Here is a 72,089-nt window from a genome sequence, read left to right as displayed (position 1 = left end):
TTCATCAATTGTTGCGCGATCGTAAAAAGAAAAAGTCTGAATCGTTCCATGAATATATTCTCCAAATGAAAAAGCTGGCAAGTACAGGCGATGTCGAGGAGGCAGCAGTGATACGTCACATTGTCAATGGCTTACAGATAAAAAGCGAGTACAAATGTGCTATGTACCGGTGCATGACATATAAGGTACTTAAGGCAGAGTACGAAATCTATGAACTGACACAAGAACCTGAAAAAAAAGTAACGAGAAGAAGAACAGTGACTCAAGTACAGTGGGCTATAACATACTAGCAAAGATGGAGCAAACAAATCACGTAAAGAGCATTGTTATAATTGCGGTTCACCAGATCACAAACGAAACGAATGCAAAGCCGAAGTTAAGTGTTTCCGTTGCAATGAGAATGGGCATACATATATCCTGCAATTGTACTCAAGGTAACAACAAAGTACACATTGTTGCAGATCAGCGCCGTCTTAAAACAATCCTTATAAACGATGTGCGTGTTGACTGTCTTGTCGACACTGGCTCTGACGTCACTATTGTAAATGAAAACGTGATGGAAAAGATGAACAATGTCGACATGTTGAAAAGTGCATCTACCTTGCGTGGCTTAGGCAATAAAAGCACAAAACCAATAGGCTTTTTCAATGCGCGTGTATAGATCGACCAGTTGCACACAGAGCACAAATTCTTGGTGGTGCCAAATAATGCGATGGAGTACAGTGCGCTGTTGGGATATGACTTTATCAAGAAATTCAAGCTCTCAGCTGTTGCCAATGGATTCATATTCGAAAGCCTTGATTCCGCCCAGAAGTGCTTAATGGAATATTCAGGTGACGTTCTCAGCGTATTCGAGGAGCACAATGACATTGCAGTGGCGCCTCAATACAAAGAAAAGGTAATGGAATTAATCGATAACAGTTTTCAAAGTGTACTGCTTTCGTGCAGTACCCAATCAAGTTGAGCATCACGCCAGATGGAGTTATAAAACCATTTCGTCAGTCGCCAAGTCGCTTATCCGCAGGTGAAGCAGAAGCAGTTAAGAATCAAGTGAGCGAATGCCACAGTGGATCCGCTTGTATGGAAGAGCGGCCAAAAATACTAATAATGGTCATAACGTGCTGAAATTTATAACAATAATTTAGCAAATTTGTCTAAACATATAGCAACAAAAATCGGACATATCGATCGGCTATATCCTATAGCTCCCATAGGAACAATCGATACCGAATTATAAAAACATATTTGTTTAATCTAATTTATCACGATTTTGGTATGGAAGATATTTTTCGTAGTTATACATATTCTTAAAAAACTAAAATAAAAATCAACAAACAAAATATTAATGAAACAAAAATTATAAAGCATCATCAAGTAATTCGTAGACAGATATAAGCAAACTCGAACTATCTTTTTTAGGAAGTTGTCTCTGTCCTGTTAAAAATGGATCTGAACGCAATAATAAATAGTTCATGACATCTGTGTTTGTTAAAGTACGAGATACTTTCCGACTGTGTTGAAGTCTATATTTTTTTTAGCTCCTTGTTATTGGACTCTGCTGCTTCCTCTGAAAGCTCTCCTATCGACACTAATGCATACTCTATTACAGCTGAACCATGAATTAAGACTTTATGGACGGTAGCCGGTAAATAGTACCATGGATATGCAGCTATAAGATATTTGCCTGTATCCAGCACGTAATTTTCAAATTTCTCCACATTAATTTTGAATCCCGATGCCATGGCTTGCAATATTGTTGCACATCTGTGAATCAAAGATGCATCATTGCTTAGAGAAGAAACAGCGGATTCATCTATTTTAATGAGCTGACCTACACGTCGTCGCTTTGTTCTCTCTGAAGCCTCCTCAAAATCAAGTTTAGGACGGCCCGATGAGAACTTTCCTCTATTTGATTTGATTTGCAATAGGGGCGTTTTATTGAAATTGAGTCTTTTTTATTAAGCCATCCAGATTGATATTTAATAATTGCAGATTTTGTCCGTTTGATATTTTTCCAAAAAGTTACAATTGTTTTGCAGAGGTTCTCAATTTTATTGGATACTTCGCTCAACTCTGGAATAATGTAGCAGTTGTTTTCAATATCCGCTTGCACATCGGAAATCAATTTCCTCATTTTTTCGGCGTTGGTTTCATTACCTGTTCACCAAATATTAAAAATATGCAGACGTGGAATAACACATTTTTGCGATGCATCTATCAAAATCCAAAATTAAAATTTAACTAATAATTTACAAATTAATATTTTTGCAAAAACACAAACCACTAAAGACGAAGACAAAGCACAATAAGCAAAGACTCACCTTTAACTGCTTTACTAATTTTAGAAGAAAACACACATCGGCAAATTTCGGCAGCTAATTTTAAAATATTTAGTAACCTAAAATAAGACGATCACAAAAACATACAAACCAAGTTCTGGGTTTTCTTGGAACATAACTAAAAGTCTAACTAAACATAAAATATACTTTCAAAAAATACACAAAAAAGGGTTATTCGATCAAATTAGTTTTACGAAAAAACTTTTTCAGGAAACTTAATTATTAATATCTCAATTTAAAGTAAATACCTTCAATTTCATAATTCATGTTAAATTATTCAAATCGGAGCACTGCAGCGTACGTCTGATCACTTTAAAGGGCGAATTGAAAGAGAGAAATAACTTCCAAAGCGCAGCTGCGTTGCCAAAATGAACACGTGTTCACGATTGCAAATCTATTTTTAGAAAGTACCGTTAGATTTCCAGTAAAATCCGGTATGCCAAAGAGAAGTTTGGACTTTTAAGAGACAATTTTGATACATTTTGTTAAAAAAATATGTCATCACATTTTTTGAGTTTTGGCCTCTGACGGAACCACTCTGGAATGGCTGGAAAAAGGTTTTTTCAGAAAGTTTATTCCCCGATACGATGAAGTCGCTCGACCACTAACCAACTTATTGAAGAAAGACGCCGAGTTTAAGATTGGTCCTGCACAGATGGAGTCAATAAAATCGTTAAAAATGCTGTTAACTTGTGAACCGATCTTGCACATATAAGGTTGGCTAAAAAGTCTTGCGGTATTTTTATTGAATTTTCAATTGTTCATAAAATTGGTTATAATAATGCGATTTAAGTCAAATATGCGCCGTTTTGTTCGATGACGAGTTCCCAACGAGATGCCAACTTCATAATGTCCCTATTATAGAAGCTCGCTTCCCTATTGGCAAAAAACTCGGAGAGCCAATTTTCACAGGACTCTCTTGTGGCCATCTTCCGACTACCAAGTTCGTTCGCCATGGACAGAAATAGGTGGTAGTCACTTGGTGCGAGATCCAGACTATACGGTGGATGCAAAAAAACCGCCCATCCGAGCTCCCGGAGCTTCTGGCGAGTCCCCAAAGATGTGTGTGTGGCCTGACGTTGTCCTGATGGAAGACAATTCGGCCTCTGTTGATCAAAGATGGACTCTTCTGCATGAGTGCTGCATTCAAGCGGTCCAGTACAGGTCCGAATTGAGCGTTTGGCCATAGGGGAGCAGCTCATAGTGGATGATTCCCTGCTAATCCCACCAAACGCGCAGAAGAACCTTCCTGACCGTCAATCCAGGCTTGGCCACCGTCTGGGCAGCTTCACCGCTTTTCGACCACAACCGTTTGCGCTTCACGTTGTTGTAAGTAAGTAACCACAACAATAAATCAAACACGTGTTAGAGCGTGAAAAGATCTTTCCAAAAAGGTATAGCATAAACCGATGCGACGAATAGAAGTAGAACTACGCGCTTGCAAAAACACCTATCGGAAATACCGCAAGACTTTTTGGCCAACCTTATATACGCCAGAGATGCTGCTACTGAATTACATACTGACGCATCCAAAGAAGGGTTCGGAGCAATGCTGATGCAGTGGTTCGATGCAAAGCTTCATCCCGTCCATTTCTGGAGCAAAAAGGCGTCCGAAGCTGAATCTAAGAAGCATAGCTACTTAGCATTAAAGAAATTCCGTCATTATCTGCTAGGAATCCGATTTAAGCTAGTAACCGACTGTGCAGCTTTTAAACAAGTAACGACCAAAGAAGATGTTCCAAGAGATGTGCAGCAATGGGTGCTTTATATACAAGGCTTGACTCTCGATATAGAACACCGTGCTGGAAAAAAGATGAAACACGTAGATCATCTAAGTCGCTACCCACAGAATGTCCTTATGGTGTCAACGGAACTTTCTGCTCGCTTGGTGAAGGCTCAGCAAGAGGATGAACATGTTAAGGCAGTTGTTCAAAGCCTTCAAGCAGGACCGTACGAAGACTACAAGATGAAAGGAGGTCTACTCTTTAAACAAGTCGCTGGAAACGAGCTTTTGGTGGTCCCAAAGATGATGGAGCGTGAGGTGATAGCCAACGTCCACGAAGATGGCTATTTTGCTGTACAGAAGACAATGCATAGCATTAAGCAGCAGTATTTAATACCACACTTGGAGGGTAAGGTGTCAAAATACATTTCTAATTGTATCCGTTGTATCATCCATAGCAAGAAGTTAGGCAAGCAAGAGGGTTTTTTGCACTGTATTGACAAGGGAGATGTACCTCTTCATACTTTGCATATCGACCATCTAGGCCCCATGGATGCGACATCAAAAGCCTACAAGTATATACTGGCAGTAGTCGATGCATTCTCCAAGTTTGTATGGCTTTTCCCAGTTAAGTCAACAGGATACGAAGAAGTTGTAAAGAAGCTAACCGAATCACAGTGGGCGATTTGGTCCCGCTAGCGGCATTTAATTCAAATTTTCAAATTTTAAAATCCGTTAATATTTTTTCACATATCGATAGCAGATGCTTTGATTAGATTTTTAAAAGCTTTTTGAAAGCTCTACGATCAGCTGATCATCAGCTGTGATCGGTCAAACACGCCATATGATTTCGCAAAGAGCTTTACACAATTTTTTCTCTTTGCGCGCATGGAATTTGAGTTCCTCGGAAATTTACAATTTTTGGTGAATTTGTTAGAAGTTTGGTTTTTTATTATATTCAAGGTATGTATTTTCAAAAAAATCAATGTTTGTGACCGGTCTATAAATGTGTAGCTCATAAAACGTAGTGGTAATTCAGTGTATTAACAACTAGCCCGGATTAGCGTACACCTGTCTTTCGTGGAGTAGAACTTAATTTGTTCAAATAAGTTCAGTCTAACTCCTTTATTAGCCGAAAGTGTGAATCAGTGGCGTCCAAAATGTGTAATATCAACTGCTATTATCTGCTAGCCTTGAAACTATGGTACTTTTTAGAAACAGTGTTAGTACCAAAAAGGGATCTTTTTTTAGTATTGCACTCAGAAGTCATCCCATTTTTTTCCATCATCCCATCATTTTTTAGATAAAGTTTATATATGAAATATGTTAATTGAAGTTCAAATAAAATAAAAGTACAACAAAATTTTAAATTAAAAAAAAAAATTTTTTTTAAATTAAAAAAAAAAATTTAAAAAAAAATTTTTTTAACTTATAAAAATCTATGATTTTTTCTGATCAGTGAAAAAAAACCGACTGAAGATATCTATTTTAGTTTAGAAGTTATTAATTAAATGCCGCTAGCGGGACCAAATCGCCCACTGTGCGAATGGGCAAGCATTTTCGGTTTCCCAATGCGCATCGTTAGCGACAGAGGTGTCGCTGCTAATATGGTGGAGCACGTTTGGTCGACGACAGGAGTGGCTAGAGGCAATGGTCAAATCGAGAGGGTCAATCGCACCATTCTTTCGATTATCGCAAAAGTTTCTGCACAAGAGCCGTCCAGATGGTTTAAACACGTATCCAGTGTGCAAAGGGCTATAAATTCGCACGTGAATTCGTCTACAGACGCATCCCCATTTGAGATAATGTTTGGTACTAAGATTCGTAATAAGGTCGACGACAAATTACTGGAGCTGCTGAATTGAGAGTTAGTCGAACAATTTAACGAAGAACGTCAATATTTGCGTGGCGAAGCCAAACGCAACATTGAGAAAGCTCATGCAAGCTACAAGGCCAACTACGATAAGAAGCGTCGTTCGGAAAGTATCTACAAGCTTGGTGACCTCGTTGCCATCAAAAGAACACAATTCGTAGCAGGGCGTAAATTGGCGAGCGAATTCCTGGGTCCATACAAGATCGTAAATGTGAAGCGCAACGGTCGATATGATGTAAAGAAACCAGCAACTAACGTCGAAGGACCAAACATCACAGCGACAAGCTGCGACAACATGAAGCTGTGGAAGTTCGTGGCAGAGAACGAAGAGCTGTTATCATCCGAGACGGATGTTGAGGATTAGGAGGGCCGAGTGTAAAGTAGTATGTAGACGTGTTACCAGACCGCAGCAGCAAGGTGGTATTAAAGGCTACGCAAAAGACGGTCACACAGGACGAAGAGGAGAACACAGCCGAAGAAGAAGTCGAAAGGAGAAAGTCGCAAGCAGAACGGTCGTCTGATATTTAAGTTGATACAATTCGAAACATTTAATCTGAAACGTGTATTTTATATTACATAACTACCACCCGCGTACTTATATTAAATAAAACTATTAACAATCTTACATCAATCTTACATACATAATATCATGACAGTATTTTCTGCAATTCGGGTTAAGAAACGCTCCGTCCACATTCCGACGCCTTATGAATAATGTACTTAAGCCATTCATAGGACACATATGTTTGGTATATATGGACGACGTTCTCATTTTTTCTAAGAGTACAGAAGAACATTTTGAACATATTAGGGCAATTATTGATTGTCTATTGAAATCAAACCTAAAACTCCAGATTAACAAGTGTCAATTTGCAAAAGGAGATCGAGTCTTTAGAGCACATAGTGAATCAAGAAGGGCTAAAACCTACTAAAATCAAATTCAAAGCAATCAACAAAATCAAATTACCATCAAATCAAAAAGAGATTAAAAGTTTCTTGGGCATGGCAGGGTATTAAAAACGTTACATAAAAGATTATTCAAAAATTGCACAGCCCCTTATAAAATATTTAGAAAAATTCGAGAGTAAACTTAGAAAATGAAGACTTCGTAGAGGCATTTGATAAACTTCAATTACTAAGCACAAGCGAACCAAATGTAGTATACCCCGACTTTAAAAAACTATTTACTCTTGTCAGGGACGCAAGCAACTACGCGCTAGGAGCCGTCTTAATGCAAGACGATAAAGTTATTTACAATACTATGCGAGTCGAATGCTGAAAATTCACGAACTAAACTATAGTACGATCGAGAAAGAGCTCCTAGCCATTTATTTTAATTATTACCTGTACGGAAAGAAATTTTTAATAAAAACAGACCATAGACCTTTAGTTTGGTTAAACAATTTAAAAGAGCCAAACCTAAAACTGCATCGTTAGAAAATACAGTTGAACGAGTTTGATTTCGACATAGCCTTTATTAAAGGAAAAGAAAACGCTCTGGCGGATGGCCTCAGTAGAATCTCAAGCTCCAATAGCGCAAAGGCAGACGAAGACAGCCTCGAGATAGATATTGAAGATATTTTTTTGGTCGAAGTAGAAAACATCTTTGATGATAGCCAGGATTTCTCCGAACCAGAGCTCGCAAATAACTGTCGACCGTTTCTTGTTGTCTGCAAATAAGTGCCTTTTCCTGACTCTTTACCGAAAGACTCAGAGAGCAACCGATTTATATGTAGGTTATTGAATGAGATCGCTCGCGCTCAGAACGAAACCCTTTTTTTCTATTCTGTTTTGTTCTGGTTGTTCCAGTAATACAAATTAAGAGTACTGAGATCATGTATATTATTAAAAGACGTTACAGATAGAGAAAATGTTGAAAATATAGAATATGAACACTTAAAAAACAACCACATAAATGAAATTTTATTAGAAATTAAGCAATTGAATTATTACCTTAATTTGTCAAAAGAAATTCAAAAATATATTAATAACTGTAATATGTATATGCAATACAGTTAAATATGATCGCCGCCCAATCTGATATAATTATTGTATAACAGAATCATCTGAAAAAAACGATATAATTCTTATGGATATGTGGTATCCGCAACGAAATAGATTTCTCTGCCTAACGCATTTATAGTTTTAATTTTAAACTAAGACTTCAATATTTAGGAAAACCAAGAAAATTTTTACGGACAACGAATTGAATATATTAACAATTAAGGAATACCCACAATGAAGATCCATTTCACAACTCTCTACAAAACAAGTAAGAAAGCTACAGTCGTGTGTGCTCGACTGTGAGATACCTGCTATCCATTTTGAGTAAAATCATTGCGGTAATATTCTCAAAATTTACATAAACAATATTCCACAAAATATTAAAAAATACTAAGAACATGTCAAATTATATATTTGATATATTTATGTGGTACTACATTCAAAATATACTATAGAGTGCAAAATATACCAGATTGTCAGCCAAAGCATCTAAGACCTCTAGTAAGTGGGTGTTATTGTCTATACAAAAAAAAGTATTTCTTTTATAACTTCGTCAATTTTTATCTGATCGCAAACAAATTTTCAGGAATCACAATTAATATAGTTATTGTTGTAATTCGCAACTCTACGCTTGTTATTCGATTTTTGTTGATTTGCTGGGGCGGAAGTGGGCGTGACAAACATTTTAAGCAAACTTTATCTGCGCGCAAACATAATATATGCTGTCGAAAACTATAACTCTATCTCTTATAGTCTCTAAGATCCAGTACTCCATAAGGTCAGACGAACATGGCTGTTGACGCTGATCAGGAATATTATGTATACTTTATTGAGTCGGATATGCCTCCTTCTACTTGTTACATACATTTCCTGCCGGCACAAAGTTATAATACCCTTTTACCCTATAGCTTTTATAAAAACTGGAAATTCGGATATTGAACGACTTCCCCTAACTTTAAAGGAACACATACGGTTATTCAATGCGCATCCTAATAATAAAGATAACGTGCAAGACAAAGTTTTAAGGGTTATAATGCCATACAACAACACAATCCATAATACTTCTAACACTAGACCAATCGATATGCTAAATAATTTACTCTCATTTGAAGACATTGAAAAACTAAAAATATAGCAGGCTATAAAAAAGCTTATGTCAAAACCCAATGATAATTGTAAAATTACGAAAATCGAAAAAAGTTTATTGTTGGTGGGAGCAAAAAAGCGAGAACACCTTGAAGGCTGCTGATGCGCAAATTAAACACGTCTGTTTCGTTTGATGGTTGCAAAAGGAGAGAGCGACAATTTATTGTTTGCCGGTTATTCCGACACTAGTAGTTACAGGAAAACAAAGATGAGCGAATACTTATAACCAAACTGTAACAATGAGCAAAAGAGCGCAGGATTGAGACTAAAATGTAACTGCTCAGTTAGGCTGAGCAGGCTTACAGTGGGACAAGGCGCTTGATTTAACACCGGCCACCTTGGAAAACCCGACGTGCGATTTCAAATTACTGGCAACCGTGCTAATTTGTGGATTGGGCGCTTGAATGTCCCAGTGCCCGTTCTAATTTCGGCCACCCGTATTTGGCCGTCTGTTCCTCGGGTTACGCCTGCGACCAGTTATCCACCGCTGAGGTGGCGTGTTGTCCTCGTGAACCAGAACGAGGCATCCGACCTCCAAGCCGGGCTGTGGAAACTTCCATTTGGTGCGGATATGGAGGTTGTGGATGTAGTCCTTCGACCACGCGACCCAAAACCGCTGTCTGAGCGTGGATAACATTTGCCACCTTCGCAAATACGTCAGCTCTTTGTTGGGCCTGTCTGGCACGGAGCTTTGCGGCAGCGAACGGCGTTAGAGCCTCGCCATCGTTGGGATCGGAGCTGAGTATTGTGAGAGGTCGCGAGTTGAGAATGGCCTCGACATCTGCCAGATGAGCTCTGATCTCGCTTTCCGCCAGTGATGCGTTGGCCATTTGCCGGACGAGGAGATGCTTTGCGGATTTTACCGTGGCACAACACAGCCCACTGAAATGTGGGGCTCGAGGAGGGATGAAGTGCCATTCCATTCCTAGCTCCGACGCGAACAATTTCAGTTTCTTCTGCTGCTTCGAGAACTCCATCTGCAGCTCCTTGAGCAGGTTGTTTGTCCCGACGAAGTTGGTGGCATTGTCCGTTCCGAAGTGGAACGCCACGCCTTGCGATGAAGCTTTTTAGGGTTAATAAAAACAGTTAGTGGACAAGTCAGCAACCAGTTCTAGATGAACAGCCTTTGATGCAAAACACACAAATACTTCTATATACATTTTTAAAGGAGGCCGTCCCCGAACTCGCAAGGAAACATTTATGGGTTCGCAAAAATCAACGTTTAGCAATCAAGCGATCAGTTGGTAACTGCCCCATTACTTGTTTCATTAGTTTTCGCTTGTATCGAAAACAAAGAATGCAACCATGAATTATTTGTGTGCATTCTCTTCGAGCATTAATCAACCAAATTCTTTACCTCAAGAGCGAAATCATAGTTTTAACACCAGCATGACAGTTGGTCTGATGAAAGTTTCTTAAATACATTCTGACCAAGGCGAATTCTTTGACATCAGGATCGGAAACTTGGCATCGTAGTCAATCGGTGCATTTAATAGTCTGCCACCTACGCGAATCAACGAAAGAGATTTTCCTGGCTCAGAGATTTTCTGAATAAATGGAGCGAGAGATTGGACATTTGGTTGAACTAATTGATTTGCTTTTAGTTTTTTAAATTCCAAGTTGAATTCGGACCGCTGAACCAAATCAAATAACTTTAACGAGGCAAAATACAACTCCTGTTTACTAAGTGCTGAAGAACAATTTTTTGTTTTTGGCCAGCAAATGAATTTATACACATAGGCAATCACTCGAACCAATCTTTTTCACGAAGTAAAGCGAGCCAGTATAGATGACAGAAAATCAGGGTTGGTAGTTAAACAAACCAGAGCTGATTTTTTTGTTTCACTGTTTTTCAAATCGGTTGACAATGAAAAATGAGGATTCTTAGGCCACTCACACTGCTCTTCCATTAAGAATAAAGGGCCTTCTAACCATATCGAGTCGACTAATTCATCGATGTCACAACCACGAGAACAAATATCGGCAGGGTTTGACACAGAAGGCACATGTCTCCATGTAACATCTTGTGTGAGGTCTTGTATACTGGATACCCGATTTGCTACGAATGTTGCTAGCGAAGAAGGCGACATTCTAATCCAATTCAGTGTTGGCTTGACGTCCGACCAGTAAATACGCTGCACACAACTCAATTCTTGGGATCGCCTTGGTTTTTAATGGCGCAACTTTTGCTTTTGATGTAAGCAATTTACATTTCACATTTCCATTTTCATTAGCTCGTATGTATAACCAGCAGCCATAAGCGTGGCTGGAAGCGTCTGCAAATCCATAAATTTGGATTTTTTCTTTGCTGGAATTGGTGTATCGTGGAATGGATACTTTGTCAAGGTTTAGTAGATTTTCTTTAAATCTCTCCCATCTCGTAAGCATCTGCATAGGGATGGTTTCGTCCCATGTCAGATGATTTTGCCAGAGCTCTTGCAGTAAGATTCTGGCTTTGATACTGATGGGGCTCAGCAAGCCAAGTGGGTAAAACATACGAGCTGTCACAGACAAATCCTTGCATTTTGTTGGGCTAAGATCGGTGAAGCTGGAGTCCAAATGATATCGAAATATATCAGATTTTGGCGTCCACCGCATGCCCAATGGTTTGGTCGAATCTGTGTCGTTGAAACTGAGAACTTTATCAGTTCCCATTGATTAAAGTGGGGTTGGAGTACCATTTGTCCAATTGAAGACCACCGGAGCTTAGAATATCTGACACTTGGACACAAATCTCCTTCAGCGTGTCCGCATCGTCAGCTCCAGTAAGCATGTCATCGACGTAGAATTCATTGCAAACGACTTTAGCTAAGGAAACACATCCTTATGGCGAACACCAAGTTCGTGAAGGCTTCGTATGGCCAGAAAAGGAGCAGACGCAGTGCCATAAGTAACTGTATTCAGTTGATAAATTTGAAGCTTTTCTGACGGATTTTCACGCTAGACAATAAGTTGAAACATCCGATCCTTTGGAGACATGCTTACTTGTCTATACATTTTAATAATATCTGCCGTGAGGGCAAACCGACTAAGTCGAAAGCGAATTAGCGACGAGAAGAGTTCCCTCTGCATAGTTGGCTCCACCATTAGAATATCATTCAATGAATAATTAGAAGTCGTTTTGCACGAAGCGACGAAAACAATTCGAAATTTGGTGGTGGCACTATCAGGCCTCAGGACGCACTGATGTGGTATAAAATAGTGTGGTCCTGGTGGAAAATCAACGGGAGACATATGACCAAGTTCTATATATTCTTTAATGAAACTGACGTACATTTCCATTAACGTTGCGTTTCTTGAAACCTTACGTTCAAGTGAAAGAAACCGACGTTTTGCCGTTTCGAAGGACGAACCAAGTATTTTTGGGTCTGTTTTAAAAGGAAGACTAACTTCTAATCGCCCTGTCGATAGAGTTGTCACTCGGTCAATAAAGTCCTGTTCGCAGGCTCTTTGCTCTGAAGAATATTTAGCGACGTTCGATAAGTCTGGAACTTTTTCTAAGTCCTATAGCCTTTCTATCAGCGAGTCAAGTTTTAAATCTTCCGACGAGTACGTCGTTGCACCACATAATGGGTTCTGACTCGGAATACCTTTGCAACGCCCTAACACAATCCACCCTAGCAGAGTTTTTGTGTAACAGAGGACCACTGTCGTTCAATTTAATTTGGCCTGTGCACAGAAGGTCAAAAAAGGAATCGGCTGCTAATAGCAAGTCGATTCTCTGCGGCTTGTAGAAGTAAGGATCAGCCAGTTCCACGTTAGCCGGTATTTGTAACTGCCTAACTGAAATCAAGCTGTCTGGCTGCTGGCTCGAAATTGATTTCAGCACCCAAAAATAAGCGTCAAACTGATGTTTGTTAACACGAGACGATACCGTTGTTGGCTCTTCATGTCGGGCTACCAAATTTGGAGTTCCTATGGCCGTAACTGTCAGACACTTGTTGGCTCGCAGCAGCCTTAGAGCTTGCGTAAATTCTTCAGTCATGAAATTGACCTGACCCAGAGTCCAACAAAGTCCTGGCCAACTGGAGTTCACCGAATCTATCGCGAATTTTCAGCCAGAATGACATGGTCAACTTCTGCTGTTGACTTGGCCACGTGCGCTGGATGTGACGATGCTTGGCCGCTCGAGCTACCAGGCTGTTGTGCGATCTAGAACACACTCTGCATTTTGAAGATGTGCAGGTGGATATTCTATGCCCAGACTGCAAGCAGTTTATACAAAGGTTCTGGGTCTTGGCGAAACTGAATAGTTCTGTAACCAGCAGTGCACTAAAGCCTTGGCAACTGCTTATAAAATGATTCGCGTTACATAACTTACAACTAGGGTTGCTGGACTTAGACGCTGAATATGACGCTTTGGTAGTCCGTTTGGGACTCGGTTCTGGCTTAGGGCTCGTTCTATATTTCGAGCTTTCCTCAGCTAAAATATGCTGGTAGCGCCTATTCAAAACATCGACACAATCAGGCCATTGTGGAATCCTGTCATAATCGAGCTGTTCTTCATACTTTGACTTGGTGGTATGGTCAACCTTTGACAATACAATGTGTATGAGAATCGAGTTAGTGATATCCCGTTCATCTCCTAGTGACAACAAATTTTCAATAATTGCCGAAACAGTATCTATTATGGTCCTCAACCCAGATGACGAAGGTTTATTCATAGGCGAGATATGAAACAATTCTGCGATAGTTTCGAAGAATATAAGACATTTGTTGTCGTATACACGCCTCAAGTTTTCTAAAGCCTTTGGGTATTTTACACCCGAAACTTGGAAACTTGTTCCTAATGCCTCATCAGAGAGACATGAGCTCAAGTGATTAAACTTTTCAATATTTGATAGTGACCGGTCAGAATTTACAAGACTTTTGAAAAGGCTTATGAACTGCTTTTATTCTGAGTGCTTACCATTGAACTTTGGTAAGTTCATTTTGGGCAAGTGAGACCTATACGATGCTGGATGAGCCACTCGGTCCGAATCGGGCTCCTTCAAACTAATAAGATACAACGACCTTGTCTTAATGCATAATTCTTCTAAGGAAGCACGGCTGGAATTATCCGGGTCAATGCAATCAATTTCAGATTGCAACTCCATGGCATCTGCTATGTATTTATTTAGTATATCCAAATGACATTGGATCTCAATTTTGTTGATGGAACCTGTTTCATTTAACACTGTTAATCTAAGCCTCTCAATACTTTCTTCTAGCTTTGATAATCTAGAAAATAACAGCGTTAATTTTGCACTATGGCAATTTTCAATCACGGTTTCATTTAATTTAGTTTTCCCTTTATCTTTCGACATTGCGAATTGGTGTATGTTGCTGGGTTATGCAAGTTAAGCAAAGAGAAAACACTAGTACCACTAGTAAGAGAAACACCAATGCAAGAACTCAAGAGAATGTTTCTAATGTCAAACTCAACAGTGAGCGTAGCTTCAATGTTAGTTTGAGCGGCGCCGAACAAGCAAAGCAAGAGCGAAACGATCGAACACAGCGAGAGAGAAGATGGTCGAACAAAGCGAGAGCGAAACTTATTACACAATTGAGAGCGAAGATGATCGAACAAAGCGAGATCGAAACTTATTAAGCAAGCGAGAGCGAAGATTACCAAATAAAGAGAGCGAAAAATAACCGAAATTATGCGCGGGTGCTATTATTGTAACTCAATGTAATATAAAGAGCCTGAAAGCATAATCATAAAATTGCGAGGGGGGTTTGAATGTTCTGGCACTTGGATTTATTTCACTTATGTGTGTTGCATCAATTGTTCACTACAAATTGAATAATCAGTGTCAGCCAACTGGATTCTTGTTCAATACAAGATATAACGGTGTGAGCTGGGAGCAATCACAATGAATGTCACCAGGTCCAAAGTTATTAACAAAGTCTTCCAGTTGTTGACACTGTTACCTGTTCATCAGAAGAGCTGTTGACTTCTGATTGATCCATAAATCCATAGGCCAGCAACGAAACAACGCAAACGTATGTGTTCAATTACTCAGTTGCCAACTAGGTTTAGGTTTAGGTAGGACCGGCTGCCCCTGTACGGGGCAAAGCATAGACCAGTGGAGGTCCGTAGCTGTACCAGTAGCTTATCTACGTCTCAGAAATCGCGCAGTATGGATGCATTTTTGGCAAAAGCCAGGAGCATCCTAGGAGGTAGCCGTGAAACGTCCCGAAGATCCATGTGGCACGGCGAATTAAGGTATTTCAACCGGAGTCGGGATACCGCTGGGCATCTACAGAGAAGATGCTCGAGTGTTTCCTTAACCCCGGGCTCGTTGCATTTCCTGCACTGGTCACTGTTCGTGATACCCAGCTTTACAGCATGGACAGCCGACAGGCAGTGACCAGTTAAAATGCCTAGCATTAGTCTGCAGTCTTTCCTTGAAAGCTGCATGACGAAATTGGTTAAGTTTTTGTTAGTAGAGGCACACATCAGCCTTGCAGTTTTGCACGAGTTGGCATTGCGCCAGCTAGCGTCCCACTGAAGTCTAGAGCGCACCTCAATTTCTCTGCCTAGAGTTCGCAGGGATATCGGAACATTGCACATGTTACCGACATCGAGCCCCACTCCCTCTTTGGCGAGAGAGTCTGCGATCTCGTTGCCATCGATGCCCTGGTGGCTTGGGATCCAATAGATACGCACGACCGCAGATGCGTTCAGCGACTCTATTGCTCTTCTGCTGTCCAGGAAAACTTTGGACTTGACCACATCAGAGTATATTGATCTTATTGCAGCCTGGCTGTCAACAAAGATGTTAATTGAGTTATGATTACGCTGTAAACCCCGAGCCAATTCGGCAGCCTTGTCAATGGCAAAAACTTCCGCCTGCAAGATGCTGCAGTGGTCTGGGAGTTTATAGGAATGTTTGGAGACCGGGTCTGGAGAGTATACGGCCGCTCCGACACCATCATCCATCTTCGACCCGTCGGTGAAGAGGTTGAGGGCTTCGGGAATGCATAACCCTTCCCGCCAGCAGTCCGGTTCCAAGAATATTGTTTTAATATGGTCGGTACTGGTAAGGGGGATAGTATAGTCCAAGTCTCTACTAGTCTCCCTACCAATGGCGCTGTGACCATAGCCTAGCAGACCCAGATTGCCTGTTGCAGCAATCCTTAGGGACGATTTTGCGGCTATGGATTGCGCGTATAGGTTCAACGGTTCGACGCCAGCTATTACCTCGAGGGCTTTAGTTGGCATCGACCTGATAGCGCCTGTGATACACAGTAGCGCTTGACGCTGTGTCCTTTCCATGATGGATAGGTACGTCCTTTTTTCCGTGGCCTGCCACCACACTATAACACCATAGGTGAGGATAGGCGAACAACTGAGGTGTATATCCACCGCATTAGATTAGGAGATAGGCCCCAAGTGCAACTAAGCATCTTTTCGCCATGTACAAGGCTCCGGTGGCTTTCTTCACCCTTTCTAACACGTTAAGCTTCCATGACAGTTTGCTGTCCAGGACCACACTTAGGTATTTTACTGCTAGGCTCGGCTTTAGTATGGTGCAGCCTGTTTTAGGGGGGGACCACGCAGGTACCTTATAACTCTTTGTGAAGAGGATAAGGTCCATTTTGTCCGCGTTAATGCTGAGCCCGGCTGATTCGGCCCATGCTTTAACTTCCCGCAAAGTAAGTTCCATTACGGAACTAAGGGTGGTTGGGCATTTCCCAACCAGTATTTTCAAAATACTTATGTCGTCGGCATAGGCAATTAACTTGGGGGCCCGTCTAGTAAATTTTTTAAGTAGGCTAATTACGACCAAATTCCAAAGGAGAGGCGAGAGAACCCCACCCTGGGCCGCATCGCCCCACGTAGCCACCACCTGCCTGTCACAAAGAAGGCGGTTGACCCACCTGTGGATCGCTGGTGCCGTGTTAACTGAGGTAGGGCCCTTCATAATAGCGTCAGTGGTAACGTTATTGAAGGCGCCTGAAATGTCAAGAAATGCACTCAAGGTATATTCTTTATAGTGGTCTGCTTTTTCGATGGAGGCTACTAGAGCATGGAGAGCTGTCTCAATGGACTTGCCCTTTGTGTACTCATGCTGATTTGGGGACAACAGATGCATTGAGTTGCTTCTGATGTGCAAATCAAGTAGCTTTTCCAATGTTTTTAGCAGGAAAGAGGTTAGACTGATAGGCCGGAAGTCATTGGGAATCACATGACTGCATTTGCCCGCCTTGGGCAGGAAAATGACTTTCGAGGTCCTCCAAAGAGTGGGGATATGACCCCATGCGAGGCACGCCGAATAGATACCCGATAGCCACGGAACAATCGTGAGCTTGCTAGCTTGCAGCATTGCTGGCGAAAGTCCATCGAGACCTGGCGACCTGACCTTCGCAAAGGAGTCGATAGCCCAAATTATTTTATTAACTGTAATTAGACCGGCAGGGGGTCTCATAACTGGGAGACTAGAAAGGAGCTGCCAGTCACTGTTCTCCACTTCAATACATCCCGGGAAATGAGTTGAGAGCAGTGCTTCAAGAGTTTCAGCACTACTCTCCGTCCATACTCCATCGCCCGACTTGAGCAGACTAGGACTGGAAGCCTGCTTGGACAGCAGCTTCCTCAGTCTGGAGGTGTCTTTTATGTTGTCCATGTCTGAGCAAAAGGTTCTCCATGAAGACCTTTCGGATAATCGGATCATCCGCTTGTAAGACTTTAGGAGAGACCTGTACTCGTCCCAGACATATTCGTTGTCCGCCTTCTTAGCAAGTTGAAACATGCTAGTAAGCTCCCCACGAAGCGAAGAGAGATCTGGGTTCCACCAGGGTGGCTTCGATCTTCTCGTCGGTCTTGAGAGCCTACAGGATTGGCGAAACGCGGAAAGTAGTCCTGCTGAGAGGACATTGACATTTGTTTCTAGGTCCTGTACCGAGTTGATGTTACCCGGCGGACCAAGAGACTTGAAAACAAGGCTAGAGAATTTCGCCCAGTTGGTATTGCGGGGATTTCTGAACGGCTGAGCCGCAGGTACCCTATTAAAAGGAATGGTAAACTGAATGTACTTATGATCCGAGAAGGAGGTTCTATCCAGGACCCTCCACTCTTCTACATTGGTACACTCAGTCGCAATCGTTAAGTCCAGCACATTACTAGAGGCGGGACCTACATAGGTAGATACCTCACCTCTGTTGGCTAGTCTAAGCTTATAGTTAAGGATAAAATCGAGAACTGACTCACCCCTGTCGTTAATGTCGGGACTTCCCCAGACGCTATGGTGGGCGTTGGCGTCCGTTCCGATTATAAGATGTTTTTTTGGAGGAGCAGACCATGTCCACCAGCCTCCGCAGCTCGTCAGGTGGGGCCGGCATGTCGTGGGCCATGTAGCAGGATGCCAGCAGCAAACATCCCAGACGGTTCTCCAGCACCACCACGGTAAGATCAGCATTGCTGTAATTAGGTAGTAGATGAGCTTTTAGCCCCTTTTTTACAAGGATGGCAGTTCTCGATCTTCTTACCAATGTCGGGACGTACAGATCGTAGTTAAGCGACTTCAGCCCAGCAACCGTGTTGCCCGACGCTATCCATGGTTCTTGGACCAAAGCCGCGTGGGCGGACACTTCCTCCAGGGCAAGGAGTAGCTCCGCCGAAGCCGTTTTGGACTTATGGAGGGTGAGTTGCAGCACACTCATTAGACGTTAGCAAACTCGCGGGGGGCCCGTCTGCATGGACAGTTGTTCCTCCCCCACCTCCTCCGTCTCATCAGTCAAGCTGAGGTGCTGGGTGGCGCCAGTCACGCTCTCAAGACCGAGATCTGCCTCAACCTCCCCTGACCTCAACGTGTGTGTGTCCTTGTCGTTGGGATGACGTTTTTTGAGGCGAAGGTACACGCTCCCTAAGCCCCACGCCATCTTCCCATTGCGTTTATATAGCAGATCCTCGGCCTCCTTATTGATCTGAATGATCACGTGCTGCCCACCACAGGGTAAAGGTTCATCAACCTTCAGCACGGACCAATCACTCGTCGGTATGGCCGGGTTCTGCTTTTTAAGCAGCTGAAGCGCCCGCTCGCCCTGCACAGCTATGGGGAAAAGGACTTTCGCCTTCGGCATGGACGGAATATTATTCCCGTCCACCACGTCCAGCTTGGCCCCCTCCCACAGTCCGTCCAGTTTGGGTACGGTCGCTTGCAGCCACTGCAATGTTGGCAGACATTTTCCCGTTAGGGTACCCTCTGTCTATGAGAGCAACGGCGAGATGCCGCCTGGCAGTTTCAGCAACCGTTGCTCTCTGTCTCGTCTTGTTCGAGTCCGTGTTGGTGGAGCCAGGTGCTCGCAGCCTCTTGCTCACTGGGGCCCCTTGCTTGGGACTCTCAGCGGACCGTTGGCGCTTGCTTGCCATGGACTCCACCTTGTTGTTGGCAGGGCCGGTAGAACCGGTCTGCACTTAAGTGTCTTTTGGAAGGGGGCTAAGTTGGTTTTCCCGCATCCACGTGTTGGCCCAGGCAAGCCTCTCCTGGTCCTTGACGGACAGGTTAGCTACGCCACTAAGCCTTACGTGAATACGGGTCGCCGCCTTATTTTTGGCCTTCTCCTTCAGCCCCCCCGTGCCACGCTGCGCAACCTTGGAGGTGCTGGCGATAGGCAGGGGTGACTGAAGAGGAAGACGTTCCCCCTCCACCGTAGAAATTGGCGCAGCGCTCTTTTGGTCCGTGTCGGTTAAGACCACAGCACCCGCGCGCACCAACCTCGAATTTTTGGTGACAGTGTTGTTACAACTGATACGGCCTGCTCCCGCCGCCTCAGAGGTGTGACCGCTGGCGACACGCAGAGAGGATCTCTCCCCCCCCCCGTGCCCGACGGTGGTAGCAGTCACGCGTTCCACCGACGTTTGGGCTGACATCCCAGCCCGGGTTGAATTGTTTAATGAGTCCATTCTGAGACCATTTTTGTCTAATTTTGTTCTTGGGAGCCCCCATAGCGTTTTCAGTCTGACCGCCAGACACCTCGTACCATGGATTCCGCTACTTATCTTCAGACAGATGCCCGAAAGATAAGGAACAGAGTCCTCAGCTAGGATCTGCAGTTCCTGAAATATTGACGTATAGTAGAGATCTGCTACCCTTTGATAAAGAGGTAATACAGATCCTACCCAGCCAGCACCCTCGGGGAGAGTTCAGCAGAGGATTTTTGCCAGCCGCCAACTAGGTTTGAAATTAATTAAACTAGGTTTGAAATTAATTAAACTTATGAATTACAATAACTGATTGTTCTATGTGTTTAATTAATCATTCGACAAAATTCTTTTTTGTGGTCCCTGCTCGGGCGCCAAGTAAAATTACGAAAATCGAAAAAAGTTTATTGTTGGTGGGAGCAAAAAAGAGAGAACACCTTGAAGGCTGCTGATGCGCAAATTAAATATGTCTGTTTCGTTTGATGGTTGCAAAAGGAGAGAGCGACAATTTATTGTTTGCCGGTTAATCCGACACTATTAGTTACAGGAAAACAAAGATGAGCGAAAGCTTATAACTAAGCAGTAACAACGAGCAAGAGAAGAGCGCAAGATTGAGACTAAAATGTAACTGCTCAGTTAGGCTGAGCAGGCTTACAGTGCACTATGGGCAAAAAGTCGCAAAATGCGGCATTTTTACATTTTTTTTGTGTTCGATGTCATTAAATTGACTTTATTTTTTGAATAAGAATACTTTAAGAATACTGAAACATATTTTTAAAAAATTGTGGACTTCGTTGGTAATTTGTTATTCGCCAATATTTAAAGTCTATGGTCTGGACCCTCTAACAAAAAAAAATATTGACGGGAAAGTTTGTGATTTTTTCTGTCAATTTTATATTCAAATATTAAAGCAAACAAAAAAGCTTGAATATGGAATTTAATTGTCAAGGTATGTAATTTTAATTATTGGCACTACATTTTTAGTACATGTGATATATTGTCCAATCAAGCAATGTGTTGTTGGTATATTTTAAGGTCCCTGGTAACAAATGTATTTGTGTTTCTGTGAAGTGTAACTAGTGCGTCTAGGCCGGTCGAGGCAATATTAAAGCTGAATGTTATTAACCAAACTGTTAACAATCAATTAGTGGTTAACATTCTTGCCCAATTTACGGCAAAACTCAATGTTGCAGTTGTATTTACGTCTTGTTTTGCAACGTTGTTTGATTTTTGGGGCAACAACAACCGCCAACAAACTGCAAAATATCGATGAAAATGAATTAAGTGATGTTCAGGAAATCTTAATAAAAGATAAGCTTATTCAGTTTTTCAGATTGAATAACACTAATTTACGAAAATGCAACAAGCCTGCGTAATGGCTTGCATCCTCTTTCATAATTGAGTTTCTTAAGATGTTCCACCCGAAAAGCCTGGTCGTAAAAGCTTGACGTATACTGAGGCAGGACCAAGGTTAAAGTGAAAATTAGCATTTGAACTAGTCTATGAAACAGAAAATTCAATGCTATTGTTGCATGCCGTTTTGAAAAGTGTTTATATAATTTTAATTGCTACATAATGTGAGTTTGAGGAATGCCCATCAAAAGTTAAAGTAGGTACTTGATGTACTTATACGTTAATACTTATAAGTGGTATCCAATGTCTCAAATTTTGCATAAAGTACTAGTACATTGGCACCAAATTATGCAAACCTCCGTACTTCTCCTAGGGGCTCTCCGTGAAAATGCGTCAGAAGAGCGCAAAAAATTGTACAAACTCGATATGTTTTCTCATGCAAGGAAAAACAGCCGCCTGAATACTATATCAGATGTGTTTAATAGAGAATTGGATTCCTCTGACCCACTGCTTTCAACTATAAATCTAAAGGAACGCCAAAGATTAAAATATTAAAAAGCCTACCAAGAGATGTTATAGCTGTTTTGGAATCTCCTGATATTGAGCCTCCAATAACATGGGCATGTGTAGACAATAATGATAATCAGGTAGAAGAAGGCGTATATAATGAACTCGAAATTTTTGGGCAAAGTTCCCTGGAGTTGGAGGAAGAGCTTTGTGAAGAATAAATTATTAACTGGACACCAAGGTATGGAGTTACAAAACATAATATTGGGCTCTAATTAATTTTTTATTTAATTTTGCAAGGATCCAAATCAAACTTAAAATGCGAATTTGCTAAAAATATATTAATTTAATAAATTTAGTTTAATTTTATTTAATATATTACATTAAAATATTTTAAAACAAATTTTTAGAAAAAAATCGAAAATTATAACCTCATGGTAAGGTGGGCGGGAAGGAAGGCGTGGTCCAATTGAAAAAAGAAAAAATCCGAAATTCGATCTTTATTTTTTAGGTATATGTACAAAGTTTCATGTTTCTATCTTCAAAACTGGTAAAAATGCCGCAATTCGGGATTTTTTGCCCATAGTGCAGTGGGACAAGGCGCTTGATTTAACAATAATTTTAAGAATGATTTTGTCAATAACAATAAAGTAGGTAAATAACCATAATATAAATGTATCGAAGGTTATGAGTGGAAAAGTAACTATCTCGTATCTGTTGGCAACCCAAATCAAAAAATGAATGACGCTCAAGACGTTAATGTGTAAGCTCGATAAATATTTTTAACAAAGATATTGTCGAAACTTTCCCGCGGGGTATCATATATACTCACGCATACAGACTGCAATTCCTTATGTATGTACACATGCTGTATAAATGAGCTTTAGCCTCGAAGAACTTTACATCTTTGAAAGCCTAGATTGTAATAAAGTTATTAATTATAATAGAAATATAAACCCGAGTGACCGCTGACAGAGTGGTTGCGCTCCACCCATCGAATTTTTATCGATAGCGAAAAAGTTGGTATATTGTGTGACCTTGTGACACGCACAGTCTCACTAATCGAGTTTATCCTCGTGCTGGTCACCTTGCTCACTTTTAGTGCTTTTATATTCTTTGTTCTTTTGTACAAGTGCACGAAAAGTGTTTTAAATAAAAGTGAAGTTTTTCTACAAATACAAAGTGTTTTCTAATTTCTTTTTCTGCATCCAAGGACGACAATAAAAGGGCGACTGCTGCAGCTCAACTTCGCATCAAAAAGGATCGTCCGTCTCCGTCTGCTACCTCATTTGCAAAAACTCTTTCGTTGCCGAGATGACGCGCCACAACGACGCTTCCGCTCCGAGTTCTCAGCATAGTCAGGCAACCACACAAGCTGTCCAAGCGAAACTGACCGAAACCCGTATTATGGCTCTCAACAGTTTCGTCACCGTGACCAGTTCTAAGTTCTCTGGGACAATGTCAAGGCCGCTTATGCCACGTGCGCTGATGCACTCCAACGGGACGGCAACAATGAAGGCATAAAAGCCATGGAAGCTAAATACGACCACTGTTTTTCAGTGTACGAACGGTGCCTCGCCCGTGTAATGGTGCAAATTAGCCAAGTATGCGTGTCAGTCAGGAGTGAAACATTCGTGTCTCCTGTGTATTCCGGTGGCTACCGGCTCCCTTCGTGGAGATTACTTGCGTAAGCCATAAATGACGGTTTCGCATCGGCTTGGAGTGCTCACTGTGAGCTCTTTGAGAACAAGCACTTACTAATAACAAGACAGCTCAAGATCCTCTTCAACCTGTCCACGGTTTCACAAGAGTCGGGGGCAGCGATTAAGGAGCTGCAGAGCACTATTCAGCGGTGCTTGAACACTCTGATATCTCCGTCTCCAGTCCATTCGCAGACTGCATGCTTGTGTTTCTGTGCTCGTCCAAGCTTCGCAGACTCACTCTCGCTATTGGAGCAATCTTTGGTGGACAAGTCCAAGATTCCTGCATGCCAGGTCATAAGCACGCTCCTCAACGAGCGTTATCGGACAATCGAGGCTATTGAGGACGTGAAGCCCACTTCCAACTCACAGAACTCAACCGCTGGCCACGGCGGTTATTAATGTATGCCATCTAGGTACTATATTCAACACATGTGCACTAATCAACTCGGGGTCCGAAGCGACTTTCATTTCTGAGCGTTTATTCCAACGCATAAAGCTGCCTTTCCAGTCCGTGCAAAACCAAGTATCGGGGCTGAATCACGTAGCTGCGGCCCAAGCGCAGAACTTATGTCACTTCAGCATTGGTTCCTCAGACCTCAGCGTTCGTCATTCCACAGTTGGCAGGCAAGCTACCTTTATATCATGTGCCGCAAGGTTTCCTAAGGGATCTACCAGCGATCGAACTGGCATAACCATACTTCTACAATAGTCCTCAGATTGCCATTTTAATTGGCGGGGATATCCTTCCGTCAGTCATCCTTGGCGGGTCCCAAACATTTGTGGCTCACTCCTTGGGCAAGATACCGTGTTTGGCTGGATTCTCACCAGCACCGTCTCCTAGAATGTGTCGATAACTGTCTCTGCGTTTTCGACGAGAGTCGCCAACCAAGCAGACAATCAGCTCGACAGATTAACTGCCAAATTTTGGAGGTCTAGGATATCCCAGCGAAGCTTGTTAAGGAATCCGTTTTCGTTTGCCGTTTCTATCCCAGATTGCCAGGTGGCTAGCCCATTTCGTTATCCGAGCTAAGATCTTCATGAAGGAAATCTGACTGAAAAAGCTCGAATGGGATGAACCTCTAGGAGTATCTCGGGAGCTATCTTGCTCTGAGTAAGATCCGGATTCCAAGGTGGGTTAACTTTCAAACAAGAGTGAAGCTTCAGTACCACGGGTTCTGTGATGCTTCAGAAAGAGCGTATGGAGCGGCTATCTACGTTCGCGTTGAAACAGCGAACAGAGTGACCACGCATTTCATTACTGCGAAGACAAGAGTGGCTCCTTTCAAGTCATTACAAGTGCCCCGTTTGGAACTTTGTGGCGCAGTTCTCTTGGCCGAGCTATTTTCGGCCCTCCTGAATCTTTCAGTCGAGAGTTTCCAGACTTTCTTTTGGATTGATTCAACCTTTTTGGATGGATTCAACCTGATCAATGGTCAACCTCATCAAGTCCTATTCCGGAGACTGCTGGAGCAGCGCATTAGATGTAACATCGCACTTCCTACTTCCGCTTCCGTTTTCCATTTTACTCGGAAATTGGATGGAACTATGCTCGACCGTGGTCAATGCTGATGAGTTGCGGGTCCAAGAGCGACTAATCATCATGTCTCAACGCCAAACCTTTCCAAAGAACCACTGTTTGCAGTCCAATCAGCAGGCTCCTCCTTCGAGTTCCATCAGAAACTTGAATTTATTCGTCGATGGCAAGGGGATTTTACTAGCTTATGGGCGTCCCACTCGCTACGCTATGATGAGAGACATCCAATTATACTCTTATATTTTTCGTACTTTTCGCGACTATTGGTTCGTTTCACCCATCCTATATCCTTACATGGGGGTAATCAAGTTGACTTGCGTCTGACCCGCTCCAGATTTCGGATTCCGAAGCTAAAAGTTCTCGTCAAATCCGTCATCAGATCTTGCAAGGTTTGTGTGATCTACAAGAAGAGGCTGCAGACCCAAATGACGGGGGAGACTTGCCCACGGAAAAGGCATTCTATTCGAGACCGTTTACTTACACGGGAGTTGACTTCGATGGCCCATTCGAAGTCAAAAACTATACGGGCCGAGCCTGCCTCATCACCAAGGGGTAAGTCTGCATGTTCGTGTGCTTCAGCATGAAGGCAATCCACTTGAGGCGTCGTCGGAACTCACAGCGGAGAAATTCCTGGCCGTATTTTCCCGTTTCGTGGCACGGCGCAGGTGCTCACAGCAGATGCACTCGGACAACGCCAAGACGACAAGGTGATCTCCACCGACTTCATAAGAGCGACCAAAGAGTGCATCATCGAGAAGCATGGCTACCGAAACCTATTCTGGCACTTCAACCCGCCGGGCGCTCCACATATGGGAGGCCGGCGTAAAGAGTTTTAAGGCACTTTTTTACAAGGCGACCTCCACGACCAAATATACATTCGAAGAGTTTTCCGACATGCCCAGGCAGTCCGAGTCTAAGACGTGCTTACTATCTGCAGACCCATCGCCAAACTGATACTACTTCCAATGGAGTCTGACCCTGACTCCGTCACTATTTCGTTTCTATATTCGTCGTCCTGTTCTGTCCTGCTAACGTCCATATGCCTTTGTACTTACAAAGAGGCTACTCTAATAATCATTGTTTTTATTTCCATTCTTTGCCCCTCTATTTGCACGTAGAATGTCATTCCACGCAGCCACAGCCCAACAGGAATCCAACCGATGAGAAAGTGCGACGACCAGACTCGGCTCGGATCCCGACTCCGGAACGATCATGGTCCCGCTCGCCTTTCACCAATCGACAGGCCTCACCTCTGCCCGTGGGAGCCTTTTTCTGCCGTCCCTGCGCCAGGAGAAGTCTGTGAGCATACTGTCGACATACTCATCGATACCGGATGCAAGGGGGGTGATGTTGATGGCGGATGTGACCGCACTAGTCAGCTAACAGTGTGGTCGCGATCCACATATCGAATTGTTATCGATAGCGAAAAAGTTGGTATATTGTGCGTGTGACCTTCTAACATTAAATTAAAAATTAATCTGTTTAATTTAAGTACATAAATGCTAAATATGCATAAAAAAGTAGTTGAAATCACGTAATTAAATCTATTAAAATGGTGGCATCCTTTTTTTAGGCGAAAAAGCTGAATGCCGCATAACTGATTTTTGAAAATGTAAATTAAAGAACTTTATTTGTGTAAAAAATAAAAGAAAAAGTATAATTCATCTATCATTGTTATGTAAGTTTAATCCACGCTAGCAATTGAAAATAAGAAAGGCACTTTTTAAGATTGCCAAAAACGGTCGCTCTAAAATTTGTGGAACTTGCAAAATATATTGCTTTTTGCCACGTTCAAAATTTTGTTCATCTGGTAACAGCGCTTTAACCTTTAATTATTTAATAAACAACAAATATAAATAAGTATATATTTTTAATTTCATAGCTAAATAGTGTGAAATCAAATAAATGCATTTTTTCCATTGTAATATTATATTTTAGTATTATAAATACTAATGAACGTATGCATTTATTGTGAATTTACATATGTTTGTATACCAGCTAGGGTAGAAGGGTATTACAACTTTGTGCCAGCAGGAAATGTGTGTAACAGGAGACATCTCCGAGCGTCAACAGCTGAGATATATAGTAGATCACAGCTTATTTTAACCACCACTACCCGACCACTTTGAATAAAAGTACCACAGCTGGAAATGACTAAGTATAAATATGTTAAATATTTAGAACTTCGTATGACCTTATATTCTTGTTATGTATTTAGTTATTATTTATTACTTTATTTCTGCTTGACATCAGACCATTTACACAGGAAATGTATGTAACAGATAGAACGAGGCATCTCCGACCCTATAAAGTATATATTCTTGATCAGCGTCAACAGTCGAGACGATCTAGCCATGTCCGTCTGTCCGTCCGTCCGTATGAAAAACTGGATCTCAAAGACTTTAAGAGATAGAGCTATAATTTTTTTTCGACAGCATTTGTTATGTTTGCACGCAGATCAAGTTTGTTTTAAATTTTTGCCACGCCTACTTCCGCCCCCGCAAATAAAAAAAATCAAATAACAAGCGTAATTTTAAAGCTAGAGTTGCGAATATATGGTATATGCAATAATTACTGTAACTGTAACTTTCTTACTTGTTGAACTTATCGTTTTTCTTAAAAATCAATTTCAAATTAAATTAAATTAATTTCAAATCTATCTAAGGAAAATTTTTAAACATTGCCATATTTCTGAATTATTTTTACTACTATATCTCTATCGACTCGACAGCAACCAATTCAGCAAATGCCTAACCCTTCTGTCTGCAATAGTATATCTTATGCCTCAATTGCAAAAAATGGAAATGGATAGGCTCAGCGCCGTCTACAAGTAGATAACTCGAAGGAAATTACTACACAACGCCAACAACAAAATGTTCTTCACGTTCAGTCAATATTGGAGCAACAGCAACAGCAATTTTTGAAATGGCAACAACAACTCCAGCAACAGCAGCAGCAGCCATTCTTTTTGTGGCTACAGCAACAGCAGCAGGAACAACAAACGCAAAACAAGCAGAAGAGTCTACGACTTGAACGGCTCGAAAATATGGGTTTTGAAATGGCCAACTCTATCAAGCAATGGGCTGGGGATAAATCAGTTCTCCAGGTCCACAACAATGTTTCCGCCTTAAAATAAACACACTCAAGATCGTCATCTAGAATGTGAATGGCATTTCAGGAAAAGCCAGAGATGTTGAATTCTTTACGCGCAACAATGGCGTCGATATCCTACTTTTAAGTGAAATAAGGCTCAATCGAGGTAAAGTTGTTAAAATATTCGGATATTCCTTCTATCCAGCGTACTGGATATGCTGCAGCGTATAAACCATCACGGCATAATTACGGTAATGGAGGAGCTGCGGTATTAGTGAGGAGGACTCTCAGTCATTTCCCACAACGTGTTATTGAAACACAAACCATTCAAATGTCTTCCATTGAAGTTGCGACAGGCTTGGGAAATATGGGTAAGCGCAATATACTGTCCTCCAATGCACAAAATTGAAGAAAGACTTTTGCTGAAATATTGGCTTCTTGTGGCCAGAGGTTTCTGGTTGGAGGTGACTGGAATGCTCAACATTGGATGTGGGTGACACATATAATTCACCGAGAGGGCCTGAGCTAGTCGAATCCATTTCAGTTAGTAGGGCTAACATACTTGCCACTGGTTCACCAACGAAATACCCATATGTACCTAGTCACACAGCTACTTGCAATGATTTCGCATTATACCATGGAATACTGGATTCTCAAATAAATATATGTCAAAACTGGGACCTGGAGTTTGATCACTTAGCCCTTATTGTTATTCTGCTAACAAATGGTACTAATGTCAGATCAAGTCCTCGGTTAATCACAAGTCGTACTGATCTCATCACTTTTAAACAAATTCTTAATAACTCTTTCCAACTAAATTCAACTCTGGATACTAAATAAGACAATGAGAATGCAGTTGAAATTCTAACTGATAATATACATAGAGCTGCTTCTGCTTCAACGCCACCTGATCCTGATTTTCGTTCCATAAGCTACGGTATTGTTCTCACAAGCAAGAGAGCTAATAAAAAGAAAAAGGCGCCTTCGAAGAAGAGCTATTCGTTCTCAAGATCCTGAGGACCGTCTTTTGTGGAACACGGCAACGAAACAACTACGAACCCTTTTGAGGGAACTCTGAAGCGATTCTTTCGAGCAAAAATTGGTCTCCATGGACTACACAGTTAACGCAAATGATTCACTTTGGAAGTGCACAAAATCGCTTAAACGACAACCTCTTAGACAGGTTCCTATTCGATGTCCTGGTGGTAAACTTGCAAAAAATGAAGTGGACCAGGCTAATGCTTTCGGTCAACATATAGAGGATCGCTTCACTCCCTATAACTTCGATTCAATAGAACAAAATAGAGAGACCCATCAAAGTTTGGATACTCCACTGCAGATGCCATTGCCAATTAAGACTATAAGGATTGAGGAAATATCCGAAGTCATTCAATTTTTGCCAAAAAATAAAGCGCCCCGTATTGATAGAATTTGTAACGCAACGTTGAAGGCTTTGCCTCCAAGAGCATTAATTTTTAATGGTATTATTAAGATCCAAGCGTTCCCAAAGCAATGGAAATTTGCTGCGATTCTGATGATCCACAAGCCCGGTAAACCAGAGGCTAATCCTGAGTCATACCGTCCAATAAGCCTCTTATCCTCCCTGTCTAAGTTGTGGGAGAGACTCATCGCCAACAGAATTATAGTGATTTTGAAAGCAATATCTTGCCAGGCCATCAATTTGGCTTTCGAGGAGGACACGGCACTGTATAACAGGTCCACAGACTGGTAAAGCATATATTGCAGGCCTTTGACGACCTGGAGTATTCCAGCGCAGTCTTTATAGATATGGAGCAAGCTTTCGATTAGGTGTGGCATGATGGCTTATTGTCCAAAATTAAAAACCTCTTACCTGCTCCCTACCATGGAATTTTAAGGTCATATCTGGATGGACGTGAGTTTAAGGTCAAAGTTAAGGATACACACTCTAAAACCTATCGTATGAGAGCAGTAGTATCACAGGGTAGTGTGCTTGGACCGCTGTTTTATTCATTGCACACTGCTAATATACCCAGCCCAATAATAGTCAATATATGGTAGCTCCTTCCAAAGCACTTATTGCGACCTATGCAGATGACATTGCAGTCATCTATAACTCCAGTTGCCGTAGAGAAGCAGCTAATGGAATACAAGAATATCTCAAAGCTCTTGCTGCTTGGTGTAAACGGTGGAACTTGAAATTAAATCCTCTTAAAACAACCAACCCCTGTTTCACACTGAAGAGGCTCATAATGAATACCCCTGATATACAACTAGAAGGAGTTACTCTGGAGCAGCCATCGCAAGCCAAGTATCTTGGAATTACACTGGACAAGCGCCTTACCTTTGGGCCACATTTAAAAGCCACAGTTAAGAAATGTAACCTAAGGATCCAGCAACTGCGTTGGCTTATACAAAGACGAAGCACTTTGCCGCTAAGATGCAAAAGGGCAGTGCGCATTGCATCCAGCCAATTTTGCTTTACGTATTCAGGTGTTCCAGAATCGAATACTACGAAACATAACAGGCTGTCCCTGGTTCGTGCGTGGCACAACGCTTCATAGAGACTTGAAGCTACATACTGTGGAAAAGCAGATTGGGAGACACACAAGCCGGTATAGCGATAAACTTAGAAGACACCGCGGCCTACTAGCCAGGAAGTTACTTCCAGCGAGACCATTGAGGCGTCTTAAACGGCAAGGCTTTGCCAAAACAATTAGATGCCAATAACACTGATACATATGTAATCCTCATATTTGTGTTGAGGCTTGGTTTATTTTTTATATTTGATACCCCTGTGTTGTTAAGGTATTTTAAATTTGCTAAATTTCACTTAATAAAATGAAAACCCAAAAAAATATCTGCTTAAGATATTTACTGCAGTAGTACACTCAAATTGTGTACATAGCATTATGTACATTAGACATCCAATAAGATTACGACATGGTGCACTACAGTTTTCATCTGAGTTAAGCGCATCGTAATTTAGTTTACTCGGTAGAGGAGTATTGACCGCATTGCAGTCACTCATATTAAATTTATTCAATAATCGATTTATGTAAGCAGATTGACTTAACAAAATTTTATCTTTATATATTTCTAATCTTATAATTACAAAATGTCGTATATCTTTCAAGTCAGTTATTTTAAACTTTTTCATTAAATATATTTTAAAATTATTCATTCTTTTTATATCATGTGTAGCTATGACTACATCATCAACATATAATAGAACATATATATTTTTCTTAATGTTACCTCTATTAAAAATATATATACAGTGATTAGCTGGGGAGTTCACAAAACCGCATTCTTTCAAGGTTGCTTGTTTTACCCCATGAAGTGCCTTATTCAGCTTACACAAGTTTTCACTGACACACTACACACCTTGAGGAAGTTTCATGTATACATATATCCTCCATTAGCAAGCCGTTTTAACGTCCATTTAATGGGCTTTCGGATTAAATTGAACTGCTAACGATATCATGAATCGGAAACTCGAAACTCTAGCAACAGGGGCAAATGTTTCCTCGTAATCTATTTGAAACTTTTGAGTAAAGCATCGAGCCACTAATCTAGCCTTGTAACTGACTGGATTACTCACTTCATCATGATTGATTGAAAATGTCCATTTACTGCCAACAATATTTTTTTATATAGGCTTCTTTTTAATTTTCCAAGTATTATTCATCTCATGAGCACTCAATTCAGTTTGTATAGCCTCTTTCCAACAACTTTTATCGCTTCTATATTTCATTTCATCGAAATTATTTGGGACATCATTGAAAATAGCATTAGCGTTTAAAATGAATTTATTGAAATCGCTTTCATCTTCATTGTACGATAACTGGGGCTTTTTCTGTAATCACTTCTTCTACTTGTTACAATATCGTTCCTATTGTTGTCAATACCATCAAGATCTCCCTTACATTAATTCAGAGGATCAGCTTGCTTTCTTTTCCTACTCTCATTCGGAAATTCATCTTTTTCATTATCCTTACTTTCATTCAGATTATTTTCACTTTCCGTATTATCATTCGGGAAATTTTTACTCTCCTTACTATCATTCGAGAAACTTTAATTTTCCTTACTATTATTCGGGAAATTTTCATATTTGATGGCTCTAGAGTTAACCACATTGGTTTCATCAACAACAACACCCCTGGCTACTATAAATTAACCATTAATTAGCCATATATACGGTTTTTATTATGCCTCATCTTATATGGGGTCTTTTTCTGTGTACTAGTGCTCTACTTGAAATTCTATTAACTAGGTATGTGGCAGTCAACACTGCTTCACCCCAGAAGCTTTTTATTAATTATTACGCATTTCATTTGACAAGTATTCTCTACCGTTATCAATTTACAAATTAACAACCTTAAGATTAAAATGTGCCTCATTTTTCGCTACAAAATTTTGAAACATATTGAATACATCTGAACTACGTCAGATAATGTGACACAGTAATGTGTGAATTCATCTTCAAAAATAACGAATAATAGGTCCGCGCACATCGGAATGTACTATAAATAAGGATCTTGTAATATTAATTTTATCCTTAAAATGATTAAATGGCAACCCAGCTTGCTTTCCCCTTAGACAAAGTTCACATATTTCATTACATAATTTTAAAATATTAATTAGGCATTTATATTTATATATTTATATTATTATTATTTCTCTTTATTTCTAGTAATTTAGCATTGTTATTATGCCCAAACCTCTCAAGCCATATTATTATTATTATTTGTTTTATAAGCAATGTATGCTTGACATTTTATTATTGGTACATTGGTCAATATACCTGATTGTCATTCCATTTTTATACCCTATAGAAGGGCACCCCTAGGATAGAAGGGTATTATAACTTTATGCCGGCAGGAAATGTATATAACAGGTAGAAGGAGGCATCTCCGACCCTATAAAGTATATATTATTGATCAGCATCAATAGCCGAGACGATCTAGCCATGTCCGTCTGTCTGTCTGTCCGTATGAACACCTAGATCTCAGAGACTATAAGAGATAGAGCTATAATTTTTTGTTAGAGCTATAAGCATTTGTTATGTTTGCACGCAGATCAAGTTTGTTTCAAATTGTTGCCGCGCCCACATCCGCCCCCGCAAATAAATAAAATCTAATAACAAGCGTAATTTTAAAGCTAGAGCTGCGAATTTGTGTATACAATAATAACTATAGTATTTATGATACCTGAAAATTTGATTGCGATCAAATAAAAATTGTGAAAGTTATTAAAGAATTACTTTTGTATGTTCAAAAACGATTGCTTACTAGGGATCTGAGTTGCTTCAGCCGACAATCTGTTATATTGTGGTACTATATCGATATAATAAATATACCGTTTGGTATATTTTTAGTATTTGTGCAGTATTTTCGGTATATTTTGAAAATAATACCGGAATATTTTGCTTTTATTCAAAATGGGTAGCGGGTATTTCACAGTCGAGCTCACTCGACTGTAGCTTACTTGTTTGATATGGTGACACCATCACGGTCAAGTTGTGTTGTCAAACTGCCACTTGTAGACGTTTCACGGATATAAAGTTTCCAGAAGCCTCCTCACAATAGCGTAAATGAATTGACCTTGCTTGGCCACAGTGATCTTCAGTGGCGAGTTCCACACACTCAGCATACAGCGAGTCATTATTTTTTAAGAGATCACTCACTCCCGAATCAAGGATAAAATTATATATATCCGTGTCTCATGGTTGGTTACCATGAATGCTATGCCGTGTGAGGTGATGGTTTGAGCTTGTCTATTTTCGTTTTTTTTTCATTAATTTTATTTGTATTATTTAGTATTATTTTTCTTTATTTTTTATTTGGGCTGCAAGGACGACCCAACATTGTTGTGGCTGAAAGCGACCGTACCCAAACTGGACGAATTGTGGGAGGGAGCCAAGCTGGACCGTCCATGCAGAATGCGACGGTCCTGTGCCCTATAGCTGTGCAGGGCGAGCACGTGATCATTCAGATCAATAAGGAGGCAGAGGATCTGCTGTATAAGCGCAATGGGAAAATGGCGTGGGGCTTAGGGAGGGTGTACCTTTGCCTCAAAAAACGTCATCCGAATGACAGGGACACCCACACGATGTGGTCAGGGGAGGTAGAGGCAGATCTCGGCCTAGAGAGCATTACTGATGCCACCCTGTACCTCAACTTGACGGCGGGCCCCCACGAGTTTGCAAACCTCTAATGAGTGTGCTGCAGCTCAGCCTTCACAAATCTAAAACGGCCTCGCACTATAGGAAGGGTCCGCCTACGCGGCTTTGGTCCAGGAACCGTGGATAGCGTCGGGCAATACGGTTGCAGGGCTGAAGTCGCCTAACTACAACTTATACGTCCCGACATTGGTAAGTGGACCGAGATCTGACCGTGGTGGTGCTGGAGAGCTGCGATGGGTGTTTGCTGCTAGCATCCTGCTACATGGCCCTTGACGAACCTGCTCTACAGAAGAGCTGCGGAGATTGGTGGACATGGTCTGCTCCTCCAAAAAACATCTTATAATCAGCACGGACGCCAACGCCCACCATAGCGTTTGGGGAAGTCCCGATATCAATGAAGGGGGTAAGTTATTACTTGATATCCTTAACTATAAGTTAAGTCTAGCCAACAGAAATGAAGAATCTATTTATATAGGCCCCACCTCTCTGCTAGATCTATCCATCGCGGCTGAATGCACCCATGTCCCATGGTGGAGAGTCCTGAACAGACCCTCCTTCTTCGATCATAAGTACTTGAACTTGAACTGAATACAAGATTCTTTTTAACAAGGTCTCTACGGCTGAGCCGTTCAGAAACCCACGCAACCCGAACTGGGTGAAATTCTCCAGTCTCGTTACCAAATCCCTAGGTCCGCCGAGTACAATCAACTCGTTACAGGACTTAAAAACATCCGTTAATGTCCTCTCAGAAGGGCTACTATCTGCGTTCGGCCGATCCTGTAAGCTCTCCAGAATGACGGGTCAATCGAAGCCACCTTGGTGTAACCCAGATCTCTCATCGCTTCGTGGCGAGCTCACTAGCATGTTCCAACTTGCTAAGAAGGGGGACAACGTCTACGTCTGAGATAAGTACAAGTCTCTCCTGAAGTCCTACAAGGAGATGATCCGCTCATCTAAAAGGTCCTCACGGAGAGCCTTCTGCTCAGACCTAGACAACATTAAAGACACCTCCTGACTGAGGAATCTGCTGTCCAAGCAGGCTTCCAGTCCCAGACTGCTCAAGTCGGGCGATGGAGTGTGGACGGAGAGCGCTGAAACTCTTTCCTAGTCTCCCAGTTATGAGACCCCCCCGGTGTAATCCCTACAAACAAAATTATTTGGGCTATCGACTCTTTTCAAAGGTAAGGTCGCCCGGTCTCGATGGACTTTCACCAGCGATGCTGCAAGCCAGTAAATCTGCGATTGTTCCATGGTTATCGGAGTCATATTCCCACTTCTTGGAGGACCTCTAAAGTCATCCTCCTGCCTAAGGCGGGGAAATGCAGTCACGTGGTTCCAAATGACTTTCGGCCAATCAGCCTAACCTCTTTTCTGCTTAAAATTTTGGAGAAACTACTTGATATGCACATCAGGACCAATTGCATCTGATGGCCCCAAACCAGCATGCTTACACGAAGGTCAAGTCTATCGAGACGGCTCTCCATGCTCTTAAAGCCTCCATTGAAAAAGCAGACCACTTCAAAGAATATGCCTTGGGAGCTTTTCTTGACATTTCACTAAACACGGCTCCAGCGATCCATAAATGGATCAACCGCCTTCTTTGTGACAGGCGGGTGGTGGCCACGTGGGGCGATTCGGCCATTACAAAGGAGGTGCGATGTAGTACTCCCCAGGGTGGGGTTCTCTCGCCTCTCCTTTGGAACCTGGTTGTGATTAGCCTATTACAAAAATTCTCCAGACGGGCTCCCAAGTTGATTGCCTATGCCGATGACATATGCATTCTGATAACAGGGAAATACCCAACCACCCTCAGTTCCGTAACGGAACTTACTTTGAAAGAAGTTAAAGCATGGGCTGTAGCAGCCGGGCTCAGCATTAACGGGGACAAAATGGTCATTATCCTTTTCACAAAGAGTTATAAGGTACCTGTGTGGTTCCCCCTCAAAATAGGCTGCACTATGCTAAAGCCGAGCCAATCAGTAAAATTCCTAGGTGTGGTCCTGGATAGCAAACTGTCATGGAAGCTCAACGTGTTAGAAAGGGTGAAGAAGGCCACCGGAGCCTTGTAAATGGCGAAAAAGATGCTTAGCTGCACTTGTGGCTTCTCTCGTAATCTTATGCGGTGGATATACACCTCATCTCTGTTGTTCGCCCTATCCTCACCTATTGTATTCTAGTGTGGTGGCAGGCTATGGAAAAATGAACGTACCTATCCATCATGGAAAGGACACAGCGTCAAGCGCTACTGTGTATCACAGGCGCACTCAGGTCGACGCCTACTAAAGCCCTCGAGGTAATAGCTGGCGTTGAACCGCTAAACACATACGCGCAATCTATAGCCGCAAAATCGGCCCTTAGGATTGCTGCAACAGGAAATCTGGGTCTACTAGGCTATGGCCACAGCGCAATTGGTAGGGAGACTAGTACAGACTTGGACTATACTATCCCCCTTACCAGTACTGACCACATAAACACGATATACATGGAACCGGACTGCTGGCGGAAAGGGTTCTGCATTCCCGAAAGTCCTCAATCTCTTCACCGACGGGTCGAAGATGGAAAAAGGAGTCAGTGCAGCCGTATACTGCCAAGACCCGGTTTATAAACACTCCTATAAACTCCCTGACCATTGCAGCATCTTCCAGGCGGAAATCAAGGCTCGGGGTTTACATCATAATTACAATTCGAATAATATCTTTGTTGACAGCCAGGCTGCTATAAGATCAATGCACTCTGATATGGTCAAGTCCAAAGTTGTCCTGGACAGCAGAAGAGCAACGAGATCGCAGACACTCTCGCCAAAGAGGGAGTTGGGCTCGATGTCGGTAACATGTGCAATGCTCCGATATCCCTGCGAACTCTGGTCAGAGAAATTGAAGCGCTCTCTAGACTTGAGTGGGACGCGATCTAGCGCAATACCAACTCGTGCAAAACTGCAAGGCTGATGTGTGCTTCTACTAACAAACACTTAACCAAATTTGTCAAGCAGCTTTCAAGAAAAGACTGCAGGCTAATGCTAGGCATTTTAACTGGTCACTGTCTGTCAGTTGTCCATGCTGTAAAGCTGGGTATCACGAACAGTGATCAGTGCAGGAAATGCAACGAGCCCGGGGTTAAGGAAACAATTGAGCATCTTCTCTGTATATGCCTAGCGTTATTCCGGCTCCAGCTGAAATACCTCAATTCGCCGTGCCATAACGATCTTTGTGACGTTTCACGGCTACCACTTAGGATGCTCCTGGCTTTTGTCAAAAATGCATCCATACTGTGCCACTTCTGAGACGAAGATACGCTCCACCGGTACAGATACGGACCGCCACTGGTCTATGCTTTGCCGAACAGAGGCAGCCGGTCCTACCTATAACTATACCTATTTATATTTAAGTTTGTTATTCTTTTAAAAAGATAGCAATCCCTTTAAATATGTCCTACCTTACCCCAATGGCGACTTTTAATGTTGCCAATTTGCTTATTTATTTATTGGTTGTGTGACTTTGTTTTTTGAATGAATATTTTTAGATATTTTTATTATTATTATTATTTTGGGCTAACACATTTTTACTTGTGTCCTTTTGATCATTTCTAATTTTTATTTCATGGACTAACAATCTATTTTTAACAAATGTCAAATTTTCTTCTGACAGAGTTTCGATTGGTGTAATAATGCCATTTTACGACGAAGGCAATGTGATCTGTAGTTTGAAACTTTGTCCTTTTCTTCAATTTATGCTCTAAAAAATATTTTACACGTGTATTAATTTGTTATTTATTATTACCTTATTTAAATATCAATTATATTAAATAAAGACACGTCCTCTTTGTTATATTCTTTTTATGTATTTATTTATTACTTTACTTCTGCTCGACACTAAACCACATGTACACCTTATGAAGATCACGAAGGAAGTGAGAGAGAGCACATCAGTATGACCAATATGCTTCAGAATTAATATACTTTTATAAATTAAATAAATGGTATTTTTGACTGTTGCAATAAGGGTATTCCAACAATAGGTCTTCCCAGACGGTTTGGAATAGATTCTACCAATTTTCTTCGGGCTAATTTTCTACCACTCTTCCACTAAAGCCCTTTCAAGATTATATTTGTTCGAAATTGGCCTTTTCCCGATGTTCTGGTCCAAAATGGCGCAGAAATTTTCTACAACATTTATGTCAGGTTACTAAACTGATGGTTGCATGACATGTCGACAATTGCAAATTAGCCAATTCCTGCCTTATGTCTTGGATCCTTGTCTTGGTAGAAGCGGAAATCATCCTTAATGGCCAGTTTATCCGCACTTTGGAGCAAATTGACATTCAGTACGTCAATGGTCACTTCAATAAAGTTGAGTTTTCCGACTTCGGCTGCGGACAGAGAGGCCTAAACCATGACACTGTCACCGTCATGTGTGACTGCAGGCTGTAAATTTATGTTTTGGAGCTCGGTATTTGGATTCCCGCCGACATAAGGGGCTCCAACCGAGCCGAAAATGTTGGTTTTAGACTCGTCCACAAATATGAGTAAGTTCCAAAAGTTTTTATCCTTTCTCACATGCTCCTTAGCAAATTTCAAAGGAGCCTTTTGATTCCCGCTACTTATAAACGGTTTCTCGGGTCATATTCTGCCATTAAAATTACTTTCCCCCAGTACTCTCGAATTGATTCTGGGTGGCACTGCCCAATTTTGATGGCGAAAATGTTGGATTTTTCCCGATTTTACGGACAATATAACGCGCGTCGGTCTCAATAAAAATTGTATTGCACTATATTTTCGCGAAAAAAAACCGTTGCACCGTCGAAACACTCAGAAGACGCATTTCATAAATTTTTGGACAGGAATATTCATTTTTTAAAAGAGCTATGATGTCATTTTGCTTCATAGCTCTTGGTTCACGCACCCATTTTGTAAAATATGCGTGTCTCTTGAGATCTACAATTTAAAGTGTATAAAAGTTGCTGGTTGAAATAAGCTGTGGTACTTTTTTTCGCCATTGTTTTGTTTTTCGATAATTTTATATAGTAAACAAAAAATTAGAAGATAAATGAAAGAAACTAAAATCCTGCGTTTAATTAAATTTGATACCTATTTTAGTTTGGCCAGTATACTGATTCAAAGTTGTCGGTTGGAGGTGGTTAAAATAAGCTGTGATCCACAGACCGTCGGACCGTCTGTCTGTCTGTCTGTACGTCTGTATGAACACCTAGATCTTAGAGACTCAAACCACTACAAATCAATTCGCAAGATTTCAAAATAGATCCAAACCGATGCTATTGCTCGTGTGCCACATATCGAAGCAAGTTATCAAATGACATTGATTTTTTCACACTTTAGTTGCACATAATAGGTTTAATACTGCGGTTAATTTTTTTTCTCATTTTTACTATGGTAGGAAATTTTAAATGTTTTCAAACCAAGCTGTAATATTATCAACAAATGATTTAAATATTTCAAAAAATTTTACAGATCAAGATATATAATTTTCGATGCTGTCAAAGCTGCGCAGAAGCTTAAAAAACTGGCTGTGGTGATAACAGCTGTTGTTGTTCCAGCCAATTTGACAATTGTGCCCATGCATATCGACAATAAGAATTGGGCCAAAAAGACCATGCTGCTAATTATTGCGACATCGGTACCCAAGCCACGTACTTCTGATCCCATTTTGGCACATCCGCTTTCGTCTAATTCAAACTGAAAGGTTAAAAAAAGGATTCTTTGTAATAAATCAATTCTTTAAATTTAGAAGGCTAAAAATATGTGTAAACAGAGACGATCTAACCATGTCCGTCTGTCTGTCCGTCCGTATGAACACCTAGATCTCAGAGACTATAAGAGATAGAGCTATAATTTTTTTCAGTTTGTTTCAAATTTTTGCCACACCCATTTCCCGCAAATCAATAAAATCGAATAACAAGCGTAATTTTCAATTTTGGTGTATACAATAATATCTATAGTATTTATGATTTCTGAAAATTTGATTGCAATCAGACATAAATTGTGGAAGGTATTAAATAAATACTTTTGTATGGACAAAAACGCCTACTTGTTGCTTTGGCCAACAATCTGGTACATTGTGCCGTCTATGGTATATTTTGAATGTTGTACTATATCGATATAACAAATATATCGTTTGATATATTTTTAGTATATTTGCATTTTTGGTATATTTTGAAAAAAAAATACAGCAATATTTTGCTTTTATTCAAAATGGGTAGCGGGTATCTCACAGTCGAGCACACTCGGCTGTAACTTTCCTACTTGTTTAGTCATAATAATAGTAACATATATCCATAATTTCAGAATGGTTAATAGACTCTTAGTAGCAGTTAAATATAATTTACTAAAAACGATTTTGTAGCAAATATAATTAAAGTTGTAATTGAATATGTTGGCCTGAAAAAAAACCCTAAAAACGCTTTTTGAAAAATTGTTTCTCATTAAAAGTTTATTTCATTTAATTATTGTATCTGATGAGCCTGAGATAATATGTAAACTTGCAATTTTAATGTAGATTTACATGTGATTCAAATAATAGCAGTGCTGCTGCAGACAATCTTGTAAATCATAAAAGTTTTGTTCAAGCTGTGGAGTCGGAAAAAATATAAATTAGGTCCGATTTGTTAGCGCAAAGTTTAATAGTTGCAAAATTAATACAAAACGGATTAGATTAGAATCAGTAAATGTAAAAGGCACGAATAATTTTGAGAATATAACGATTGATGATGATTGATAATAAATTGGACAGGTCGGATATGAGTATTGGCTTGAATACGGTTGTTAGATAAGGCAGTTAGTAGAAAAGAAAAGTGGTGATTTAAGAATGTGCGTTGATTTTACAATATTTCATATGAATATGATTGAGAACAATTATCAGTTACCACTTATTAAAGAATTTCATATATTTTTGTGATGTCCTAGCTGGAGCTCACTCTAAACGCATTCTCCGCCATATATAGGTTTTCGAAAGCCTATTTTTCGTTCGTTCGCTAGGTAGATGCCCTCCCTTTGGAGACTCCTCAATATTTTCCAAAATATTTTGCAATGCACCCTCAGTCTAGTCCCTGTCCTTGCTTCGCATTTCCACTCCCCTGGTACTCAAGATATCGAAGCCTCCAGGACTGTCACGTTAGTCGTGTAACGTCTTTCAGCAACTTAGTGTTAGCTGATATGAACTGCTTTCGCTTAGAGTCAATGTCAGCGGTCGGCAGCAGAAGTGAATCCGGAGGTATTCTTGTCGGGTATCTTCTCTATATCAAGGGGAGCTTTTCATGGGCGAAAATTCCACCTTGGGGTTGCAAGGAGAGATACTTTCTTTACTCAGCCGAATAAAAAACACTCAGTGTTCTTTTGCTCTCACACTTAAATAAATCAGTGCGCTTAACTTTTCGTGGCAACCAAACCAGCTACATCTGTTTCTGATATAGCTATGTAAGTTTTTTATATGATTGCCACCAAATGATTTGGTTTATTGTCAATATATTTTATGCGTAGCAAAACGATATATTGTAGCTTTAAAATCCTAAGAGGATCTATATAGAAAAGCGTAGTCGAAATTTAAAATAACTATGATCTGCGTGTAATGATAAGAAGTAGCCTTTGATATCTATATTTAGATCTAGTCTGTCAAAAGAGACAGACGAGTTTGGATGTATCGTCACAGCTGTTTACCCCAACCACATTCTAAGGCTACACTAAATATGTGGTTTTATTATTGTATAAAAATACTAAAAGGTACATACAGGGCTATTTTCTTTATTAGTTTTTATTAGAAATTAATTTATGCTACTTACTGTCTTTAGGGAATGATAATGTGCCACCAGTAGGTAAGGCATTGTAAAGAGCGTTGAATACATTACTCCAGCGGTCCAACTAAATAGAATTACACTTAATTTGGTTCGGGTTAATGCCATCAAAGTCATTCCAAGGCAATAAAAAAGAAGACCTCCAATATATACAGATTTGGCTCTTTAACGAAAAATAAAATATAAGCAAATTATGTTAGAATTACCTTGTTAACATGGAGCCGATGGAAAGATTGTAACTAGACTGCTCTGATATGAACGAGTATACATAGAGTATATCAACAATATAGCTAATTAAAGTATAGATGACATATTAATGTACAAATACATTAAATAGTCATTAAAATATACTCTATTTTTTGTTGTTGATGTACAAAAACTGAAAATTCAAGTCATCCAAACACCACCAAGATATAGTTTTTTATGCGTTGAACGCAAAAGAATCAAATAAAATAGTTACAGTCGAATATAGTCAACTGTGTAATACACCCGTTAAAATAACGAAAATTAATATACCTAAAAACATCTAAAAGCTATATTTCGTATTTTAATATCCTACTTCATTCATAATATGGCATGCAGTAAATTTTCTGGGGTACCACAGACTCCTGTAATTTTGCAAGGTTTATAGCAAATTTATCAACTTTTACGACTGACTGTTCCTGGCTGCCACCTTGGCAAATTAAATTATTCCTGGTATTTTATTTTTAGCTTGGGTAATTCTATCGTTTAAAAACAGAGATTTCAATATTTTTCTTCTTTAATTGAATATATTTATTTTTATACCTTATACTTATAGACTATTATAACTTTGTGCCTGCAAGAAATGTAAATAAGTTTAAATTCAATTTTATACAATGTTCAATTAAAGATTGTTTTGCGACTAATTTACTTAGCTTAGGGTAAATCTAAGCTGTTCTTATGCTGTTGGCGCATGCAGCGCTGCTGCTGATCGGTGCAACATTGTCGCGCATCCGGTGGCATGTTGGACTATCTGGAAATAATTACCAGTTGGGCAATTGCTGATCTTGCACTTTTGGGCTTTTGGGTTCTTTGAACCACTACGGAACTTATGCTGATTTAACATATATGTATGTAACAGGCAGAAGGAATCATTTCCGACCCCATAAATTATATACAGTGGCGAGCAAAACTGGATACATGTTTGATATTTCTGACTTTAAGGTGATGTAAAATTCGTAAAAATATGTTAATCGATTTAATTGCTAATTTAATTTTTTTAATAATCTTGAACTATTTGTTCTATACAATACATAAAAAGAACAAATATTCATATATTACATAAAATATATACATATGTATGTATTGTATTTTTTAATCAACTTCATCAGCCGAGACGATATAGCCATGTCCTTTTGTTCAACAGCACTTCCATTGCACTATGGGCAAAAAGTCGCAAAGTGCGGCATTTTTACATTTTTTTTTTGTGTTCGGTATCATTAAATTGACTTTAAAAAAAAATTGTCGGGAAAATTTGTGATTTTTTCTGTCAATTTTATATTCAAATATTAAATCAAACAAAAAAGCTTGAATATGGAATTTAATCGTCAAGGTATGTAATATTAATTATTGGCACTAAATTTCTTAGTACATGTGATATATGTATTGTTCAATCGTGCAATGTGTTGTTTGTATGTTTTTAGGCCGCTGCTAACAAATGTATTTGTGTTTCTGTGGAGTGTAATTAGTGCGTCTAGGCCGGTCAAGGCAATATTAAAGCTGAATTTTATTGACCAGACTGTTAACAATAAAATAGTGATTAACATTTTTTCCCGATTGACGGCAAAACTCAATGTTGCAGTTGTATTTACGTCTTGTTTTTCAACGTTGCTTGATTTTTGGAGCAAAAACAACCGCCAACAAACTGCTGTGAATAACACTAATTTACGAAAATGCAACAGAAAAGCCTGCGCAATGGCTTGCATCCTCGTTCATAATTGGGTTTCTTAAGATGGTGTTCCACGCGAAAAGCCTGGTCGTAAACGATTGACGAATACTGAGGCAGGACCAAGGTTAACGTAAAATTAGCATTTAATCTAGTCTATGAAACAGAAAAGTCAATGCTATTGTTGCATGACGTTTTGAAAAGTGTTTATATAATTTTAATTGCTACATAATGTGAGTTTGAGGAATGCCCATCAAAAGTTAAAGTAGGTACTTGATGTACTTATACGTTAATACTTATAAGTGGTATCCAATGTCTCAAATTTTGCATAAAGTACTAGTACATTGGCACCAAATTATGCAAACCTCCGTACTTCTCCTAGGGGCTCTCCGTGAAAATGCGTCAGAAGAGCGCAAAAAATTGTACAAACTCGATATGTTTTCTCATGCAAGGAAAAACAGCCGCCTGAATACTATGTATATCAGATGTGTTTAATAGAGCATTGGATTCCTCTGACCCACTGCTTTCAACTATAAATCTAAAGGAACGCCAAAGATTAAAATATTAAAAAGCCTACCAAGAGATGTTATAGCTCTTTTGGAATCTCCTGATATTGAGCCTCCAATAACATGGGCATGTGTAGACAATAATGATAATCAGGTAGAAGAAGGCGTATATAATGAACTCGAAATTTTTGGGCAAAGTGCCCTGGAGTTGGAGGAAGAGCTTTGTGAAGAATAAATTATTAACTGGACACCAAGGTATGGAGTCACAAAACATAATTGGGCTCTAATTAATTTTTTATTTAATTTTGCATGGATCCAAATTAATTTTAAAATTCGAATTTGCTAAAAATATATTAATTTAATAAATTTAGTTTAGTTTTTATAAAATATATTACATTAAAATATTTTAAAACGAATTTTTAGAAAAAAAATCGAAAATTATAACCTCATGGTAAGGTGGGCGGGAAGAAAGGCGTGATCCAATTGAAAAAAGAAAAAATCCGAAATTCCATCTTTATTTTTTAGGTATATGTACAAAGTTTCATGTTTCTATCTTCAAAAATGGTAAAAATGCCGCAATTCGGGACTTTTTGCCCATAGTGCATTGTTGAACGATCAAGTTTGTTTCCAATTTTTGCTACGCTCTCTTCCGTCATGGCAAATCGACAAAAATCGAATAGCAAGCGTAATTTTGAAATGAAATCTGATGGTGCAATTATAGTATTTATGATTTCTTAAAATTTGGTTGCGATCAAATAAAAATTGTAAAAGTTATTTGAGAAATGCTTTTGTATAGTAGAAAACGCTTACCGCAATCGGGTCTTAGTTGCTTTGGCTGACAATGTGGTATATTTAATACATATATAATATAATAGTTACATATGTTATATTTTGAATGTAGTATAATATCGATATACCAAATAGGTTTTTATGTCTATTTTTTGTATTTTTTTAGAATATGATATATGGAAAATGGAGAGCAAGTTTGTCCCAGTCGAGCACACTTGACTGCAGATTTTCAACTTGTTCTTATTAAATTAACTAATATGTTGAAATTAATAAAATATTTTAAAAACAATGTAAGTTATTCAACAACACCATGAACTATTTACCAATTTGTTTTACCTTGTTTTATCTCAAACATTTTTTTAGTTTCATTAAAAATATATCTGGTTCCATGTGACAATGGCTGACCTTGACTTCAAAAAACTCACTCGTATAGGTGGCAGTCAGTAGAATGAAAGCTGATTAACGGAATCAATTGGCTCAAAATTTATCGGCGGAATAAGCTGTGGTACCGTGGATTGAAGCGAAAACGATTTCTATAGGACCTCTGATAGTCTCTTAGATCTATGTATGTATGTAGGTGCTCATGAAGATAGAGGAACAGACGGACACGGCTACATAGTCTAGGCTGTTGACCATAATAAATAATATGTTTTACACAATATATTAATACTTAATATTGTACATTCTGTTCAAAAACCACAAGCGAGAAGCGCATAATTTTATTTATCTTATGTTAATTACCTGAATCTTTGAATAAGTTTATCTATAACCATGGAGTAGCAAGCACAGGACAGCGAATACATTGCCATACCCCAACATCCAAAACGAACACCTTCTTCGTATTTCCGTTGTGGTATTGTTCCTTCGATTGCACGAGGATCTCCGTTAAAAACAGCCTCTCCTACAAAGTCGGTGAAATAAAGGGAATAGCATACATGTGACATCCAACAAAACAAGTTTGTGAGACAAACTATGCGCAGCGAGTAGGGCATGTATACAATAGACAGTAAATAGTGTAGAAGGGATTGTACTTCTTCATTACTGTCGGATGGACATTCTATTGTTGACATCATTGGATTCTGATTTTCTGTGAATGAAGTTTCTCCGATATTTTCGTTTTTTGTGAAAGTTGGTTCTGATGGAATCTACATAAAACCATAAACAAAAAAAAAACAAATTCTCTTAATTGATATGAAGATTTTTATTATAATATTAGAATCGAGAAAATTCATGTGTTCAATTTCATAAGTCATTTATTTCGTACATATACCTATATCTATCTGTGAAATTCCCACAACCAAATTTCAAACCGTTGTGAACTTCAATTTAAAACTTTCATACTTCATATTACAGCTTGCTAAATTGGTGAATAAGGCGCATTGGCTAAGAGTGAGACTTACTGCGCTGTATTCAAAATATTTTCTCTTTTCTAGTCTTAACGAATATAATGTATTCTACGACGAAAGGCTTCTGTTTCATGAAATTGAGAAAAATGCAAGTTGTCGATTGCCCTTGTATAGCAACCTTGATGGCGACGAACTTTGCCACTAAAAATGTATTAGTCGATTAACAGATAAGATACAGTATATAATATTTTATCTGTTAATCGACTAATACATTTTTATGAATCGCTTTGATTGTTTGAAGATGTATCAACGAAACTTTTCATCATAGGAATTAAAAGGATTGATCGATTAATCGAGCTTACATGTGCACTCTTATGAACCTTTTTTCTTTGTCTTTCGCCCCCGCAAATTTAAAAATCAAATTTCAAACAAACAGACGGGCATGGCGTTATACCTTTGGGGACGGATTTGAATCTTTAAGCCTGTTACATACATTTCCTACCACCAAAAATGTATAATACCCATTTAACCCTACGGGTTACGGATATAACAACAAAAAAACGGCAAGCATCGCTTTCGGTTTTGTTATTTTGTGGAAAGGGCATACACAAGATTAAAGACAAAACTTCGATTGCTCAAACGCAGCTGTGTTTGATGGCTGACAAAATTTTGCAAGCATTTGAGTAGAGAAGTGCAAAGCGGATCAAGCGATCAATTATTAGGTGAGTTACTTAAAAAATAATATATGTATGTATTATATGTTTAATGTGTAAAATATTAAATAAACAGATAATAAAAGTACGACAAGCAGTTAGCATAATGTATAGTTCTACAGTGGAAAACGACAATGTGCCTAAAATAAGAGGAAGTGGAAATTATGACAGAAAATCTACGTTATGGAAATAATGACAGGGGATTGCGGACCTAAAAAAGTATGATCGGTAAGTATTTTGAAAGATATTTATTTAATAATCATTATCCACTTCAATCTATTAAAACTTTTTGAATCCTTTTTATTTCCAGATTCAATAACTGAGGACCAGTTGAGAAAGACTTTGTAGCTCCAAAAAAAAAACGATATTTTAAAAACTTAAGTTGCCTTAAAGTAATAAAAGTATCCGACTTATTAAAATAAAGAAAAATTAAAATTAAATAAAAACTGTAATTGTAATTGTACGTTTTTATAAAAAATTATAATGACCGACCCTTCCATGGGGTCCGATGTTAGTACTTACTTCACCGACCCTTCCATGGAGTCCGATGTATGCACTTATTTTACCGGCCGTTCCATGGGTCCCATGTAAGTACTTACTTTACCGGCCGTTCCATGGGGTCTAATGTATGTACTTTTTTAAAGACCCTAATATGTTGCACTGTTTCACTAGTTCGTGGGTATTCGAAGTGGTGGCGATTGACCCTATTGGCGGACATTTCATACAAAAACGGAAATTGAAGAACGCATTGCTAGGTGCCACTTTGTAAGTAGTGGTGGTCTGCTGGTAAGTGCTTATTTCACCAGCAACGAACTAGCGCTTAGAACTGCAGGGTATTTAAAGTGAGCCAATGCAACCAACTAGAGCCAACTCGATGATCACCTTTGAACTCTTCAATGACATATAAATATATTTTTATACAAATATATGTCCATTAGAAATAAAACAAACTAAATGCATGTATTGAACTAAAAGGCTCCTTTAATCACTACACTGGGAGTAGCACTGTAAACACACCGGTGGTGCTTCGTTGCGCGTTACAATATATTGCTAGCCTTCTTACTGCTCATAACACAGATTTAATAAAAGAAATAGACTGCAACAAAAATGCAATATGTTTTCTTCACTTCAACAAAATTTTTCTTGTAAGTCCCCAATGTCTTTCAAGGATTTGGTTTACTCAGATCTTCGACCACGCAATAATATATACGGATGCCTAGGCAAGGTTAATAAAATTAAATATATCACAGTTTTCCGTTGCATCTATTGCATCGCCAATAAAATGCATTTCGCAAAAATTTATGATCATCGTCGGGCTAAGGTTATAACGGACCAGCCTGATAATAAATATGCCCTTTAAGCTACATATATCATGTATGTAACAAAGTTAAGTAGTTTATTGTAATAAAATATAAAAGTAATGAACTAACTTCGCGTCGATCTTGGTTTCGCGTTCAGTGCTGCCATATCATTTTATAATCCTGGCGTTGCCACACGTTGCCAGCAACCAGTAGTGTCATACTTCAAATGTTTGCAAACTATCGATTCAGATTGATATAAACATGGGACACTATTTTAAAGGTTGGCATAGTTGACCCTGCAGACTTTGTACTAGCTCAATCGATAAATAATAGACATTAACATTTGTACAAAACAATTTTAATACAAAATTCATTTTTTGAATAAAGCATTATTATTTGTGTTGTGTTGGTGGTACATGGGTACTTACTAGAGTGACCCTATAGAAAACGAACGCCGAACCACCTACATAGTTAATAAATGTATGCGTACAAAATAACGGCAAGCATTGCTTTTTATACTCGCTACCCATAGGGTAGAAAAGTATTATAACTTTGTGCCGGCAGGAAATGTATGTAACAGGTAGAAGGAGGCAACTCCGACCCTATAAAGTATACATATATATTCTTGATTAGCGTCAACAGCCGAGACGATCTAGCCATGTCCGTCTGTCCGTATGAACACCTAGATCTCAGAGACTATAAGAGATAGTCCTATAAATGTTCCACAGCATTTGTTATGTTTGCACGCAGATCAAGTTTGTTTCAAATTGTTGCCGCGCCCACATCCGCCCCCGCAAATCAATAATAACAAGAGTAATATTAAAGCCAGTGCGAATTTTGGTGTTTTCAATAATAACTATAAGATTTATGAGTCCTAAAAATTTAATTGCGATCAGATAAAAATTGTGGAAGGTCTTAGTTGCTTTGGCTGACAATCTGGTATATTGTGCCGTCTATGATATGTTTTGAATGTGGTACTATATCGATATAACAAATATACCATTTGATATATTTTTAGCATTTTTGTAGTATATTTTTGGTTTACACAATAATAAGTAAAAATAAGGTTACCATCAGATTAAAATTGTATACGCTAAAGAAACCACAAATGTGTTCAACGTGATCGTCATTGAATGTGGAAGGAATGTAGTTTAAATAATAACTTCATTGCCAACTCGTCAATTTAATTAATTAATATTATTATTATTATTATTATTAAAATTTGCTGCCGGCACAAAGTTATATGTTAATATCCTTCTACTCTATGAGATGCGGGTATAACAAATGAAAAATGTGATTTTGACATGTGACACCCCGAATATGCATCATTAGATACAAAAATTTCCTATTCCACATATTACATAACTACAACTAATTAAATTTATTGAATGTTTTGATAAATAATATCCAATCTTCAATATCTTCAATACACTGTAATTTTGATTTAATTAATTTTTGCAACCAGTTGCGATAAGCTTACCTTCTCAATATTTTCATGATTTATGTCATCATCATTATTCATTGCTCCATAATTCGTAGACGAGCAATCATCTAAATGGGACTTCTCACTTGAGGACATTTTCGATTTTGGGTTTGAAAGCACCCAAAGAGGAATTTCCGTAAAGCTCGAGATCGAAAATGAAACACATGTGATAAAAATAAACGTAATAATCGTAAAAACAGCTTTCACATGTCCTCCTAGACGTCTTCCTGTATATCGTTGATAATTATTCGATATAATATCAAATTGGTATAGACATTTACCGATTTCTGTCTCATCCCAGTTCAAGCCACCCATTGAATAGCCAAAAAAACCGCCTAAGCCAGCCATTATAGTGAAAGTAGAAAGACCTCTGGCATGGTCTTCCGGAATACACACATCCAACAGGTATGCTCTAGATGGGCTTTGGCAGGCATCCGCATCAAAATCAAGTAGAACAGTGCCTAGCACAGTGAAGAAAATTCCCCATGGATGAGAGGTTTTCTGAATACCTTCATTTTCGGATTTAGATGCAGTTACTTTGTGAGGAATTATGTTTAAATAGTTATAGGTAATATTGTACGTCGTATTAGTTGCAGCAGCTTGTTCATGTGGATCGATATCGCCAAACCAGTATCCCAAATTTTCTCCATTTGGAACTAAAATTAATCCTAATTTATAAGGAAAATGTAAAACTAAAATTAAAAATTAAAATTTACGATATTTACCTAATAATACCCCGACAGACAAAAGAATTATGAACGGTCGTCGGCGTCCAACATTTAATTTGCAACGATCTGAAAGAGAACCCAATATCGGGCACAAAAAAAAGCCAACCAAAGGTGATAGAGCCCATACTAACGTCATATGCTGGTGTTCCACGCCGATTTTCAGTAACGTTGGCGACACAAAAGCCGTTTCTGCAGCGTATGAAAACTCAATACCCATAACGGCAGCAGACACGCGGACAAGCTCAGCTCGGGTTTTGTGTCTGTGAAAAAGATTTAAAGTAAATTTACGTTGTTTACGAGTAATTGCATGCTCTCAGCAGGGAACATTGTATATTAGATTTGCGCATTTCAATAAAACTCAGATTTTGAAAGTACATGAATTCAATTACCATAAACCCTTTTATTATGTAATTTGACTTAGTTGACCCATATCAAAAAGAAGAGATAGATTTTGAATTCTATAGCTTTCAGTAAACACGCTAGGCAGCAGAATACAAGTGCACTATAAATTCATTCTAATCTGGGTGTCTATCAGCTTTACTGAACCTGCATTTTGAGAACCGAAATCTATTAATAAAGTCTGTTTCCTCCTAACCATTGTAAGTAAGTTTAATCATCTCTTTACTACAATCTTTAACTCAATTGTTTTTTCCCCATTTCAAATTAAAATTAAAATTAATTTATAAGAGAAATGGAGCATATTAATTTATATGACTTAATTGAAATAATGTGTCGGATATTGCTATCATTGCCTTTTGCATATTTTATGTTATCTACATTTACAACAATCCACCATCGTACGTCAAAATACAATTTCTATTACAATATATATCTGATTAACTACAGTGTACAGCACAAAAGTTAAAGTTAATGCAATAGAGGCATAATTCGATATGCAAGGGCAGCTATTGAAATAAAGATATCTTCGGCACCGCTGCAGTCCAAGTCCGCGATGACACAAAGTCAGGGTCGCAAGGTGACAGCAAGAGGATGTGATATCAAGTGTCACAATTATTTTAATCAAGTTACTGTCTGGTTCCCAGACGTTATTGACCGAGATATCGCTGACGCTGCGCAATTGTCGTTGGTTATGCGCTGCAGTGTGCGGTATGATGTATACCTCATAACTAACTATGTTGTTAACTCCTCCCACTTTAAGTGCTGACGTCCTTGGATGCGATGGAGAAAAGTTTTCGAGGTTTATATGCCTCTGGAGTCTCGGTTGTTATCTCATCTTTTGGGGAGCTGGGATCTTTCTTCTTTGATGTCCTAAAGATCACTACAACCAAGAATATAAGTAAGAAATGATTGCTGTCGTTGTTAGGTTGCCCTTCCTCAGCTTCTCCAATATTGTAGCATTGTTGATGTTTGGTTTTCTCTGCTATCATCGGTGGTGGATTCGCTCGTGCTTATTTTGCCTCACCGGCTTCATATTTGTCATCGTCAATTCTTATTGAGAAGTTTTCAAATTGTATGAGATATAAGGTCGACTTCATTTTGGTATATTTTTATGCTGTCAGTGAAGTCGTTTAAGAGGATTGTAGCCGCCAATATTTCTTCGGGGTCTGGAACATGTTGGCTATTCACGGTATTGCAGATTGGTTTAACAGAGAAGTTATGCAAGTATCGATTCTTAAATCTACAATATTATGTCTATACAATTTATCGTTTTGGGATTCAAAATCGTTTTTCTGCACGTACAAAGCATTATTGCATTGATAATATTTTTATACCTAATTACATTTATGGCCTTGTTTTTTTTTATTGGTTTTATTTTTATTGATGTACAAAGTTGATTTCCTAATGGTAACATTTCTTTGCCATTTGAGTCTATTTTTAATTTTGCAAACTGTAATAGTTTTTCAACGTTTATAAACATAAGTTTTTCAATTTCTAATATTTGTTCAGTTTTACTTACTTCTAATTCTGATAAAATAATAGTCTGTGTTGTTATATATACATACATACATATATATATCCGTATGAACACCTAGATCTCAGAGTCTATAAGAGATAGAGCTATAAACCCGCCGATAAAAATATAATTTTTTTCGCATATTTTGTAGCATTTGTTATGCTGGCACGCAGATCAAGTTTGTTTCAAAATTTTGCCACGGGGGCGGAAGCCCCCTCAAATACAAAAAAATTGAATAACAAGCATAATTTTAAAGTTAGATTTGTGAATTTTGGTGTATACAATAATAATAACAGTATTTATGATTCCTGAAAATTTAGTTGCGATCAGATAAAAAAGGTGGAAGTTATTAAAGAAATACTTTTCTATGGGCAAAAAAGTCGGTAGGTAGGTGTACTTATTGGAGTCTTAGTTGCTTTGGCTGACAATCTGGTATAATGTGCAGTGTATGGTATTTTTTGAATGCGGCACTATATCGATATACCAAATATACCATTTCGTATATTTTTATTTTTTTGTAATATTTTCGGTATATTTTGAAAATAATACCGCAATATTTTGCTTTTATTCAAAATGGGTAGCGGGTATGTCACAGTCGAGCACACTCGACTGTAACATTCTTACTTGTTTTGTTATGTTTGCAAGCAGATCAATTTAGTTTAAACTATTTCCAACGCTCACTCTTTTTTAGGTTATGTTCAGGTCTATGTGAATTATTTCAATGGGATATTTGGGAATAGGAGCTGTATTTTTCCATGTTACGGGTGTCTGCCTAACTTAGTTTGTTTACATGTCTCGTAATTCTTAACTATGGAAGTCTTTATTTATATTGTTTGTTTTCCATTGCGTTTCTGTGCCCTCGTACATGTTCTTTGGTTCCTATCTCATCCTGTTCTGTTCATTTGAAATATCTATTCCTCCTCTCCATGTGTATCTTATTTTATAATTATGAAAATGGCTAGAGTATATTTCTTGAATGGTAATAATATAACTCGGGAATAGTAATTCAAATGCATAAGAATCTTTATCGGAAGTCAATAGAAACAGATAATTTTTTAATACATTAATTGTAGCTTCTACTCCTTGAATTAGGTTGTGCATAGAACCTTCACGGCTGTGGAGTGTTGCGGCGGCGAAATCTGTAAAATAGATTGGTGGATTTCGCGATAAGGCGTCTTCTGACACATGGTTAAACTCTTTGAGATGGCTTAAGCTTTAGTTGCTAAGAGCAACTCGGTGAAGAGAATAACCTTTAACGCGCCAAATAAGTACATACGAAGGTTCTGCAAAGCTCATAATATAGCTAACATTTCTTTATCTTAGCTGCATAGTTTTCTTTGAACTGGATAAGCTAGCAAAACGTCATTTGAGGCGAGTGTTCGATTTATTTTGTCACATGATTCAATTGCCTCATAGTCCCTGCTCGGCTCTAAGAAGAGTGGTGAGTGGTTTTTCCAATTTTGCATAGTCCCTTATAAATCGTCTATAATAACCAGATAACCCTAAAAATTATCGGATATCTTTTACTGTTTGTGATTAGGGGAAATCTTGTATTGCTTCACCTTCGTCAATATTGGTTTTTATTCCTTCCGCTGAGATAGTGAAGAATAGCTTCTTGGTTGTAGGGCTGGTGTTGCTGGTGATAAATCATAAAACATACCTACTTCTGTGTAATTATTGGGTGTATAAAACAACAAAAACAACATCTTCTGTTGGGTTCTGATTGGTCCAATCACTAACTCCTAATTCTACTTGTTCAAAGTAGTCTTGTTTCTCGGAAACACTTGCTTCTGGTTCACCTTCAAAGTCACCGGTCTCGGTATTGAAATGACCTTGCAACTTCTGTGGTGGCCCATTGCGTACGGTCATGGGTGGACGTTTCCCATTTGTATCATAATTATTATGTCTACTAATATAGTTGACGTGCCTAGATCGAGTAGATGGATCTAGTTCCATTGGCACGGGCTTAGGCTCTGGTTTTTGGGTATTAGGCAATTGGTAATTTTATGGTTTGGAATTCGATTGCCTTAAGCTATGTTGTGGTTGCACTTGTCTAAGTAGTAGTGAAGGTGGGATTGGTCGAGATCTAGGTCTATTAAAAGTTTGTAATGCATTGTCACGTTATATATTGATCAAAGTTATAATCACTTCAGAGGATTTTTCTTGTGCACTTTTTTAGTTGAGCATTAGAGATAATTAATGACACACGACTCTACTGTCCACTACCCTTAGGTTAGAAGGGTTTTATAACATTGTGCATTCTGTCCGTATGAATCACTAAATTGCAGGGACACTAAGAGATTGAGCTTCATATACTTTTACCAACGCTTGTAAATTGTACACGCAGATCAAGTTTGTTTTTCATTTTTAGCCATGTCTACTTTCGCGCCAGTAAAACGAATAAAATCAAATAGCACTCAATCATAATGGCAGTCCTGAAGAAGCTTCTACGACTCCATGTACTTCATACATATATTCGTGATAAGTATGAAGATATAGGAAGATATAGCCATTGTATTGTTTCCATTGTATATGTTTATTGTTCATAAATACAGTTTCTATGATTTTCGAAAATTTTGTTGCTATCAGATCAAAAATTTAGAAGTTATTTAAGAATGAATTATATATTGCAGCTGTCAGGTCTTAATGATAGACCATCACGAATATTTTGTATTCCATGGTATAAATGCAATGTATAAGTAGTGTATCTATGTATATATAAAATATAGCGTTTAGTTTAGTTTGTACTACATATGTCTGCAAACGTGTACTGAGTACAGACTTTCGACTTGAAAGTTTCAACTTTTATTAATGGTAATTCCACATTATAAATTTTATATTCATTTAAATTCAAATTCATTGGATATTAAACCTACCTATAAATATGGGAGTAGTCCGCATTTGCACTTGCGTTACCTTTCAATTGATCTCCGATTGAATTTTTTACTTTTTCTAGAAAGCTGGCGGAATTATTTTTACCATAACTTTCTTTTATATTGTCTCTCCATTGATGTATTCGACCTGTTATTCCTTGATATTCATGAAGTTTTTCCATTTTTGTAGTTTTGCTTGTACAAATGTGTACTATGTAACGGTGTGGTTTATTTTTGTAAATTCAAGAAATTATACGGCTTCTCTTTTACCCTCCCTATACACAATATTTCAATAAGACGTTCACCGATTCTGACATACAAAGTAGAAGTGAACTCGCATTTCACAAGCAAATTTCGATTTACGGATTGGAAACGAATAATTTCGTATCGTGGACAAACGTTACGATTCCAATGAATTTCAGCGAGCATGCGTAAACTTTTGTTATTTCTATACTTTCCAATACAACTAGTTCAAATAAGCCTGCAAGGTCATAGACTTTGCAATACCCTTTACATTTGGTATACTGAATATATAGATACATATATATTACTAAGTATATAATATATGTATTATATAATATATATTATATATAATAAAAATATAGTTTTATAAAAGCATCTCCAACAACTCATCTGTGAAAATCGTTTGTTGACGACTTTACTTTTACGACTCTGAAAAACTACTAACTCTTCTTCATGTCACGTAATTCACCCTATAGAGATCTACATAGATATATACCAAAAATAATAATTATATATATGTAAGATTTTATTTGGTAGTTGTCAGCCAAGGTATCTAAGACCTGTTTGCTGCAGGTGTTTTTACACCCGCTACACATAGAGTAGAAGGCTTTTATAACTTTGTGCCGGCAGGAAATGTATGTAACAGGTAGAAGGAAGCCTCAATAGCCGAGACGATCTAGCCATGTTCGTCTGTCTGTCTGTCCGTATGAACACCTAGATCTCAGAGACTATGAGAGATAGAGCTAATACTGTGGGCAAAGAGTAGTAAGACTTTGTGCATAATTTTAAAATTCTTTATTTATTCGGCCAAATCTATTTCGTCCCCCTCAAATTAATTCCCCCCGGCCACAATACACTTTCGCAAACGTTTTTTTCCAATCCTCGAAATAGTTTTTAAAGTAGATTTCCGGAATAGCCTTCAATGCGCGTAGCGATTCTCGTTTAATGTCTTCAATTGACTCAAAACGATTTCCCCGGAGCGATCGTTTGAGTTTTCTGGACAGCCAGAAGTCACACGGAGCTAAATCAGGCGAATACGGTGGTTGTGGAAAGATATTGGTTGAATTTTTGGCAAAAAACTCACTAAGAATCAATGCAGTATGCGACGGTGCATTATCGTGATGCAAAAACCAACAGTTGTTGATCCATAATTTTGGTCTTTTTAGACGAATTGCCTCACGCAAACGACGCATAACGTTCAAATAATAGTCCTTATTAACAGTTTGGCCGGATGGAAGGAATTCATAGTGCGCAACACCACGAAAATCGAAAAAAACTGTCATCATGACCTTGATTTTTGACCCTCCTTGAAGTCTTTGTACCACTTATAAACCTTTTTTTGTGACATGGTAGAATCATGCAACATTTTGAAACATTTCGGCACCCGAAATTTGATTCCGCACACAAAATTTAATGGAACTTCTTTATTGAAAAATTTCACTCATTGTAAAAATCGCCGAATGCACTTTTTGTACTTCAGAAAAACAGGCATATATTAAACACTAATGATTATTTTGATATGATATTTGGCATAGAAGTTACTGACAGTCTTGCCAACCTAGAAACAAAATATTTCGACGAATGGACTTCCGCACGAAATATAAATTAACAAGTAAGAAAGCTACAGTCGAGTGTGCTCGACTGTGAGATACCCGCTACCCATTTTTAATAAAAGCAAAATATTGCGGTATAATTTTCAAAATATACCGAATATACTGCAAAAATACTAAAAATATACCAAGTGGTATATTTGGAATATCGATATAGTACACCATTCTAAATATACCATAGACGGCACAATGTACCAGATTGTCGGCCAAAGCAACTAAGAGCCCTAGTAAGTAGGCGTTTTTGCCCATACAAAAGTATTTCTTTAATAACTTCCACAATTTTTATCTGATCGCAACCAAATTTTCAGGAATCATAACTACTATAGTAATTATAGTATATACCAAAATTCGCAGCTCTAGCTTTAAATTTACGCTTGTTATTCGATTTTTTTGATTTGCGGGGGCGGAAGTGGGCGTGGCAAAAATTTGAAACAAACTTGATCTGCGTGCAAACATAACAAATGCTGTCGAAAAAAAATTATAGCTCTATCTCTTATAGTCTCTGAGATCTAGGTGTTCATACGGGCAGACGGACAGACGGACAGACACACAGACGGACAGACGGACATGGCTATATCGTCTCGGCTGTTGACGCTGATCAAGAATATATATACTTTATAGGGTCGGAGATGCCTCCTTCTACCTGTTACATACATTTCCTGTCGGCACAAAGTTATAATACCCTTCTACCCTATGGGTAGCGGGTATAAAAAGTCTTACTACTTTTTGCCCACAGTAGTATAATTTTCGACAGCATTCGTTATGTTTGCAAGATCAAGTTTGTTTCAATTTTTTTTTGCCACGCCCACCTCCGCCCCGGCAAATAAATAAAATCTAATAACAAGCGTAATTTTAAAGCTAGAGCTGCGAATTTGTGTATACAATAATAACTATAGTATTTATGATACCTGAAAATTTGATTGCGATCAAATAAAAATTGTGAAAGTTATTAAAGAATTACTTTTGCATGTTCAAAAACGATTGCTTACTAGGGATCTGAGTTGCTTCAGCCGACAATCTGTTATATTGTGGTACTATATCGATATAATAAATATACCATTTGGTATATTTTTAGTATTTGTGCAGTATTTTCGGTATATTTTGAAAATAATACCGGAATATTTTGCTTTTATTCAAAATGGGTAGCGGGTATTTCACAGTCGAGCTCACTCGACTGTAGCTTACTTGTTTGATATGGTGACACCATCACGGTCAAGTTGTGTTGTGAAACTGCCACTTGTAGACGTTTCACGGATATAAAGTTTCCAGAAGCCTCCTCACAATACAACACATCCTCCAGTGTTATTTTACAATTATTGTGCAATCGCACAACACCACTCTTGGTAGCGTAAATGAATTGACCTTGCTTGGCCACAGTGATCTTCAGTGGCGAGTTCCACACACTCAGCATACAGCGAGTCATTATTTATTAAGAGATCACTCACTCCCGAATCAAGGATAAAATTATATACATATATCCGTGTCTCATGGTTGGTTACCATGAATGCTATGCCGTGTGAGGTGATGGTTTGAGCTTGTCTATTTTCGTTTTTTTTTTCATTAATTTTATTTGTATTATTATTTTTATTTATTTTTTATTTGGGCTGCAAGGACGACCCAACATTGTTGTGGCTGAAAGCGACCGTACCCAAACTGGACGAATTGTGGGAGGGGGCCAAGCTGGACCGTCCATGCAGAATGCGACGGTCCTGTGCCCTATAGCTGTGCAGGGCGAGCACGTGATCATTCAGATCAATAAGGAGGCAGAGGATCTGCTGTACATATAAGCGCAATGGGAAAATGCAAATACATATATAATATCAATCTAATCTATTTTTTGGAAAGAACGTACAAAAAATTTAAAAATGTGGTTATCAAACTTTTTTTTTTAAATCATACATTTTTTTAATACTATTATATTACTTAAATTATGAAAGATAGCGCGTAATTGTTAGTCAAACATACCGTACTTCTGCAACTTTCTTTGTTTCTAGTTCTTGCAACAATTATTTTTGTATCTGGAGCATGAATTTGTGGCAGCAAAAGGTAGTAAGTGACTAACATACAAAATTTTCGACGCCAGTTGTCAAGTTATGTGAATCTAAACAGGTTCTTGAAAGATGGTTCGATTAACTAACTCAATAATACTAATCTTCATTGTGATATGTGCTTTGTTTTCGATGTCTGAGCAAATTATTTTTAAAGTAGACGGTTTTCCAATCAATTTAAATGACATATTAAATGCCCAAATAATGCCGGCTCATGTTTTTTTATTGGGATTAGATGAGCACAGGGCTGAAAAGTACACGCAAGACTTTCTGTCTGCCTTACAACGCATCGAATATCACAGGTTAACTGGTTAGTAGTATTCCAAACGCTTTAGATAATTTTTTTATCCCTACAGAAAAATGATGCAGCAATTCATGGCATCGGATTACTTGACTAATCAAATAATAAAATGGAAGATGGCATACAACAATTTTAAAATTGGGAAACGTTTTGGAAAACTACAAAATGAAAATAATTCGACAACAGAAGATGCGGAAAATTACAGAGCAAAGAAGTTTCTATATGATATTGGCTCTTCGCATTATAATGAATGGCTTAAGAGGTGAGTTTATACACTGATCACCACTTGAATGACACCCTGTAAGCTCTATTTACAACTGCTCATAGCTCGAAAGCAGAATCGCAAAATATCGGTATTGTTTTATATTATTAGTGTGTAATTATTCTTCGCTCTTTCTAGTAGTATTATGTTATAATACAACATGCATTTTATTTGGTCTGTTTCTTTTGCACGTGCACACTTGAAGAAACTAAAAATCAAGAAGAAGCCTCTTTACCTTTCCACACACAACATGATAATGCCCCTATACATACGGCCCGGATTGTTAAATCGTATAAAGCGAGCCAAAATGTGGAGTTATTAAGCTGGTCACCCAGCCTTGAATGAGTAATTTGAAAATTTTCCGCTAACATACATACATATGTACATATAGTATGTATTAATATGTCGCAGTGTGATTCCCAGTAAATGTAGCGTTCTGGTAATTTGGGAATTCGGGGAATTCCCTGCTTCTGCTTTACTCGTTGATATTGAGCGAAAGCACGGCAGCAGAGGCAGAGACGCTCTGCTGCTGAGTGAGGTTCGATGGTAAGATACCAAGAGTCTTGAGTAAGACAGTGATGGCTGTATACGCTCGACTTGAGTGAGTTTATGACGTGAGCGTGTATGCAATAGTTAGTTGAGCTTGGGTATTCGAACCGATCGGAACTCGCTGTGCAGCTGCATAAATCAATAAAAGCATCAACATGGATAACATACCCTTGTCGCCGACCGACATACCCTTGCCGCCGACATATATAAAAAGTAAAAAAGGTACAGACGAGTGTGCTCGACTGTGAGATACCCGCTATCCATTTTGAATAAAAGCAAAATATTGCGGTATTATTTTCAAAATATACCGAAAATACTATAAAAATACTGAAAATATGTCGAATTTGGTTGGTATATTTATATAGTACCCCATTCAAAATATATGTACCATAAATAGCCAAAGCAACTAAGACTACTAGTAAGTAGGCGTATTTGCCCACACAAATGTATTTCTTTAATAACTTCGACAATTTGTAAAAAATTGCAACCAAATTTGCAGGAATTACAATTACTATAGATATTACTGTATATATACTCTAGCTTTAAAATTACGCTTGTTATTCGATTTTTGGTGATTTGCGGAGTCGGAAATGGGCGTGGCAAAAATTTTAAACAAACTTGATCTGCGTTGAAACACAACAAATGCTGTCGAAAAAAAACTTTATCTCTTATTGTCTCAGATCTAGGTGTTCATACGGACAAACAGACAGACGAACATGGCTAGATCGTTTTGTTTTTGTTGACGCTGATCAAGAATATTCATACTTTATAGGGTCGGAGATGCCTCCTTCAGAAGGAGTCCTTCTACCTGTTACATACATAAAAAGACCCCCAAGACAGTTTTAAATTCCACTATGCACGTCATGCTTTAATTCGATTAAATGTGGTTATACATTGGGAATTGCAGGCAAAATTAATTAACTGAGCACCAAAATAAAAATCTCAAAGCATAACATTGTGATCAGTAAAAATCTAAGAAGTTATTCAGGTAATAATCTTGTATTCGCTCGCTCTCGCAGTCGCAGTCGGACGTGTTTTTTTTCTTCCCCCTTAAACTTTGTGATTTTTCATTGAATTTCATATTTATTTACAATTAATATAAAATTAATTTTACTCTCTCACTTGTGTTTAACTACATATCGTTAAATCACTGTGTGCTTTCTTGTATTTATTATATTATTATAATTTTTCTGGAAATATAACAACAAATTGTGTGGTCAAACTTTGCTTTGCTTTGTTAGCAAAACAATTCTGTATTCGTTGCCGCTGCACTTTGTTTTTATACCCGCTACCCATAGGGTAGAAGGGTATTATAACTTTGTGCCGACAGGAAATGTATGTAACAGGTAGAAGGAGACATCTCCGACCCTATAAAGTATATATATTCTTGATCAGCGTCAACAGCCGAGACGATCTAGCCATGTCCGTCTGTGTGTCTGTCTGTCTGTCCGTCCGTCCGTATGAACACCTAGATCTCAGAGACTATAAGAGATAGAGCTATTTCGACAGCATTTGTTATGTTTGCACGCAGATCAAGTTTGTTTCAAATTTTTGCCACGCCCACTTCCGCCCCCGCAAATCAAAAAAATCGAATAACAAGCGTAATTTTAAAGCTAGAAATTTTGGTATATATAATAATAACTACAGTAGTTATGATTCCTGAAAATTTGGTTGCGATCAGATAAAAATTATCGAAGTTATTAAAGAAATACTTTTGTATGGGCAAAAACGCCTACTTACTAGGGGTCTTAGTTGCTTTGGGTGACATATACCATTTGGTATATTTTTTAGTATTTTTGCAGTATATTTGGTATATTTTGAGAATAATACCGCGAAATATATTGCTTTTATTCAAAATGGGTAGCGGGTATCTCACAGTCGAGTACACTCGACTGTAGCTTTCTTACTTGTTGTATTTTTATTTACATTCGCGCTCTTCTTTTTCACTTGCTATTCTTTGCGCTCAACGCTGTTACAATAGTAACTCTCCCTCTCTTGGTGTTGTAGTTGGCTATCGTTTATCTTGCGTCTCGCTCAGCGCTGCCAACTTTTGACCAGCAAAAAAGCTGTTTTTGACGGAATGAATGGAGAAAAAAACTCAAAAAAAAATATTAAAAAATCCAAAAAAAAAAGCTAAAAACAAATGTATCAAAAAAAAAAGAAAAAAAAGTCTTCAAAAATAACAATTTATTAAGTTCATTTTTGTTTAAAAGATAAAGATTTGCATTATTTTATCGTTATCTCCTTAGTCTGTCTCATTTGCGTATGTCATATTAGTGCCTATCATCTGCAGATATTTTATAGGCACTTCATAGTCGACGCAGCATTTTCCCATCCGTCACAATCCGATTCTCTATCAGGCATGCTCCGGTTTTCACTTTCGGTTTTCGTTTTCGTTTTGAAAACGAAAACGAAAAAATTGGTGCTCCCGTTTTCACTTTCACAAGATTTTTTCGAATTGCAAAACGAAAAAATTTGACTTGCCGAAATGAAAAGTAAATGCCTTTTTCTATATTAAATCGGATCTTATTTGCAAAAGGAAAAAGTAGTTGACTCATTGGTTTATTGTCGATCTTTTAAGACCGTCAGCAGATCAATTAGGCTTGTAATTATTTTTAAAACGACTAATTTCTGACCCCACCTCAAATTTGGATATCAAATTTTGCCGTCGGCAACAACAATTTTCGTTTTGGTAAGCGACCGATAGGTCCGACACCATGAGTTATCGCCTAAGCTGCCATACTTTCGATAGAATGAAAAAGCAAGTTAAAAATACTTGTATAATCAAACGGATGGCGATAAATTTGTTGAAGTTGGGTAAAATATGTTTTTTAAAAATTAATTAATTTAATTTAATTTGTTATGTGCTAAAAGTGTATAAAAAAATTGTTGGAATAACCGGAATGAAATGCATTAAAAAGGTGGCATCCCCATTTTTTGTGGGAAACAGCTGATTGCCGTTCAATTAATTTTTTTAAAGAAAGTTTCAAATCTTTCTATGCAAAAAAACAAAAGGCAAATATATTTCATTTAGGGGAAGCATAATTATTTATATGCAGGATAAAAAAATCCTTTTGTGAGTTCAATCCACGCACGAAATTGGACATACAAAAGACATTTTTTCGCGTTGTTTACTTTTAACCAAAACACAAGTCAGCTGTTTTAGCAGTAAAAAATGAAACGTTCCGATAGCAAAACGATGACCAAAAACGTGTGAAAACCGGAGCACCTAAAAACGAAAAACTCGGTTTTGGTCCCAAAACGAAAACGAAAAGTGAAAACCGGAGCATGCCTGTATATTACAATAAAAATGAATAGAGTATATCTTTTGCTTGAAATTATTACTTTAACTTATGCTTAGAATGCATTCCTTAATTTGGATTTAATTAGGTTAACCTGGCAAATAGCCAGAAATCGCGTATGACCAGGGCAAACACAATATTTGGATGGCCACATTTGCCAACTCAAAAAATCTCCGGTTTTCCCCAGAATCTTTAAAGACCAAAATTTGTTTGTGTTGCTGATCAAATTGAAATGGAAACACTAAGCGAGTGATGAAATTAGCGTATTTCGAGAAAACAATCGATACGCCAACACATTTTCTGGATTGTTTATAAGTGACTATCGTAAAGCTGCCACTTTTCCATATTTTGTACTTTTGTGTTAACAACACAAAAAAAAATTGGGAAAAAGCCAACTGAATCTCTAAAAATGTCAGAATTCCCGCTTTTCACAATTCCCGCAATTCACAAATTTTTCCCGCATTTAGCCTTAAAAAAAAGTCAGTTTTGACGGGAAAAAATCCAAATTGGCAGCACTGGTCTCGCTCGACTTGTTCTTACTCTCTGTGTTTTTATGCTCTTTGTAAGTACAGATCATATTAGTTTGCAATTAACTTACCTATTTTGTTTATATTTCGATTTTTTTTTACTTGGTGCCAAAATGGGTTTTGTTTGTTGCTTGTTATGCGACAACGTTGCACATGAAAAATGTGCTGGCGTTAACGGCCGTATTGTGGATTTGATTTCGGCCAAGTCAGGATTGAGATGGACTTGTGAACACTGTAGGGACTCTGAACGCTATACTGCTGGGTTTATACGGCAGACGCGAACTGGTTTTAAAGATATCTTCGCGGGCTTTTAAAAACTCTCCGATAGCTTTTCTGCTTTGGATTCTGGGTTTAAGAGTATGAAGCTCTTGACCGAATCTCCGAAGCGTAAAAAGGCCAATACGCGTCTGTCGATTACCCCAATCGAGCTTTCTGTCCCAGTTGATGTTCCAAGTTTATCTGTACCACCTGCTGAGGAATTAATGTCATTTATTTCTCCGTCTCCTCAACCTTCGGTAGCTCTGGATGTTCCACATCATGACATTACGTCATTAAGATTGGAGTCTCCTGCTCCGGCTTCGATTTTGTTGTCCACTGAGATGGAGTCGGTTGAAGAAATTCAACCATCACCATCCTCTGTTGAGATCGTTAGTGCTGTAACAATAGAAGCCTCCAACTCCTACCTCAGTTGTCCGCAACACATTAGTTGCAGTGCCACCTCTTGAGCAGATTTTCGTTTCAAGGCTTTCCCTGATACGACATCTGATGATGTTCGGGCTTATATTAAGTCCAAATCTCAAGCCAGGGTTAAAGTGGATAAATTTAATTTCTCATACGAACGGGAGATTTCATCAGTGTTCCCGCTGAACAATTTAGCATGATGTGCAGTAAAGAGTTTTGGCCAGAACACCTATTAGTCAAGAATTTGTTGCTAAAAAGAAAATTCGGTCTCCGGTTTCTCTTCTTAGTAGTGACAAGAATTCTATTTCAAAGCCTTCTTCTAAGTCTGTCAGCTCAAAAAACTAACATCCTCTTTACTTCTTGGCTATCAGAATGTAAGAGGTATTTTCAGTAAACTTACTGACTTATATTTAAATAGTATATCTTTCCCTTTCAATGTCATTTCCTTTACTGAAACATGGTTAAAAAATTACATCCTTGATACGGAAATCTTTTCTAGTAGATTTTCCGTATACAGACGTGACCGCAAGGTACGTCGCAGTGGTGGGGTTTTAATTTCAGTAGATGCTCAATTAAATTCAGAATTGATTGATTACACTTCTGATATTGAGCTAGTGTCTGTTAGATTATCACTACCAAAGGATAATCTTTAACATTTTTATTTCTTGCTCATATATCCCCCCTGCTTCAGATGATGCTTTATATTTAGCTCATTTTTCTATTATTAATAAAATTTTTCATATGCTTTCTGATCGTGATCACTTTATAGTCCTTGGTGATTTTAATATTGCTGGGGTGTCATGACATTCCGCCAAGAATCTAAATGGACTTTGCCCCTCTGTATCCCATGTTTTTATTGATAGTCTCTTCGGGGTATCATTGTCTCAGATTAATGGTATTCCAAATTGCTTAAACAGGTCTCTAGACCTTATTTTTGTTTTAGACCCAGATTCATGTTCTCTATCGAGAATATCTCCTATATCTTCCCCTAAAGACCCTTACCATCCCACTTTGGAAATTATGTTGGAGCTCCCATTTATTGCGTCAGAGTCGAGTGTACGTTGTGGTGAGCTTTCTCGTTGTTTTCGGAAAACCGATTTTGAGAAACTTGCTGCTCTGCTTACATCTCAAACTGATTGGTCCCAACTTTCTTTGTCTACGAACTTGGATATAGCGGTTGAATTTTTTTATTCTACTTTGAATTCGCTATTTGATGCTTGTGTTCCATCAAGTATTCCACATTTGTCTGATAAACCCTTATGGTTTACTAAGAAATTATCGAATTTAAAAAATCGTAAGTCGAGACTTTACAAAAAATTAAAGGGACCTGGCTCTTCTTTTGATTTTCTGCGCTATTCTGTTGCTCAAGCTGCTTTTCGCACTCATAACAATGAGTGTTATAATAATTATTTGAGTAGGTGCAGAATAAGATTACAGCGTGTCCGGATGGAGTACCTAGCTGTGTGCTAAGGTATTGTGCTGGTAGTATCTGTAAACCGCTTTTTAAATTGTTTGAATTATCCGTTAACTCATGTTCTTTTCCTAAAATCTGGAAAAAATCATACATTATACCTATCCTAAAAAAAAAGGAGCAAATCTAAAGTTCAAAATTATCGCGGTATATCTAAATTGTCTGCGATTCCGAAAGCATTTGAAAAAATTATAACTTCTCAACTGCAACATCTGTGTAAATCTATAATTTCACCTTACCAACATGGGTTTGTGAAGTCTAGATCCACTTCTACTAACTTATTGGAGTTCTCTTCTATTGTAATTAAAGGATTCGAGAATAAAATGCAAACGGATGTCATTTACACCGATTTTAGTAAGGCTTTTGACTCTGTTAATTATCACCTCTTACTGTATAAGCTTAATGTTTTAGGGTTTCCTCATAGCCTAATTGAGTGGATATCCTCATACCATTCCAACAGAATTCAGAATGTTTATTATAATGGTTTTCTATCTAAATGTGTCCAAGTCACTTCTGGTGTGCCCCAGGGTAGTCATTTGGGTCCTCTATTGTTCACGTTGTTCATAAATGATCTTCCTTCTGTTATTGAGCATTCCCGTGTTCTTATGTACGCCGATGACGCTAAGCTTTGCCTGACAATTAATGACAATCTTGCGAGCTCACTAACCTTAATCGCCTAGAATCTTGGTGCAGAGTAAATATGTTACATCTCAACTGCAATAAGTGTAAGTTTATGACCTTTTGTAGAGGTTCTTCCCAGTTAAATAACTATATGTAATATGATACTCCTCTTGAGCGAAATGAAGGTGTGAATGACTTAGGGGTTCTGCTTGATGCAAAACTAAAATTCGATAAACATATTCTGTCTGCTGTAAATGGGGCCATGGGTGTTCTGGGATTTATAAAAGACTTTGTACGTCTCACTGGTTCGTCCTATCCTCGAGTACGGATATCTTGTCTGGAATCCCCAGTATAGGGTTTATCAAGATAGGATTGAATCGGTGCAGAAACAATTCTTATTATTTGCTCTTCGTAGCTTAAATTGGAATCCTAATATTAGATTACCATCGTATCGCAGTAGACTTTTATTACTAAGCCTTCCTTCTCTTTCTGACCGTAGAACTATGCAAGGTGCTGTTTTTATACAGAGACTAATTAATGGTGAAATAGACTCTTTGGACCTGTTAAGTCAAATTAGTTTTGCAGTTCCTGTCAGGATCACTAGGAATTTTCTTCCTCTTCTCATTTCACGTAGATCTACTAACTTTGCTTGCCATAATCCCTTCCGTATTCAGTGTGTGAACTATAACAATCTCAATAACGTAGTTTGCTCTAGTAAATCTATTCCTTTGCTTAAAACCTTAGTATTAGCTAATTTATCGAGTATTTAATTGTAATTTATCTTATTATACATATATTCTAACATATTTTTAATCTAATTTAATTAGCTGTCCAGCGTCTTTTAATATTTATTCGCGGTTTTCGTGTAATGCATGCTGTTCACAAATTTATTTTGTTTTGTCTGCGTGTCAACAAGCCCGTGCTTGGTATCGCTGGGCCACTTGATGGTGCTGCCGTTAGTACGTCAACGTCCAAATATGACAGAAAACGACTGCAGCTGTCTTGATTGCTTGGATTTAACACTCTACTGTAGATTTCGCCAGATGGTCAGGATAGTTCGATACGAGAGATGTTGCGTGAGGTTAGAGGTTTGAGAGAGAGATACGCACTACGATTGTTGTGCGTGTATGCTTGAGCCACTGCGACAGACAGAGATACAAGTATGTTCGTTGCAGTATTTTCTGGAGAGCATTTTCGGTATGCTAGAATGCTGGCGGGAAGTCTCAAGTTGGCACTGCCAACTTGGCAGTGGCGTGATCAAGTGTATTCGCCGTATACAATCTGCGCAATTGAATATGAAAGATCTTAACAACAATCCGACATCAGAAGTTGGATCAGTGCCAAAATCAAGTGGTGCGTCCACAAAATCAAGTGGTTTTGCCAAAATTTAACCCAGATGTAACTGGAGCTGATGCGACTAAATGGTGTGCAACGGCAAGCATTATTATGGACGAACAGCAGATTGATGGCAGCGCTCTTATCATGATGTTGAGTAGTTGCATGCAGGGCAGTGCTTCAGCGTGGCTTGCACAGATCTGCTATCCCGGCATTAATTGGGAGCAGTTTAAAGAACTATTTATACAGCGTTTCGAGATAAAGGAAACGCCGGCAGTTATGTTCCTGAATCTGCTGAACAGCCGTACGGCCCACAATGAGTGACCTGCAGTGTACGCAAGCCGTATGGTGACGTCATTGACCACAAAATGGCGCAATATGAACGTCGAGGAAATAGCTGTATCCACGGTACTTGCGCATATGGCCAATTTTGACAACCGTTTGCAACTCCAGATAGAACCGAAAGCATTTACATTTGACAAAAAGCGGAGTTCTGGAAGTACTGATGGTGATACTAGCGAGCCAAAATTGTGTGCCACTTATGCAAGAAACCAGGACATAAAATGGCGGAGAGTAAATTAAAACGGTCTGGATCGAAGAATAAGCAGCATCGCGATTTGCAGAATGTGACCTGTTACCGGTGTGGACAACTTGGGCATCTTTCGAATCGGTGCACGAACAATGCAGCTAAATCTGGAGCAATTACTGAGAAGAAATGTAATCAATGTTTTGTGGCTGAGCTAAAAGGAGTTTTGACACACCAGGGTGAGATCTTTCCTATTTGTTTCGACTCTGGAGAAGAATGCTCGCTTATTCGAAGAAGTGTTGCCGATAAGTTTGATGGCAAACTTATTAATAATATTGTCATAATACGAGGTATTGACGACATTGGCATCTCCAGTAAACTACAAAAACTATCTAAATGTATTATTAATGGAAATATTGTAGAAATACTGTTAGATAGGGAAATCCTTAAGGATACGCAATCATCTTGACACCTGATAAATTTGAATTTGTTAAGTCTAAATCTGTAAACGTCTGTAAAGTATCTGAGCCATCTGCCTTGTTACTTAATGTTGATACTGAAATGGTTGGTAATGACAAGGAAAACTTAATTAAATTACTTGAAGACTATTCAGCTGCATTTATTGATGGAATCCCTTGCACAAAGGTTAATACGGGTGAAATGACAATTAGATTAATTGGTCCAAACAAAACTGTGCAGCGGCGTCCATATCGTTTGAGTCCAAATGAAAAAGAAATTGTACGTGGAAGGATAACGGAATTGTTAAACTTCTTAAATTTGCGTTGACTATCGTGAACTGAATGGATGAGGTATGAAAAGATTGAGGATTGTGTTGGATGTACTGACTGCAGCGGGATTCTCTTTTAACATAGCAAAATGTGGATTCTTAAAAACTACTGTACAATACTTGGGGTATGAGGTTTAGTTAAGACCTAATCCGCGAAAAATTCTTGCGTTAAATTCCTTGCCTCCACCGCAAACAGTTCGTAGCGTAAGACAGCTTATGGGATTGGCGTCTTATTTTCGAAATTTCGTGCCTCGGTTCTCACCAGTGTTGCCGTCAGCTCGTTACAGAAAAAGGCTAGATTGATTATAAAAAAAGGATAGAAAAGGACAAAAATTTAAAAAAAAAGGACAAAAAACAAGACAAAATATGTTTTCCATACATTTTATGTAATATCATTCTTTATTGGTTGCCAACTCGTTTAGAACATCGTCAATGTCATCATTGCAAACTTCTAAACTTTGATTTATTGTAGATTGGTTGCTTCCAATCATTTTTAAATATTTCTCAGGATTTTCCTATTCATGGCAACATACGCCGTTCCGGCGTAGCCCAAACCTAAAAAAGAAAAAACAATTTCAATAAATGTGTGAAACAAAAGAGTATTAAAATATTTACCTGATCGATAAAATCGCATTTAAAGTTTCTATTTGCAGTCGGTTGCGCAATTTGGTTTTTACCAAATTAGCTTGGCTAAAAACACGCTCAACTTCTGCATTTTTGATCACGACACATCCACTGCAACAGATCCGGCTGATTTAGCCATGAATCACGGAACTTTTGTTTATAAACTTCTTTTGGAATATTTCCCGCACAAATTTCACAATAAAAGTAACAACTGATAGCACTGTATATCGATATATACGATTTACGATTACAACAGGGTTACATTCATTTAAAAGTGCTGCTATCGATATAAAAATAATGTAAATTTGGATTACTTTTCAGCCCTTTACACAAAAATAAAAAGCGGATAAAAAAGGCCAGGTCAAAATAAAAAAAGGACAGATAAAAGGCTAGGGGATGTTTTAAATTTTTTCCGGCTGACGCAGTTAAAAACCGGACAGATCTGTCCGGAAAAAGGATAAAACGGCAACACTGGTTCTCACAGATGATGAAACCGATATATTTCTTAACTTCGAGTAAAAGTGTGTTTAATTGGAATAACGCGTTGGAAGATATTAGAAAAAATATTATTGCTATTCTTATAAATGAGCCTGTACTTGTTATTTTTGATCCACAACATCCAATAGAGTTACACACAAATGCAAGCTCTTACGGTTATGGTGCAATGTTAATGCATCGAATCAATGGTAGTCCTCATGTAATAGAGTATTTTAGTAAAACTACTTCCCCTGCAGAGTCTAGATACCATTCATACGAATTAGAAACCTTGGCAGTGGTAGAATCCGTTAAACAGTTCCGTCATTATTTGGTTGTTCATACGTTTGTAGTGTATACTGATTGTAATTCTCTTAAATCATCGCGGACAAAGATTGATCGAACACCAAGAGTGCATCGTTGATGGGCGTATTTGCAGTCGTTTGAGTTCAAAATCGAATATAGAGAAGGAAAGCGCATGGTGCATGTGGATTTTTTATCGAGAAATCATATTCAGAAAGCCACCAATGTTGAAAAGTCTTTAGTACCTGAAATGCGTGTAAATTTGGCAGAAATCTCAAGTGACTGGCTTGCTGCTGAACAGCGACAGGATTCTGAAATTACTGATATCATTAACATACTCTAAAGAGTTGACAGATGATGTTGCACAGATGTTGGGAAGAATGATCTTAAGGAATATGTGATAGTACAAATTGATGGCTTAACAAAATTTGTTTATTTGTTCCATACTTTAAGATTAGATTCTGACAGTTGTATTCAGGCAATGAAATCATCTATTTCTTTGTTCGGAATACCGCAGCTTATAATAGCTGATCAGGGTAGATGTTTTACTAGTGGGAAATTTTCAGAATTTTTTACATCACAGAAGATTAAGCTTCATCTTATAGCTACAGGAGGAAGCCGTGCAAACGGTCAAGTTGAGCGTGTGATGAGTACACTTAAGAATCTATTGTCAGCGGTTGAATCGAGTCATCGATCTTGGCAAGATGCTTTAGGT

General features: G+C 38.6%; 1 protein-coding gene, 1 long non-coding RNA gene and 1 pseudogene across 5 annotated transcripts; 2 read left to right on the top strand and 1 right to left on the bottom strand.

Moving 5' to 3' along the window:
- Nucleotides 1-39,685: 39,685 nt before the first annotated feature.
- LOC117577392 (proton-associated sugar transporter A) lies at nt 39,686-56,034 on the bottom strand. 4 transcript variants are annotated; one of them, XM_034262301.2, is made up of 7 exons: nt 55,714-56,034; nt 50,920-51,182; nt 50,476-50,850; nt 50,192-50,421; nt 46,093-46,496; nt 42,139-42,313; nt 39,686-40,039 (listed from the first exon to the last, which is right to left on the bottom strand). In XM_034262301.2, the coding sequence occupies exons 1-7, from the start codon at nt 55,890-55,892 to the stop codon at nt 39,809-39,811; spliced, it is 1,857 nt and encodes a 618-aa protein (XP_034118192.1). In that variant the 5' UTR covers nt 55,893-56,034; the 3' UTR covers nt 39,686-39,808. The 4 variants fall into 4 exon arrangements, 3 of the variants coding, with proteins under 3 accessions (XP_034118192.1, XP_034118191.1, XP_051863673.1); XM_034262300.2 differs by having other exon boundaries at nt 39,687-40,039; nt 50,476-50,862; XR_007955403.1 differs by lacking the exon at nt 46,093-46,496 and having other exon boundaries at nt 39,942-40,039; nt 50,476-50,862.
- On the top strand, nt 43,672-45,802 carry LOC127566122 (uncharacterized). The gene is made up of 3 exons (XR_007955411.1): nt 43,672-43,723; nt 45,518-45,641; nt 45,715-45,802. It is a non-coding gene; the product is annotated as an uncharacterized LOC127566122 (long non-coding RNA).
- An 8,877-nt stretch (nt 56,035-64,911) lies between the features above and the next one.
- On the top strand, nt 64,912-71,717 carry LOC127566235 (uncharacterized; annotated as a pseudogene).
- The last annotated feature ends 372 nt before the right edge of the window (nt 71,718-72,089 follow it).

This window comes from Drosophila albomicans, chromosome 2R (assembly GCF_009650485.2).
Source record: "Drosophila albomicans strain 15112-1751.03 chromosome 2R, ASM965048v2, whole genome shotgun sequence".
Classification (NCBI taxonomy): domain Eukaryota; kingdom Metazoa; phylum Arthropoda; class Insecta; order Diptera; family Drosophilidae; genus Drosophila; species Drosophila albomicans.
Note: the sequence above shows the minus strand (reverse complement) of the source record. Positions and strands in the feature narration are given on the sequence as shown.

What these genes read in the sequence shown, in the direction of transcription:
- LOC117577392 (XM_034262300.2), bottom strand. Translation starts at nt 55,892, where the DNA reads ATGGAAAAACTTCATGAATATCAAGGAATAACAGGTCGAATACATCAA. An exon ending in GACTACTCCCATATTTATAG is followed by an intron (nt 51,183 to 55,713) that starts GTAGGTTTAATA and finishes TCTTTTTCACAG; the next exon opens with ACACAAAACCCGAGCTGAGC. An exon ending in ATCATGAAAATATTGAGAAG is followed by an intron (nt 46,497 to 50,191) that starts GTAAGCTTATCG and finishes GGTTTTATGTAG; the next exon opens with ATTCCATCAGAACCAACTTT.